Source organism: Gossypium hirsutum, chromosome D03 (genome assembly GCF_007990345.1).
Source record: "Gossypium hirsutum isolate 1008001.06 chromosome D03, Gossypium_hirsutum_v2.1, whole genome shotgun sequence".
Taxonomy (NCBI): domain Eukaryota; kingdom Viridiplantae; phylum Streptophyta; class Magnoliopsida; order Malvales; family Malvaceae; genus Gossypium; species Gossypium hirsutum.
In genome coordinates this window covers 41,206,601-41,278,689 of record NC_053439.1, presented here as the reverse complement: position 1 = coordinate 41,278,689, position 72,089 = coordinate 41,206,601, and the positions used below count along the sequence as shown (strand labels likewise).

General features: G+C 31.9%; 5 protein-coding genes across 8 annotated transcripts; 2 read left to right on the top strand and 3 right to left on the bottom strand.

The window, feature by feature from the left end:
• Positions 1-12,895: 12,895 nt before the first annotated feature.
• LOC107949713 (GDSL esterase/lipase At1g06990) lies at positions 12,896-14,712 on the bottom strand. The gene is made up of 3 exons (XM_016884456.2): positions 13,998-14,712; positions 13,318-13,579; positions 12,896-13,210 (listed from the first exon to the last, which is right to left on the bottom strand). Exons 1-3 carry the CDS (start codon positions 14,652-14,654, stop codon positions 13,017-13,019), a joined length of 1,113 nt encoding a protein of 370 aa, XP_016739945.1. The 5' UTR covers positions 14,655-14,712; the 3' UTR covers positions 12,896-13,016.
• A 28,738-nt stretch (positions 14,713-43,450) lies between these two features.
• On the bottom strand, positions 43,451-50,822 carry LOC107949714 (probable Ufm1-specific protease). 3 transcript variants are annotated; one of them, XM_041090126.1, is made up of 14 exons: positions 50,489-50,822; positions 50,035-50,391; positions 48,927-49,195; positions 48,678-48,765; positions 48,377-48,552; positions 46,399-46,489; positions 45,740-45,862; positions 45,573-45,620; positions 45,390-45,466; positions 44,876-44,964; positions 44,509-44,620; positions 44,156-44,258; positions 43,874-44,003; positions 43,451-43,756 (listed from the first exon to the last, which is right to left on the bottom strand). In XM_041090126.1, exons 1-14 carry the CDS (start codon positions 50,661-50,663, stop codon positions 43,753-43,755), a joined length of 1,842 nt encoding a protein of 613 aa, XP_040946060.1. In that variant the 5' UTR covers positions 50,664-50,822; the 3' UTR covers positions 43,451-43,752. The 3 variants fall into 3 exon arrangements, with proteins under 3 accessions (XP_040946060.1, XP_016739946.1, XP_016739947.1); XM_016884457.2 differs by having other exon boundaries at positions 45,573-45,623; positions 50,489-50,797; XM_016884458.2 differs by having other exon boundaries at positions 43,451-44,003; positions 50,489-50,797.
• A 5,235-nt stretch (positions 50,823-56,057) lies between these two features.
• LOC107949716 (adenosylhomocysteinase 1) lies at positions 56,058-57,981 on the top strand. The gene is made up of 2 exons (XM_041090125.1): positions 56,058-56,898; positions 56,990-57,981. The coding sequence occupies exons 1-2, from the start codon at positions 56,188-56,190 to the stop codon at positions 57,734-57,736; spliced, it is 1,458 nt and encodes a 485-aa protein (XP_040946059.1). The 5' UTR covers positions 56,058-56,187; the 3' UTR covers positions 57,737-57,981.
• A 2,199-nt stretch (positions 57,982-60,180) lies between these two features.
• On the top strand, positions 60,181-64,845 carry LOC107949715 (mediator of RNA polymerase II transcription subunit 4). Of its 2 annotated transcripts, none has more exons than XM_016884459.2 (8): positions 60,181-60,370; positions 60,460-60,710; positions 62,185-62,297; positions 62,593-62,654; positions 62,835-62,937; positions 63,084-63,160; positions 63,249-63,310; positions 63,402-64,845. In XM_016884459.2, exons 3-8 carry the CDS (start codon positions 62,217-62,219, stop codon positions 64,490-64,492), a joined length of 1,476 nt encoding a protein of 491 aa, XP_016739948.1. In that variant the 5' UTR covers positions 60,181-60,370; positions 60,460-60,710; positions 62,185-62,216; the 3' UTR covers positions 64,493-64,845. The 2 variants fall into 2 exon arrangements, with proteins under 2 accessions (XP_016739948.1, XP_016739950.1); XM_016884461.2 differs by having other exon boundaries at positions 60,211-60,370; positions 62,158-62,297.
• Positions 64,846-69,485: 4,640 nt separating this feature from the next.
• On the bottom strand, positions 69,486-71,165 carry LOC107949717 (probable pectate lyase 18). The gene is given in 3 exon segments (NM_001327561.1): positions 69,486-70,084; positions 70,168-70,908; positions 70,998-71,165. Coding segments are annotated over 3 exon segments (1,236 nt in total). The 5' UTR covers positions 71,132-71,165; the 3' UTR covers positions 69,486-69,723.
• Positions 71,166-72,089: the final 924 nt, after the last annotated feature.

Here is a 72,089-nt window from a genome sequence, read left to right as displayed (position 1 = left end):
GATTTTTTTTTATAAAGTGGGAGTAGACTTGATCATTGTCCGAGCCACCCGCCCAGGTCCGAAGGCCAGCCCGAAAAGTGGGAGGGTTTGTGTAAAAATATAGGCTCGAAAAATGGGCTTGGACAAAAAATAAGGCTTAGTTTGAAAACGGGCCGGGCCTCAGGCATAATTTTTTGGCCCAGGCTAGGCTCGGCCTGACCTGAATCACATGCTTATAATATATATTTTTTTGTATTTTCAATTTGTTGGGAAACATTTATTTTAATATTTTTAGTGTATTTTATGTATTATATTTTTTAAGTTTGTTTTATATAAAAAACTCATCTAAAAAAATTTACTATAGTCGAGCCGGGTCGAGGTTTGGTTTAGCATTTTTAATATGGGTTGTGCTTAGGCAAACTTTTACGCCCGTTTTTCAGGCTGGGTCAAGCCTAGAAAGCTGGCCTAAAATTCTGCATCGGCCTCGACCTGACCTGGGCTTGGCCTATGATCAAGTCTAAGTGGGAGGGTCAAATAAGTCATTATGCCTTTGAAGAATTACGATCAAACTTAAACTAAAAGATAATCTACTCAAATGGTTACCTAATTTTTAGAGCATTTTCATTTTGGTCACACAATGAAATCTTTTCAATTCCTAATAACTTTATTTAACTATAATTAAATTATAATTACTAAACACAAATAAATACAAAAATCTTAAACCCTAAACCTTCATACACTCAAAAAAAAAAGAAAAAAATACTTATAATTAAATATTTAGTAATGTTTAAATGAAATTATATTATAAGTATTTATTTATAAGTCACTCAATTATAAAAGTGTTTCTATTTTTTTCATCCAACTAATTTTTTTATTTACTCACTATATTTTCAAAACTTAATTTTTTTGGTCATTTGTCTATAAAAAAGTGACATGGACTTTCTTATTAGTATAATAACAAATTTAGTCCTCCAATATTTAGCTATTCTATCAATTTGGTCCTAATTCTAAAGTATTTAATAAATTTAGTTCTCAGCGTTTACAAAATTTATCAATTTAGTCATATACTAAAAAATTTTTAAAAAAAGTAGATGACAATAAAAATAGAGAATTATTAAAAATATATTAAAAAAAGGTATTTGGGTTAGTAGAGAGTTTTTTTTTAAATCATTTTTTTTATAATTTTATAATTTTATAAATAATGAAATATTTTTAAATTTTTAATAATTTGTATATATTTCTATTTTTAAATAGTTATATATATATATTGGATTGTTATGATTTTTTTTTAGAATTAGGACTAAAATAATAGAATGTGTAAACAGTAAAGGCTAAAATTATTATTATACCAATCATAAAAGAATGAGGCTAGCATTTCGTTATGGGCTTAACCACGAGATGTCCAAAAGTCAAATATAAAAAACATTAATAATTTAATTTAAAATTTATTAAAATTTTAAATACAAATGTAACACAAATTAATCGTATCTTATTTATTCCATTTTAATTTATTAAACTAGTCATCCAAGATTACCATTTTATGTCAACAAAAAATAATCGAACTGACTTGCTTGTGCTTCTATAAGATACCGTATAAACAAGGCGTTTCTTAATCCAGAAGCCATTAAAAGTGGCTTTTAAGTTAAAATTAGACATGTTCATTTGTGCACATGTGTCGGTTTTTCATGTGAATAGAAATACAATACAAATTATTTTATTTTTTGTTTAATATGTAAAATATTTTCATTTATGATAGAAGGCAAAAATTTCCAACACAATCGCCATTTCCTTTTCTAGCGTTCGGCACTTTCTTTAAATGATCTCTTCCGTAATCAATAATCACTTTCGCCATGCAGTTTCATGCCAAATGATACAAATAAGTGCATTCACTTGTCAGGGCTAAACCTGTTGGTTTTACTTGTCAGGGCTTTCACTTAATTCTCAGATTGAAGATTAATGTAGGGGTGCAATAGACTGTGAATTTATTATTGATTCCGTGCTCGGTTTAGTTAATTAAACATAAGGTAATATAAAAATATGAAAAGTTTGATAAAGTTCATGAGTCTTTCGAGTCAAGTATTACTAAGCTTGAATTCGATTCGACTGATAATTGGAGTTACTCGAGCTCGAGTTTAAATCGATAATTATTTGAACTCGAGTAGCTTGCGAGCACTACCCTTAGAAAACTTTGTAAATAGCAAACTTCAGCAATTAGGTAAGGAGAGGCGCTATACACTAGATTTGAAAATCTACTTTTCATTTTCTTTAGTTGACAGCCGCCAAAGTATTCAACTCTAAATTTGCTTGCGGATTGAAACAACTCTTTTAGAGCTTTTATACTATTTTCTTTATACTATTTTCTTAGTTTTATTTAATTTCTATTTGGTATTCTTTATTTTCATATCTTTTATATTGTTTTTAAAATACAATGAGCTAAATAATTTATGTGGTTGGAAGATTCGTAGGTTAATGGCATAATAATTGAATTAGGATTAAAATCTGATTTAGAAAAAATGACTACAATTTAATTCTCTTGTTTTGTGCACATGTTGTTATTGATAGAGAAGTTAACAAAAATTCTAAAGGAAGTGGGCAACTACCTCCGGACGTACTAAAGTCCAGAGTGTGAATACTACAATAAGATAACGATTTACGAGGTGGGTTCTGCAAGTATACAGGTCAAGTTGTAATATAGTTACAACGAAATAGGTAAGTATACCGAGGATCGTACCCAAGGGAGGCGAGTACTAGATTAATTCTAACCTAAACGCCAATAGATCTAATTAGTATTTTAAATAGATTATATTACAAATAAACATAAATAAAGAGCTTTTGGTTTTATAATTAAGAACTAAAAATAACATAAATAAAATGAGTCTTCGTAAAACTAGATTATAATTTGATCAAGTGTAAACATGGTTGATTAGCTCACTTCGGTAATCTTTATCAACTGTCGCTTTGAGTTCCTCGTCAATCAACTAGTCGCTACCCCTGCAAGATCTTTCGATCTTCCACTAAAATAACGAGTCGACAATGACTACTTATCTTCTGACCTCACAGTCCAGACTGGTTCGGGGTGAAGCTGTTCACGGATAAGACATACCAATTTTGGGTTAATTCCCACTTTGATGACTCCTAGGGTTGTCAAGCCTAGGGTTTAGGTCCTTCATTTTCCAAACAGCTGATTCGTTGGGTAACCCTATTAAAACAATTAATAGATCATACCTTCACTATCTAATCCCCCATGGAAGGATTAGTTCCTCATGGTTTCAATAAACATCATAAACTTGATATTGAATATATACATAAAGAATAAAACAAAAGTATAGTTTAGAGAATCCTGTTTGAATTTGATATATGAAGTGCTAAAATCCTCACACGTTTAATTGCATTTACTGAAAAGAATTCTAACCCTAAGAGAAAGAAAAATGAACTCAAAACTAAATTTTACAAAAGAAACTAACAATGTGAAAAGTTATCCTTTAACAAGTGTTTAAGAACCTATTTACAGAGTTAGGGTTGTTGTCGTCCTTAACCCTAGCTCAGCTGACGCTCTCGTATTTAACTTTTTATTGTACGGACCAAAATGCCCCTAGCTCGTAATTGTCTCTCATTCAGAGGCGATGTCGCAACATGTAAGGCCCGAAAAATAGGTCTAGTAGTTTCGGGTAAGCTTACTAAGTTTCGACTGACAATTAGGAATTAATCGGGTTAATTAGCGATTTATATTCTTAATTAGTTAACTTAATTCCATCTAAAATTCAGTAAATAATATTTCGAAAAATAAGAATATTTTTTTAGAAAAATTATTTTTATGGTTTTAAATAATTTTTGGTTAAAAACAAATATTTTGGGTCAAATTGGAAATTAAAAATAATTTCAAATGGGGTTTAATTTGGTGATTTTAAATATTAGTTAAATGGGACTAATTTGAAAAACAAGGGAAATGTGTAAGAGGTTTTATAGCAAATAAACCATATTTTCAGAATTTTGGAGGGAAATGAGCAAATTGTAAAACAAGGGAAAAGGGGGAGTGGCCTGATGGTAAATTCTCCAAATTTTGAAATTCAGGTGGGGGTTTTCAATTTTAAAAACTCAGCAACTACCTCACTTTTGCACTAATTTTTCACCCGAATTGAGAGCTTTTTCTATCATTTTTTGCTTGTTTCATAAACCAAATATTAGAGAATAGATCTAAACATTTTCTCTCCCAAAATTCTCTCTAAAATCTCTCAAAATAATTTTCAAAGTTGGACAAAAAGTCATCTAAATTTCTTTAAGCATTTTGATTCAAACTTCAAAATTAATGATTTGAGTTCAATTAAAGGTAATTCTCATCTCTAAACTTATTTTTAAGTTGATTTCAATCATTATTTATTAATTAAAGTGATTATAATGGATTTTCAACTTCAATTTCTTCTTTCTTGAACTTGAGGATCAACAATGGTGAATTTTTTATTTTGAGTTGGAATCCAAATATTAATGAATGTCTAAGCTCAAAATAGGTCTAATAAGAGGTTTTGAATCTTAAACCAAAAGATCAAACATGTTTTATGGATCACTTTTGAGAAATTCGAATTTGATCAAGAACATGGATGATTTTTCTGGAAAATTATGAAACAAATTAAATGATGAAATTAACACTTAGAATACATGTTATTGGACTAGGAATGAGGATTAGAAGTGGTTTGAGGTGCTGAAAAAAGAGTTTAGTTGAGGAATTCCATATTTCGACTTAGTTGTGCAACATCGATAAGGTAGTTTAGAGCAATGATTTAGATTCATATACTTTATCAAATTTCTTGTTTATTATTGCTATCATTAGTTTGTACTACATACTTTGTCTCTGTTAAAGCTCCACATCAAGACGAGGAACGTGCAAATTAGAATTGAAGCTCAAACTTGCTTGTTTGAACACTTTTTTTGCTTAAAGAACTAAGTGTGGGGGTGAGTGATATTAAGGGTAATTTGGTAAATTAGCCTAATTATGTGTTAAATTAAAGGTTTAATTGGTGTTATTAATGACTTAATTGCATATTGAATGGTTGGACTTGCAAAAATATGTTATATTTTATAAAAGAGCAAAATGACAATTGGTTTGGTAAGTTGTGTATTATGCTTTTAGGATAATTAAATTGTATGGAATCAATTGATATTTGGAGCATGAATTGCTGATTTATTGAACATTTGATAAAGGTGTTCTAATTGGTATATGAATATTGGGAAAATGATATTTGTTATGCTTAATTTTATTGATGTTAAAATTGCTTAGCAACATGCTTTTACTTGCATTTTAACATCCTAAATTAAGTGATTAAACAACAAATTTTATGCATTTTATGTATGATTATATTGGAAACATTGCATGGTGGATCCATTGGATATAGTTTGCATGCCATAGGATTTGTGAGTACTCACCATTATTTGTGATATTGTGAACATATGGCTTTTGGTGGACTAATTTGTTTGGAGCAAATAAGGGAGTGTTGAGCTTAAATCTCCACTCATCAGGTTATTTGAGGCGCTATAAGGGAGCGTGTCGAATTCGAAGTTTTGTGGGAGTTCGGAGATCCGTTTTTCCAATGTATGATTACACGTTTACTTATTGCCATGGATGTATTATGCCAATATAATTGAATGTTTATGTGTTAAAACATGATTTTACATGCCATGGAAAAATTTATTCTTAATTCTTGAAATAGCATGTGATGTTATGGTGAATTATTTACATGTTGTGATTGAAAATTTAATCTTTCATTGCTTTGATTTATGCATGATTGGGTGCAAATTACTTGATGCTTTTACTATCATTCATTGAGCTTTTTATGCTCATACCCTCACATCTTGTGCAAAGAATTTTTTGGCGTAAGGAGTCGAGAAGCAAGTGTAAAGGCGATCCAAGAATAAGGCTCAATAGTGGCTTAAGAAATTTACTTTAGAGACTATATAGGGGCATTGTGATGCTTTTGGGACTAGTGTTATTTTATTTGTAATGGACATTGGACATTAAATTTTGGACTTTAATTTTGGTGATTTTATAATACTTTAATACATGATTTTATGTCTAATTGATGTTTGATTAATGGTATGTTGATGAGTGTTCGTACGGTGGTTGATAACATGGTGTATGAAGCATGTATTTTATACTAACAACATTTAATTGAAGCTTACCATGGAGTGGATTGCTTGCGACTAAGGTATGTAGCTTGTGTGAATTAATTAGTGTATGCTAAGCATGTAATTGGGTGTTAAATTTTGATTAATTGTTGCATATTTGTTAATAAATTAAATTGAAGATGTGTGAATGTTTATGGTAATTAATTGTAGTTATTTCAAGTTTAATAGGTAAGTAAAATATGTAAAATCAGGTAATTAAAATATTTGTTAATAAATATTTAATTTATGTAAGTTATTTAATTTATGTAGGTTATGTCAGTCCATGGAATTTATGTAAGTTATGTAAGTTATTTAATTTATGTAAGTTATGTAAGTTATTTAATTTATGTAGGTTATGTAAGTAATGTAAGTTATTTAATTTATGCAAGTTTATGTAAGTTATGTAAGTTATTTAATTTATGTAGCTTATGTAAGTTATGTAAGTTATTTAATTTATGTAAGTTATGCAAGCTTATATACAAGTTATGTATTATAACATAAAGTATTATGTAATTTATTATGCTATTATATATAAGTTATGTAAATTATTATGTAAGTTATGCAAGCTTAAATATAAGTTATGCAAGCTTATATACAAGTTATGTATTATAACATAAAGTATTATGTAATTTATGTTGTTATTATATATAAGTTCTGTAAATTATTATGTAAGTTATGCAAGCTTAAATATAAGTTATGTATTATATAAGTTTTGTAAGATATGTAAGTGGTGTATTATGTAACTTATGTAGAAAACTTATAAACTTAATACACATATATTTTATTTCTCCCAAAGTTAGAACACTTATTTAGAAAACGAAGTAAATTTAATACTAATAAATTTTAATACAAATAATTTTAGAAAACTTATTTATAAAACTTATAAATTTAGAAAACTTATATAGATATTAAAACAATATTTACAATCATTTTGAAAACTTACAAATTTTATAGTAATAAGTTTTAAATATAGGTTATATACCTATACCATATATGATGTGATATATTAAAAATATTGGTTTCAATAGATATTAAATTATCATTTACAAATCTTTTTTAATTTTAAAATGTTACTATTACAAAAAATGAAATATAGGTTAAAATGCCCATATTAATATATGTAATATATAAAAAGAATATAAATTTAAATATTTACGATATAATATTTCTGTCCAATATTTTAATATTTACGATATAGTATTGCAAACCGAAATATATTGCGTTTTTGGCACGATTGATTGCTAGGAAACCATCTTTTGTGTTCAATTTCTAAGCATTGCAAACTCTTACCAATTAAGTAAAATATTTCATTTCAAATAAATAAAACCTAACACATGCTCATGATCTTGTGATTTAAGCAAACTGTAAACGGACTGATTATGAATCAGATTACAAACCATAAATCAAAAGTTTAGAAACCGAATTCATAGTTTACAAACCACAAAATGAAAGTGGAACCCAACATTATATTTCAACAGACAGTATTAAATTAAAAAATAGTGATAACTTGTAACTGAGAAAAACATATGAAAATAGACAAACTCCAGTTAAGTAGTAAAATCATACAAGAAATCAAAGACAGTAGGAAACAAACAAAGAGTATATATATGACCTTAAAAATCATACTAAAAAACAACATGGCTTAATAAAATTCAACTTAAAAATGTAAACTCTTTACCTGGAAATGTAATCGGCTGCACCACATTTAACAGAACAGTTTTATAAACTAATAAATTAAACCCTAAACTAGACATCAAAGTTCCATACTTTGAAAACAGTACCAAATGAGTTCAACACATAAACAATAACAAAGCATGTGTTCTGTACCTTCAGAACGATGACGAAAACTAAAATGAAAGCAATGAAATGGATTGACCAAAAACTGGAGAAGAAAAACAAAAGTTAAAATCAGTTCCTAACAAATTAAACCATTCACAAAAACAGTAATGAACAATAGAAGAAGTAATTTACCTTCACGAGGATGAACAAAACAGTCGAACACACCGAAAACCCTAAACACAGACAATAAATTTTTTTTTAATTCCAGTATCACCAACCAATAAGAAAGCAAAATCAAAATTATGTTTATTACACATATTATGCATTATACCAAATTATCACAGAAGACCAACTTGCTTCTTATCATTTCAGCTAGCAAAATTAACCTGAAACACTTTCCTTGATTGTCATTTATCAACCAAACCTATATAGCCAATTCACATTCAATGCATACTCATCATATCAACTCATGCCAATCCACTTTATAAAATCATACATATAACCAATCAGTTATCCGCATATTCGGTCATCCTAGATAACTTCAATACATAACATAAACCATATCTCTTACACAATAATATGAGTCTAATACTTTAGCCGAATATACTTATACACATTATTCACCATTTCTAAACCATTTCACCAATGCGAGCATACCATTTCAAATTGACTGAAAATAACCATGTCAAACAGTACCAAATGAGTTCAACAAATAAACAGAAACAAAGCATGTGTTCTGTACCTTAAGAACGATGAAGAAAACAGAAATGAAAGCAATGGAATGGATTGACCAAAAACTGGAGAAAAAAAACAAAAGTTAAACACAGTTCCTAGCACCCTAAACCATTCACAAAAACAGTAATGAACAATAGAAGCAGTAACTTACCTTCACGAGGATGAACAAAACGGTCAGACACCGAAAACCCTAAACACAGAGAACACACCGAAAACCCAGAACCAATAAGAAAGAAAAATCAAAATTAAAAATACGACAAAACCCAATCTATAAATACGAAGAATCGGACATTCGAACCTTAAGATGTTCGTCGACGTTCTCCCTCTTCTTTGCCGCAAATAATGTTAAATGTTTTCAACAAATAGAATGTCGTATGAAGCCTTTTTAATGGTTTTTTTTCAATAAAGCGAAACGCCCAAACAGAAAGATGAAAGAGATGAAGAAGATGAAGAAAACGGGGAGGGGAAATCGGAGATGCTGCGCTGAACTTAGGATTAGGGATTTGAGATGGGAATTGGGGCTGGGTGCGGGGATATACCCCAAAACCGATATCCCCTCAAAACGACGCAGTTTAATCTTAATATATTAGTGGCGCTTAAAAGAAAACGCCACTAACCTTACAGCTTTTTGCGGCGCTTTGAGAAAAAACGCCACCAAACCCTATACTCGTCAATGAAACGACATCGTTTTCTTCAATTTTTAAATTACAATTTCCGGCGTTTTGGTTCCAAATGCCACTAAATATTTACATTATTTATAAGTATTTTGATTTTTAATAGATTTTTAAAATCATAAATGTTATGACATTCTTTTAAATTTAATATATTATTTTGAATTATACATATTTAATAAATTTATAAAATTTAATATGTCTTTATTTATAAGTATTTTATTATTTTGAATTATACATTATTTTAAATTGATGCATTATTACGAAATTATTAATTTTATTTCAATTAAAATAGTTTAAAAATATGATACAGATTTAACATATTATTTATTATTCTACAAATCTTAATAATTTTTTAAAATTTTATGTAAGCATGTATTATTTAAATACTAACAACATTCAAATTTATTAATTATTGACACTATCAACATTGTGTAACGAACCCTAAAACCCCAAACCGTTTACGATTTCTTATAAATATTAATCTGTAAACCCTAATATATTATTTCTTTTTTGCGGCGTTTTTGCTATAAACGCCGCTACTACCACTAGAAACAATCAAAAGCGGCGTCGTTTTATTGAACTTTCCACCAAAGAAGAACATCAGACGACGTCGTATTGTAGAAACCTTTGTGGCGCTTTATCAGAAAACGCCACTAAAGAAATATACTGAAAAGGAAAACGAAGCTGTTTTGATATATTCTTTGCGGCGTTTTACGTCTAAGCGCCGCTATATCCTATCTATTGCGGCGTTTTAGTTTAAAACGCCAGTAATTATTCAGTTTTTATAATATTTTATATGTCTTTATTTACAAGTATTTTTATTTTTAATAGATTTTTAAATACTATCAACATTCAAATTTATTAATTATTCCCACTATTCCAATAATGTATTACAATTTCAACTTTATCCTCTCTTTTTAGCAAATATGGATAACGCTCGTATAAAACATTAAAGTGTTTTCAACATATATAACGACATATATATATGTGATATCGTGTCATGCATATATATATATGTTTTTATACCCTTGTCAGTTCTAAACCTAATAATGACATAATAAGAAGTAAAAAACATAAGTACCAAAATTTTTTTGACTTTTGCATCAAAATAGTAATTAAACCCTAAACCGTAAATACTATAAACCCTAAATCCAAAACAAAAAAAACATACATCGTGACCCTTAAATCATTAACGCAAACAGTAAACCATAAACATCAAGCCCTAAAATAGTAAATTTCATTATCTCATCATAAGCCATAAACCCTAACATGATATTAACACTGAAATGTAAACTACAAACCTTAAACCCCAACCCCCGAGCCCTAAACCTAAACTCTAAACCTATGTCGTCAAAATTGTAATCCTAAAATAATAAACATTGTGTAACGAATCCTAAAACCCCAAACCGTATACGATTTTTTATAAATATTAATTTGTAAACCCTAATATATTATTTCTTTTTTGCGGCGTTTTTGATGTAAACGCCGCTACTACCACTAGAAACAATCAAAAGCGGCGTTGTTTTATCGAACTTTCCACCAAGAAGAACAGCAGACGACGTCGTATTGTAGAAACCTTTGCGGCGTTTTATCAGAAAACGCCACCAAAGAAATATATTGAAAAGGAAAACGAAGCCATTTTGATATATTCTTTGCGGCGTTTTACGTCTAAGCGCCGCTATATCCTATCTATTGCGGCGTTTTAGTTTAAAACTCCAGTAATTATTCAGTTTTTATAATATTTTATATGTATTTATTTATAAGTATTTTTATTTTTAATAGATTTTTAAATACTATCAACATTCAAATTTATTAATTATTCACACTATTCCAATAATGTCTTACAATTATAAATTTATGCTCTATTTTTAGCAAACAAATGAATGCTCGTATATAATATTAAACTGTTTCATCATATACATATAACATATATATATTAAACTCGTATAAACCATAAATCCGAAATGCTAAAACCTTACATCGTAACCCTTAAATCATTAACGCTAAATCGTAAAACATAAACATCAATCCTTAACACAGTAAATTTCATTATCTTATAAGCCGTAAACTCTAACCCGATAATAACGCTGAAATGCAAACTCTAAACCTTAAACCTCAATCTCCAAGCCCTAAACCTAAACTCTAAGCCCAGATCACAAACTGTAATCTTAAAATAATAAATATTGTGCCAGAACCCTAAAACCCCTAACAGTATACGATAAAACTTAAATATTAATCCCTAAAACCTAAAATTTTATTTCATTTTTTGCGGCGTTTTGACCAAAAACGCCGCTAACCAATAGAGACAATCAAAAGCGGCGTCGTTTTAATGAACATTCCACCAAAGAAGAAAAGCAGACGATGTCGTATTGCCGAAATATTTGCAGCGTTTACTTAAAAGCGCCACTAAATCAACATCCTGAAATAAAACGAAGCTGTTTTACTTAGTCTAGTTCCGCTGTTTCTTAATATGCGCCGCTAAATCCGAACCGTTTCCGGCGTTTTTTAACATTTCGCCACTAAAGCATAAAAGGAAACAACAAAACGGTACCGTTTTGCTCAAAATTTTTCCTCAAATTAGATTTCTTTACCGGCGTTTCTCCAATAACGCCACTATATCCCAATATTTGCGGCGTTTTTTACAATGCGCCACTAAGGAAATAAAATGAAGCAATAAAACGGTAGCGTTTTGTCCAAATTTTTTCCTCAAATTAGATATCTTTATCGGCGTTTCCCTGAAAACGCCGCTAATGCATTCTTTTCTGGCGTTTTTTAAAATGCGCCACTAAAGAAATAAAATGAAACAACAAAACAGTACTGTTTTGCTCAGATTTTTTCCTCAAATTCGTTATCGTTACCGGCGTTTCTCAGAAAACGCCGCTATATTCCAATTTTTTTGCGGCGTTTTTGGGGAAGCGCCACTAAAGTCATAAAGTAACCTAAAACGGAGCCGTTTTGCAAAGAAGTATTGTGGCGTTTATTTAAAATCGCCGCTATTGCAGGTCAATTGTGGCGTTTCTATTTCTTGCGCCACTAATAATCATTTATTGCTGCGTTTGTCTCTGTGCGCCGCTAAAGCTCTATTTTTTGCGGCGTTTTTTGTTTAAACGCCGCTAAGACCGCCACAAAAGACCTGTTTTGGTGTAGTGTGCGATTAAAAGATTAATTGTTCATAATAAAAACTTGATGGGTACGTTGAAACTTAAAACAAAAATATTTAGCAAATTTACTTTATTTAGCAACTCATAATATATTTTGTTTGGGATTTTTAGCTACTCATATTATAGAAAACTTTTATTTTCTTAATCCGACAAAATTTTTTATATAAAAATTCATTACACTAAATTAAAAAACTTTAAACTTTTTTAATATAAATTTCAGAGGCTCTCATTTAGATTGAATGAATTATTTTGCTAACACTAAAACAACATATTAGTATGAATATATACACACAAATAAAATAATAAAAAATTAAAATCATATATATTAAATTATTTGATACATTTTGAACGAAATTTTTAAATTCTACAAATAAGGCTTAAAAGGTAACACATATCTCATTAAGAGTGTACTTAACAAATTAAAAATATATATATATTCAAAGAAGAGACAAACATCGATAATTGAAGTCTACTTATAAAACTAAAATATTCCGTAAGAATGTACCAAATAATAATCTTATTTATATATATTTCATTTATCAAAGAGAGGAACAACTTCCTCGATAATGTAATTGGCAAGGTAAATATAAGCTTGTTGGGAGGGATGAATGCAATCCCAAAACAAAAATTCTGAAGGATTTCTACATATTGGAGTCATTGCATTGCACAAGAATAATGCCTCTATGATTCCAGTGCCACAACAACCCCTCTTTATTTCTACAAATCCTGTTTCACATTAAAAAAATAATAATGTTATTCAATTTTTTTATTTTTATAAAATATTGACTCGTGCATCTGACATATTTACAAATTTAAAGATGGAACTTCTTTACCATATTGTTGAGGATAATTAATCATGTCAAATAATGGTTCATAAACGTCTGCATATGCAAGCTTGCTCCCTGGAAGCTTTGCTTGTAGTTCAGGCAACAGTTTGGCAAGCTTCTTGTTATAAGATTCAGCGTCCGAGTTCTGATCTTCCAAGCATTTTCGATTTGTTGGAATTTGAAATTTCGCCGTCATTTGAATCGGTAAGCAACCGATGGGAGGCAGTCCGGCTACGATCATTTTTCGGCATCCGAGTTCATACAATTCCTATATATAAATAAATTCAGTAATAAGATACTACTGCACAGTGGTTAGACTCTGCTTTGATAATGAGTTTCGAGACAAGGAGGACAAGCATGTAGTTCGAATGTGAATCATAAAACTGATATTGAGAATAAAAAATATTAGATTTAATATCAAATTTAATCCTTAATATTTATATTTTTCTATTAATTTGAGGTTCTTCTTTTTCGAATTAAATTTCACTCTAATTCTAAAAAATAAAAAATAAAACCCTAATTTCAAATTTATAATGAGAAAATATTAATCATTTAAATGACATTAAGCATTATTATTATATTCCATGATTACTATTTTACTTTTTGCCTCTCACAATTGCCTATATTAATAGGAATTAAATCCTGAGGATTCTCAGGTTAAGTGAGTGAGAAGTGTAATTAATTACCTTGAGAAAATCTTCTAGTTTCTGAAGCAGAAAATGTTGGTATCCAACAATGTCGAACTCCAATCGTCTGGTCGGAATATCATAGAAATTGAAAACGAAATCATTAGTCCCTGCACTAATGATTACCACAGCTTCGCCAATGATGTTGTTGCCCTTATCTTTTCCAACAATTCCCTTAAGCTTGTTTATGTAACTCTTGAACATCTCAACTTGTTTTGAAACTGGGATGGCATTGGATAACCTAGTAGTTAAATAATCATATCCTGATCCAGCTGACGCGAACGTAACGCCAGTTCGGAGCTCATTTTCCGACAGATTTGGTTTCAGGAACGGCGGGACATCGTCTTTGATCCCTAGAAACGATGCGAGGAAATCGGGGACAAGTTTTCCGTCGGAAAACCTCCCCGTCGGAATGTGGTCGGGAAAGCTTTCGCCATACGGCGGCAGGTTAGCTTTAAACAACGTTTTGACATAGTTATTATTGCCTGTATCTACAGTTGAATCACCAAATACAAAAATGGCTGGAAACTTTGGTGATGGCGGTCTTGTTGCCATGGAGGCGGTAGAAGCGGCGGCGCTGCTGCAAGTGTTGATTGGAGCCATACATATGAGTACTGCGAGCATGATGAAGAGTTTGGAGGTTGCCATCCCAACCATATTTAAATTCTTTGTTAATTGATGAGTATTTATAGTTAAAAATAATATGATTACGAGTGAATATGAAGTTTTAAGAAATCAAATAATCCGTATAAAAATATATTAAATTTGTAGTTAAATTATTAAATAAGCATTTCTTGAAAGTGCACCAAATTAAATTTATTCATAATGGATTGTTAAATGGGGGCGTACTAATATAGAAAATAAGTTGTTGCAATTTTCTATTTTAGTTTGTTTTCTTGATTTATAATTGTGTACTTTTAGGGTATTAATTAACTTTTGCTTACTTGGAATAGAAACTATGGTCATAAAGAAAACGTAAAATGAATCTCTAAGTTATATTTCTTTAAAAGTAAGCACAAAAATAAAAATAAAATAAGATGGTTAATGATAATTTGAAGCACATGAGCATGTTGACTTAGATTTGAAGACCAAAATTTCTTAATTCCCCGTACGTGATGAATATGAATTCTACTCGCTTTATTTTTAGAGTTTTACTCTCCTCTTCTGAAAAATATTGCCTTAGTGAGACTAATATCTCATTCAAATATAAAAATAAATATTTTTTAAAATACATTATTTTTCTTGAAATTAAAAATACAAACAATACACATTTGAATAAGGCATAATGACTTATTTGACCCTTCAATGTTACAAATAAAAAAAAAGGTCATTTTAATCACCCATTTAATTTCTTTTTCTCTTTTAACCTTACAACTTGCATTATTTGTCAAATCACCCCCAAAATGGATGGAAATTTTAACATTTGTTAACTTTTCTGACGTGGCAGTCCACATGTATGCCACATCAACAATTAGTTTTTCTAAAAATACAATATTAAAAATATTTTTTTAATATTTTTTGAAATTTTTAATTTTTAAAAATTAATTAAATGATGGCATGACATCCATGTGACAATCCATGTGTATGCCATGTTAGCATAAATTAATACACATTAATTTTTCTGTCCATTTTGGGGTAATTTGACAAATAACACAAGTTTAAGGGATAAAAGAGGTGAAAAATTAAATAAAGGGCTAAAATGATTTTTTTTAAAGTGGGAATAGATTTGATCATGGACCGAGCCACCTGTTCAGGTTTGAAGGCTTGCCCGAAAAGTGGGAGGGTTTGGGTAAAAATATAGGCTCGAAAAATGGGCTTGGACAAAAAATAAGACTTGTTTTCAAAACGGACCGAGCCTCGGGCATAAATTTTTTGGCCCAGGTTCAACTCGGCCTGACCTGAATCACATGCTTATACTATTTTTTGTATTTTCAATTTCTTGGGAAACTTTTATTTTAATATTTTTAGTGTATTTGATGTATTATATTTTTTTAAGTTTATTTTTATATACAAAAATAATTTAAAAAAATTATTACAGTCAAGCCGAGTCGAGGTTGGGTTTAGCATTTTTAATATGGGTCGTGCTTAGGCGAAATTTTAGGCTCATTTTTCGAGCTGGTCCAAGCCTAGAAAGTAAGCTTAAAATTCTACATCGTCCCCAAACCGACCCCGACTTTGGCCCATAATCAAGTCTAAATAGGAGGGTCAAATAATTCATTGTGCCTTTTAAGAATTACGATCAAACTTAAACTAAAAGATAATTTACCCAAATGGTTACCCAACTTTTAGAGCACTTTCATTTTGGTCAGGCAAAATGAAATCTTTTCAATTCCTTCACTCAACTTTTAGGACGCTTTCATTTTAATCACCCAACTATTAAATCTCCAATGGAAATTAACTTTGCACGGCACATCATGTTTACAGTTTCATTTTGATCAACCACTTTCTTGGTCACTTTCATTTTGGTCACCCAAAAAATATCTTTTTTTTTAAGTATTATCGAGGTAAAAAACATTAATGATTAAAGTGAAAAGCGGTAGAAACTAAAATAATACTTTAAAATTTTGTCAAATTGTACTTGTTTATTGAATTGCCGATAAACATGATGAGGCATGTATAGTCAACCGTTGTTAGAGATTTAACGGTTGGGTGACTAAAATGAAAGCACTCAAAAAGTTGAGTGACGAAATTTTAAGGATTTTAGTTTGGTGACCAAAATAAAAGTGCCTTAAAATAAGATGACCAATTATGTAATTTACCCGAAACTAAAATAAAATCTAAACTATGTATCTAATTATAATATTTACACAAGGTTAGAGTCAAACCTGAGATCCCAAACATTCCAAAGCCTTAACTTTGCCATTAACCCAATACTTTATTAACCCATATAAATTAAACTTAAGGATAATATTTGATGTATCTATCCTTTGTGCATGAGACTCATGCAACATGCAACGTTAGTGAACAACAATACGATACATCATTATTAATAAAACAAAAACAAAAAAAAATGGAGAATATATAAAAAATACTGATAATTTTATTTAAATATAATTAAATTATAACATAAATAAATACAAAAACCTTAAATCCTAAATTTTCCTACACTCAAAAAAAAAAGAAAAAAAACACTTATAATTAAATATTTTCAATGTTTAAATGAAGTTATAAGTATTTATTTATAAGTCACTCAACTATAAAAGTGTTCTATTTTTTTCATCCAACTAAATGTTTTTTTATTTAGTCACTATATTTTCAAAATTTAAATTTTTCGGTCATTTTGTTGTTAAGTCGATAACAAAAGTCTAACATGGCTTTTCTTATTAGTATAATAATAAATTTAGTCCTCCAATATTTAGTCATTCTATCAATTTGGTCCTAATTCTAAAATATTTAATAAATTTAGCTCTCTGTAAGTACAAAATTTGTCAATTTAGTCTTATACTAAAAAAATTCAAAAAATAAAGTAGATGAGAATAAAAATAGATAATTATTAAAAATATTAAAAAATGTATTTGGGTTAGTAGAGAGTTTTTTAAAAAATCATTTTTATATTTTTATAATTTTATAAATAATTATATATTTTTTAAAATTTTAATAATTTTAATAACTTGTATATATTTCTATTTTTAAATAGTTATGGTTTTTGTAGGGATTGTTATGATTTTTTTAGAATTAAAACTAAAATAATAGAATGTATAAAATTATTGTTATATCAATAATTTAAAAAAATCATGTTAAAATTTTGTTATGGGCTTAACCACAAGGTTGACCAAAAAGTCAAATTTCAAAAACATTAATAACTTAAATACAAATGTTGCACAATAATATGTCACATGAATCGTATTGTATTTATCCCATTTAAATTTATTAAACTAGCCGTCTAAGATTACCATTTTATGTCAGCAAAAGTAATCGATCCAACTTGCTAGCTTGTGCTTCTATAAGATACTGTATAAACAAGGCGTTTCTTAATCTAGCTTTAAAGAGATAAAACCATAATCCAGAAACCATTAAAACTGGCTTTTAAGTTAAAATTAGACATGTTCATTTATGGCATGTGTCTGTTTTTCATATGAACAGAAATACAATACAAATTATTTTATTTTTTTTAATATGTAAAATATTTTCATTTATGATAGAATAAAATGGATATGGGTATGCGGTTATTCACCAAAACACACCAAAACATTCTAACGAGCCAAACCAACCGAGAACACGCCTTGACACTAAGTGCCTAGCCCGTAGGTTAACACTCTCCAGAATACACCTCGACACCAAGTGCCAAGCTCGAAGGCTTTACATATATCCTCAGTAACACGCTAGAAACACTAGAAATATAACACGATAGTCTTCAACAAATGATGGATTCCGGTATATTCAGTGGACAGGAATAAATCAGGAATCATCATCCTATCTCAAGTCAGACTCGCACAAAGCGCGATATAACCTATTGACATGCCAGACTCATACAAAGCGCGATATAACCTATTGACATGCCAATTGTATCCTATCCTATGTTCATTCGGGCTTAATACAAGTAATTGTTTAACATTTTACAATTCAGTTCATTTTCTCACATTGTATCAATTTATTATAATTTAATTACATGTATATATTTATTAACATACCTGATGGCCACTAAACTAACTATAAATACGACAAAGGCAAGCACACCTATCGAACAATAGTATAGCTATGGTGAGTAGAGAATATCGTATCCACGAGAACTAAAACTACTAGTAATTACTATCTTCTTATTATTTAGCCGACAATTTGGAGTGATCATGTTTTAATCTAAAATTACTAAACTATTTTATCTAAGAATGCAATAGAGAATGAACCAAGGCAATAATCGAATATTAACTAATGAGATAGACAATACCCAGGAAAGAATCCACCTAGACTTCACCTTTTATTATGAATATTATAAAATTTCCATAGCATGTCATGTATATATGAGATAAGCATGTCATACAGTTTAGGAAAGAATGTCACATGCACTTGCCATGCATATATTGATCATACATGATTGAAACCAGAAATTAAAAGTCTTGCATATTTTTAAAATATTGAGTGGGAGAAGGTCTCTAAACAAGACCTACGGCCTCCATCAATGGTTTCTTGTGATATGGATGAAATGGACCTACGCCAATGTAGAAGTTGTCATGTAGATTTCACTGATGAGACTACCTGAATGTAAGCATAATTTTCTTATGATCATATGATAGATGGATCGGGCCCTGTGGTGCATGATGCAGTAAGCGCTGAGTTAATGGTTATAGCATACTACTTGGTAAGATTGTCCCAAGATGACTCATTTGTGGTGCATGATGCGATAGGTGCTAAGTTGATGGTTATATACTCAAGATCATTTAGTTAAATAACTCCCTAATGAGCTATGCTTAAGTTAGAATGATGGCCAAATGTTACACTATTATTAGTGCATGTGAATGTCTAAGGAATTAGGTTCATGTACTAATTGGATGGAAATCCATGTTCTTACTAGTTGATCATGATCACCCCGGGGTAGCTTGATTCAATGGGTGTAGAAATTATCGTTGCAACGACTTACAAATGTTTTCAAGGTTTAATGTAAAACACATGCATCATCTTAATGCATATCGTGATGTAGCAAAACATTTTCAAACATTTGCTTAATACAAAGATATTAGTATATGAATGTTTTATTTTTAGTTCGAGAATGACACCAACTCCCTTATTGAACATACTCACTGAAAATAAACTGAATGGAAATAACTATAAGGAAAGGAAAATGAACCTGATAATTGTCCTAAGCTGTGAGAAACTTAAAATAGTTCTTGATTATAAGTGCCCATCAGCCACTCAAGTTGAGACTAGACAACATTAGGAAGAGTCTGATGAGATAGCTCGTTGCTAAATGCTGGCGAGCATGACTAATACTCTGTATAAGTAACTGGAAAGTTGTAAAATTGCTAAAGTGATTCTAGATAAACTAGAAAATAGGTTCGGAGGCCAAGCTGCCTTGGCTCGATAATCTGCCAAAACTAACTTGATGAATGCCAAACAAAAGCCCGGCACTCTAATCAAAGACCATATGATCAATCTTATAGGAAAATTTGCTAAGGCTGCGAACAATAAGGCCAATCTAGACCAGAACACTCAAATTGAAATTGTGTTCAAAAGCTTGACAAAGGATTTTGCTAGTTTTTGGGTCGCATATAACATTGGTAAAAAAAACCTAATGCTTACAAAACTTATGAAGAAGTTACAATCCTATGGGTTGATGTTGAACGACAGTCAACCAGTTCGAAGAGTAGAAGCGAATATAGTCATCGTTTCTTTCATAAAAAATGAAGGGAAAATGTGCTAAGGAAGGCAAGGCTAAAGTTTCTGGGTCACCACAAGTGGAAAAGAAGAGAACCAAAAAGCCTACAAACTTATCTAACTCTAAATGCTTCTTATACAGTAAGAAAGGGCACATCAATACAAACTATAAAGAGTGGAAAGAATGCCTTGCTACCAAAGGCAATGGTATGGAACTCTTGATAATAGATTCTTGTTTAATGGAATGCCTAGCTACCAAAGGCAATGGTATGGAACTCTTGATAATAGATTCTTGTATAATGGAAGACTCAATAGATCACTAGGTCATTGATTCGGAAGCCACTAATCATGTTTGTGTTTCTCTACAAAGTTTCGAGGAGACAAAAGATCTTAGAGATAAGAGCTTATCATTGTGGACCGAAAATAGGACAAGTGTGTCAGCTAAAGTAGTGGGAAATATACATATTTATTTTGATAATTTTAAGAATATTATTTTAAAAGACGTCTTCTATGTATCAAGTTTCAAAAGAGGTTTGTTCCTCGCATCTTTATCCAAAGGTAACAAAGGGTGGTTTATTTTATAACTCGAAAGAGTTAACTGTTATAGTGTCAACTCATGCTACTTTCTTTGGAGAAAGTTACATGAATGGCTTCAAACCTCGGAGTAAAGAGGTACTCGAGGAGCTTTCGAGAAATATACAAAACCCTATAGAAACGATTCCAAAACTAACTCCTAATAGTAGACCTAAAATCGATCAGCAGCATTGGAAGACTTTGTAGGCTTGAGTTCTTCCAATCTAGTAGAAGTGTTTTTAACAGTGAGTCTTTTGAACAAGAAGAAGATAACCCACTTACATATGACAAAGCGATTGAGAGTGTTAATTCCAAGCTCTAGGAAATAGCTATGAAAGTTGAGATGGACTCTATGTATTCCAACTCAGTGTGGGAACTTGTAGACTTGCCAGAAGGGATAAAACCCATAGGGTGTAAGTAAATCTATAAGAGGAAAAGAAATGCTGATGAAAAAATGGAAACTTATAAGGTTAGACTTGTAGCAAAATGTTATACTCAGAAAGAAGGGATCGATTATGAAGAAACCCTCTCTCTAATTTCTATGCTCAAGTCAATCCGCATATTGCTATCTATTGTGGTAGCTCTCAATTACGAGATCTGGCAAATTGATGCAAATATAAATGCTTTTGAACGGTTATCTTGAAGAGAGCATCTCCATGATGCAACCCACCGGATATATAGCTAAAGGAAACGAGCATAAAGTTTACAAACTACTTAGATCCATATATGGACTTAAGCAAGCACCCCGCTCATGGAATCAAAGATTTGATCAAGTGATCAAGACTTTTGGATTTGAGTAAAACGTAAATGAACCTTATGTTTACAAATGTTTAGAGGATGGAAAGATGGTTTTTCTCGTTCTATATGTCAATGACATTCTACTCATCGGAAATGATGTAGGGATATTGTCATTGGTTAAATTGTGGTTAACTCAATAGTTTAGCATGAAGGACTTGAGAGAAGCAAATTTTGTTCTATGTATTCAAATCCTAAGGGATAAAAAAATAAAATAATAGCACTATCTCAAGCTTCATACATAAACATATTGGAGCATTATGCAATGATCTATTCGAAGAAAGGAAATCAACCTTCTATATCAAGATTTAATCTCTTTGTAAAGGATTATCCTAAGACATGTGAAGAAAGAAAGAACATGAGAAAGGTTCATTATGCTTCGGCAGTAGGAAGTCTCATGTATGCTATGCTATGCACACGTCCATATATTGGTTTTGTAGTGGATATCAAATCTAAGACTAAGGAACTGACAAGCAGTTAAGCATATACTCAAGTATTTACAGTGAACGAGGGATGATATGCTTGTGTATGTCTGAGGACACCTTACTCCTATTGAATATACTAATTCTGACTTCCAAACGTGTTGGGATTCGAAGAAATTGACATTCGACTGTACTTTTATCCAAATGGGTCTATAGTATTAATAAGTGTCAATCAGGGTTACACTACTAACTTCACTATGGAAGGTCAAATATAAGGTACGAAAAATATATGACAATATAATAGTGTGCGAATATAGCTAAACCTAAAATAAATCACATAAGGGCAAAACACATTAAGAGAAATGGTAGTGTTTGACGGAATAGTGGATGTAGCCAAAAAACACATCTAAGAACATACCCTGGGGTTTGTTTTACCAATACTCTACTAGCTAGAGAGTTCTATGGGAAACATAAGGAGGGCCATAGGAATGCGAAACATTACTCATCTACTTTACTAGGAAAGTGGAAGATAGTTGGATCTGATGCCCTGAGTGTAGTTTTTTCGTCTAAGTACACTTGTAATTTGTTCGAATAGATTGGTTATTAAAAGTATTCATGGATTACATATATACTTTGTATTATTGTCCTAACATGGTTTTTGCACACAAGGCAAAATGGAAGCAAATGTTGCTCTTAGGTCATCTAATGTTTAACTAATACTAAGTGGTATTTCGTGGTCAGATCGTAATATGAAAAAAAACTTGTATTAGTAGACGAACCTAAACATGTCCTTAGTCTAATCGAAAATGACCAAATCGATTGAAAGACTAATATGTCACCTATTAAGTCCAATTGGGAAGATTCCTTGTCTTGAGCATCAGAGCAGATAACTCCCAAAAGATATGAATATAGATGTGACTGACTAGACTGACAGTACACTAGACAAGACCCAAGTAGAATAGATCCTGAATCAGTTTATGGATTTATCCACTTATGATGTTCATAGTGTAGCATACCTGAATCTTGAGTGGATGGTAGACTATATATGCGTGACTCATACACCTTGATGTAAGTAAAAGCCTAAGTTCAAATAGATAAGGAACTGAAAGCTTGTGCATTAGGTGTACAACTTCTATAGTATGTAGCATCATTCACAACAGTAGAATTCATAGTCCACAACATGGGTAAATGATATCCTCTCATTGGCATTACATGGTTGATGAAAAGCAAACATGGTCATGGGTCATCTGTCTTTGTGATGGATGACTTGATCAATATTTGATAGTGATTGACTTTTCATGAAAGAACATGTAATGGTTACCATTAGATACAATAAGATCATATTGGGAGAACGGATATTATCCCAAAGAGATCAATGATATCCTTTGAGGGTAACACACTAATGACAATGTCATTGGACGAGCACTGAGTAGTTGTTTTCATAATGGTATGTCGTTGAGGAGAGCTCAGTCAAGATACTATAGTGGAATGAATTCATGACTACATGAATTTATAATTAATAGGAAAAAGGTTGAACTTAATTATAAATCATTTGAGTTTCAACTACATATGTTCAATCGGTCCCTCCACTAGCTAGTTGAAACTAGAAATGAATTACGCGTTTGAATAAAAATGAACGAAATGAATTAAAAACAAGAAATCTGAAACATTTAGGAATGATAATGGTTTTTTTTTTGAAATGGAGAAATGGAATCATTTGGAAATGAATATAGGTTTCCAAAAATGGAAATTTACAATCCTATATAGATTACTAAAAAAATGATGGAAGAATGAGTTTATATTTTGGATTGTTTTGAAGCTCAAAAATGAAAATAAACCATTCGTTCATAGTGAACATGTTAAGTTATGACCTATTGAATGAATATTCTCCAAATTTTACCAGGGGTAATATTATCAATATTTTAGTGGGGGTAAAATTGTCAAAATTTTATCGAAATAAAATTGGAATGAGGAAATCATTTAATACGTAATTATTAAAGTTTATTTTGCAGCAGATTTGTGAAGCCCAGAAAAGTGACTCCGAGTTTATTGCTAAACGAGAGCAGATTGAAAAGACATCTGATTCAGAATTTCATGTTAGTTCTGATCGTAGTTTGTTTTCTCGAAACAAAATTTATGTTCTAAGAAATTCTGATATTATACAGAAGATTTTACAATAAGCTCACAACAGTAATTATTCAATACACCCTGGTAGCAACAAAATGTACGGTGATTTGAAACAAATGTACTGGTGGCCAGGTATGAAACGAGTAATTTTAGAGTTCGTATAGAAACATTTGATTTATCATAAAGTTAAAGTCGAGCATCAGGTACCCTTTGGACTGCTACAGCCTATTATGGTTCCAGAGTAGAAATAGGAACGAGTTACGAGGCATTTTGTATCAGGGTTACCTTTGTCTCCGCAAAAGGAAGATGCTATTTGGGTTATTGTTGATCGTTTGACTAAATCTGCACATTTCATTCCAGTCCAGACAGATTATTCACTTGAGAAGTTGGCAGAACAATACGTTTCTAAGATTGTTAGATTGCATGGTGTACTAGTGTCTATTATCTTTAATAGGGATCCACGGTTTACTTCTCAATTTTGGATTAAACTACAAAAAGCTCTGGGTACTTGACTATATTTTAGTAAAGCGTTCCATCCATAGACTGATGGCCAATCTGAGTGAGTGATACAGGTACTCGAGGATATGCTTCGTTGTAGTATTTTAGAGTTTGAGGGTAGCTGGGAGAAATTTCTTCCTTCGGTTGAGTTTGCCTATAATAATAGTTATTAGAAAAGTATTAGAATGGTGTTGTATGAAGTTTTGTATGGTCGAAAATGTAGAACTCCATTTTACTAGACTGAATTAAGTGAGAAAAAACTATTTAGTGTTGATTTGATTCGAGAAATCTAAGAAAAAGTCAAAGTATTTCGTGATTGTTTGAAAACTGCTTATGATTGTCAGAAATCATATACAAATTTGAGAAGAAAAAACATTGAATTTCAAATCGGTGACAAAGTATTCTTAAAAGTATCGCTTTGGATAAAAGTTCTCCGTTTTGGCTGAAAAAGAAAGCTTAGTCAACGATTCATCGGGCCATATAAGATCATCGAGAGAATTGGCCAATAGCTTATTGTTTAGCTTTACCATCTAAATAGGAGAAAATACATAACGTGTTTCATGTATCCATGTTACATCGGTATCAATCTGATCCTTCACCTGTGATTTCTCCTGTTAATGTTGAAATTCAACCAGATATATCTTACAGTGAAAACCCGATTAGAATTTTAGCTCAGGAAGTTAAAGAATTAAGGAATAAATGTATAGTGTTGGTTAAAGTTCTCTGGAAATGTCATGGGTAGGGGTGTTCAGTCGGTTAACCGACCCGAAATAACATTAACCGAATTAACTGACATTTCAAAATTTTTAACCGTTAACCGAACCGAATTTTTTTCAAAAAAAATTAACTGAACCAAAATTTAACCAATCGAATTAACCGAAAATTATATGTTTTTTATTTTTGGTTAAAAATTACCTGAATTAACCGAATTATCCGAATTTTTGGTTAAAAATTATATGTTTCTTATGCATGTAAGTGGTTTTTGCTTCTGTTTTTAGTAATTTTAATATTTTTGAAATCAGATTAGATTAATCTAGCTAGCCTGGGGGTTAATTTGCAGAACTGTTAAAGGTTGAGGGACTTTCCATAGTTGATTTTGAATGTCTTGTGATGTTAATTGATATATTATTAATCTTGGTTGTTAAACAAACTTGTTTTGTTAACTGATTTTTGATGAATTTAGGGTTTAGGGACTTATTCATGAAAGTAGTAAAATATTATGGTAACTTGAAGAAATGATGATTTAATTGGGCTATTATGGGTCCCTAAGAATTTTGGCTATCATGTATGGAGGGTAAAAATGGTATTTTTACAAGTTTCGAGCTTAAGGACCAATTAATGAAAAAGTTAAAATATATGGGGTAAATTTGTAATTTTATGATAATATGAATTATGGATTGAATTGAATGCTTAATATTAATTGAAGTATTTAATTGAATGTAGTTATCTATTTAGATCAAGATAAACCACAACCAAATTTAAACTAAAGAAAGGCGAAAGCTTTGGATTAGTCTCCCATTTTACTTCTACGACTATAGTTATTGAGTTAAATTCATATGGATTATAATCGTATTAATGATTGTTAAATTGATTATCTACTATATCGTGTTAGTTATAAATGGACTTGAATATATATTGATGCTTTGAGTAATTGACGGATAAATAGTCACGTTTAAAGTTTAAGAATTTTTAGGATGCGAATGACATGTCATTAGGGATTTCATGTTTCAGGTGCTGGTTTTGAACGTCCTACCGATGGCTGAGGTCCTGCATTTGTTACAGATTCTCTATAGCCCGTGTGAGCAGCATCGTGTAGCTAACATTTTGACACACAGCTCGTGTGAGCATGCCCATTTCACAGCTCGTGTGAGCATTATTTAAAAGGAAAGGTTACGGTTCTATGGAAAGGCACACTATGTGTGAGGATTCCCAAGTATCTAATGTAATTCTAGATGCTTCAATGGGCATGCAAAGGTTAATAGAAAGGTATGTATACAATTGAATAATGGCTCATGATCCAGGTTAATGAGTTACATGATGTGTACATGAAATCTACTTATGATGTGGTTGATTTCATATATATCATGTATGAACTTACTAACTTGTGAGTTTGATGGTGCTTGTATAGGATTTTACTAAGCTTATGGAATTGGTAATAATATTATGCTTATTTTATAATATGTGCTTAAGAAATGGTAAGTTACGTTTGAGTTGATACGAGCTTACTAAGCATTAGTTACTTATGTAGTTACTTTCCTTTGTTTTGTAGATTATCAGAAGCTCGATCAGTTGGAAGCTTGTCGAAGATCTATTACACTATCCAACAACAATTTCAGTAGATTTTGAGTTATTTTGGCCAAGGTTATAAATGACATGTATAGGATCTTTTATAATGATAATTCTTAAATGTGTTAATGGTTAATTTGGTATGTATTTGCTTTTGAAGTTTATGTTTTGTTTGATGGACTTTAATGCCTTGACAAGTTAGGTCACTTTGGCCACCTTTAGGTACTTGTAAAACGTGATCCTTTTTGGTATGTTGTGATGATATGTAAATGGCTATATGTGATGTTATTTGGTAGTTAAAGGAACTAGGTTTTGTGCTTAAATTGTGGCTATATTGCTTTGTTTTGGTTAATGATATTTTGGTATAATTGTGGTGCCTTTGAATGGCATATTGGTTAGATGAAATAGGATGTTTGAAATGGTATGTTTATAAGTGTTTGAAAGGTGTTTAGGTCTTTCGAATGTATACACAAATTGGATGGTTGATTAGGAGTGTTTTGGCCTTGAAATGGCTTGTTTTTAGGGCCAAATTATGCAGCACACGGCCTGGGACACGGATTGTCACACGGCCCGGTGCCACACTCAACTTGGCTACACGACTGTGTGTCACTTGTTAAGTTTGGTATATCAAGTTAATGTGTTACATGGCTTGTGACACGACTATGTGTCACAAGTTAGAGAGTTACACAATCTGGCACACGGTTGTGTGACCCTACTCAGTGAGTTACACGATTTGAGACACAGGCTGGGACACGGCCATGTGTCCCTTTGTTCGATTGTTACATGGCCTGGGCTACGTCACACGGCTTGGCTACACGACCATGTGACCCTTATTTTCAAATTTTGCAACTTGTTCCCAAACTTTCTGATTTGTTTCGAATTAGTCTCGAATTGTTTCTAAATTAATTTTGGGACTTCAAAATCTCGTTTCAAGGCCAAAATTACATGTATGATAATACTTTAAATGAGTTAATTGTTGTTAATTGATATTATTAATATGTTTTTATATTAATTATTCAGATTTGTATGGTAATCCTCCGTAACCCTAATCTGACGACAGAGACGGCTTAAGGGTGTTACATCCACCATGGCAACTAAATTTATTATGCATCTAAAGAAGTTGAATGGTTAAGAAATTTACTTAATGATGTACCTATATGGCCTAAACCAATTTCACCTATTTCTGTTCGTTGTGATAGTAAGGCTACTCTAGCAAAGACATATAGCCAAGTATATAATGGAAAGTCTAAAAACAATGGATTAAGACATAGCTATGTCTGACAATTAATCTTTGATGGGGTGATCATTGTTAATTATGTGAGGTCAAGTGAAAACTTGGTGGATCAATTGAAAAAAAAATGTCTTGCTAGAGATGTAGTTAATAAGATCTTAAGAGGGATGGGACTCAAGCCCATTAATTAGAGTCATCTATGATTGAAACTTGGCTCAATTCTTGATATAACGTCAATTTTTTAGTTCAATGAGACAAAGTACACCATTAGTATGTGACTGTTAGTAGTAAAAATAAATCCATCCTAAGATTAAAGCGCTAAGGACCCCTAATGATAAGGGAAAGATGACTAATGTACTCTTAATGGACACATAACATAAATATGTTAGAGTGTTATAATTATAGGAACACTTTGGATGGGATCTACTTATGTGAGTGTGAAGTGTGGTCGTTTCTTGGAACTCAAAGTCTTGGCTCTAATTGTTGGATATGGTGCCCTAAGTGTAGTATATTCTTTTGTAAACTTATAATATTGGCTCAATAATTGTCTAATGTTTAAACTAATACTAAGCGGTATTACGTGGCCAGATCATAATATAGAAATATATCTTATATTATTATACGAACCTAAACATGTCCATAGTCTAATTGAAAATGAACAAACCGATTGAAAGACTAACATGTCACCTATCAAGTCCAATTGGGGGGATGTCTTGTCTTGGGTATCGGAGCGGATGACTACCAGAAGATAAAGACATAGATATGACTGACTAGACTGACAATACATCAGACTGGACCTAAGAAGAATAGATCATGAATCTATTTATGGATTTATTCACTTCTGAAGTTTATAGTGTGACATACCCTAATTCTGTGTGTATAATGGATTATGTATGTGTCACTCGTATACTTTGATGTAAGTAAAAGCCTGAGTTTGAATAGATCATGACCTAAAAGTTGGTTCATTGGGTATACAACTTTTGCAGTATGTAGCATCATTCACAATAGTAGAATTCATAGCCCAAGTGATACATGCACAAATGGGGTGAAAATTATTAAATTTCATTTTCCGAATATGCCAATTTTCAAGTTGAGAAAATTAGTCAACTTACGATGACTTTTTGAATCGGATCCAGACGTTTCTGGGTTGATATGTCTATATAAAGTTTTAAGATCTATCTCTTAACTTCGAAATACACTTTGAATCACTCAATTTTGAGCTCATAAGCTCAAGTTATGAGAATTTTAGTGAAGACTACACGAGTAAAATTGCTAGACAGGATTATTAGGAAAATTACGAGTTTCAGGCTTTTAATTTAACTTTAAATCATATTGGGCTCAATTTTTTAGGCTTAATTTATATATAATCCAAATATTATATTTATTGAGTTTTATGTCTTATTCCATTACACAATCTACATATTTTAGCTTCATATGTTAATAGGTACGAAAAGAGTTGTCTCTAATTTCTCCGTACAACTTACTTCTTTTGGAGTTGAGTTTTTCTTTGGCTTCTTAGAGCCTTAGGTCAACTTTGTTAGAGAGTGATCCCACATTTTTTTAATATTATTGAGTTTGATTAATCTTTGAAAGTTACAAGCAAGAAAATTTTAACTTCTTTTGTTTGCCTCTTAGTGTTGTTTATTTTTATTGTGAGTGCATAACGATGATGTTTAATGTTCTTTCATCAACTTTTCTTGTTTGAGTATTTTTTTATTTCAACCTCTAATAATGGTAAGCACATGTAGTTAGTAGAATGATAAACCTTGGGCAAAGCATAGATGTAGTATTTGTATAAAAAAACATGTACAAACATGTTGTTTTCGATGCCCAAAAATATTCTATTGTTCATGGATTTGTCAAGAAAAGCATTTGAACAAAGGTCGTAATGGGATACACATACTTAAACAACTTTTTAAAGAACACAAAAAATGTTTGGTGATAAAAGGGATCCCCCAAGATTCTAAATGCCAACAAGTAAAGGAGAGTTGCGAAGAAGATTATCATTGATGTGGTTCAAAAGATTATTACGATTCCTAATGTTTGATTCATTATCCACCATTGATGAAAGTTGCGAAGAAGAACATACGTATTACACTAAGCCTATTGAGAAGTTTTCTTTTAGTGCTACCATTGACGATGACGATATGAATGAGCAAGAAACTTTGAGTGTAATTCCCAAAAATTTTTTGTTTTAATTTGTGAAACCATGTCAAATAATCTACTTTGGTATGTTGGTTAAATGCCTTGGATGTATGCTTTAGGTCCTGAGTTTAATTCCCTTGTTTTGGATTTTTCTTGTTAATTTTGGCACTATGTCAAGTTTGATTTGTTGGGCTTATCTTTTATTTTTTTTTGGATTATTGGCAAGAATGAGCTGTTGGTTCAGTGGTAAGGTGGCAGCTTACCCCTTAGTCTTGTGTTCGAGTCTTTGCGAGAGCAAAATTGGAAACATTTTTGCAAATTGGTGCCTGTGCCGTCCAAGTGTTGGGGTTATATTAAAATTTTAATTTGATAAGTTGTTGGATGTAGGGATAAGTAGGTATTTTGTTTTGAATTATTTTCAACTAAATCTCAAGAAAATCTCCCTACTTTCTCAATCAGTTTCACGTTCCTTCCTTGCTTACGTTCACTATTTTCCTCATTGTCACGTTTTTTTCAACTTACGTCTTAGTGGTAATTGTTGTGTAGAGTTCAATTGTTGGGGCATAATCCAAGCAAAGTGTAAATGTCGTCAAATTAATTCTCTGATATTAGGATTCTTAGTCGTTCTTCGTTCAAGGTAGGGATTGTATTAATGTTTGTTTTCGTTCTTGATTGTGACAAATGTTTTTGTACTTTGGTTAGGCGAAGGAGTAATCTACGATTTGGACGTTCTTTCGGAGAAGTAAGTACCCAAATTTTGTTGTAGGGTCTAAAATTTCAGGTTAAGGATGCATTTTATATGAGTTTTCCCTCGATTAATTAGTGTGATTTAATGAACGAATGTAGGTTTCGTGATTTCCAAGCATGGGGTTTGTCAAATCAGCAATTAGGTATGAGAAACTAACCCGAAATATCGTTCAAAACTTGAGAAAATTACGAAATAGGGTTGTTTTTAAAACTACTCAGCACCATACGATTGTGTGCCAAGCCGTGTAGAGCATACGACCATATGTGATTTTACAGCCCTTGTTGGTAGGCCATGTAGACCACACTGGCTAACTTTCTGGGGCATGTGGGCCCTTTTGGCCAATTTTGAGGCCCAAATAATGGTCGAATAAGAGACTCAAAAATTGGGTTCGTAGGCATCATGTAGGCCCAGAAAAGCGTAAATTTCAATACGTATAAACATGTGGGTAAGCTTAGGAATTGGATTAAGTAATTTTTGTTTATAAACTAAATGTTATGATATGTTCCTTATAAAAATATATGTATGCATGCCATACGATTTACGTTATATATATGTATGTATGATAGCATGATTATGTTTGTGCTTATGTTTTGGGGTGGGTTATGTCATGCTGGAGGAAGTGTTATATGGCAGTTTTACTGCAACTATGACAGTTAAACAACAATTATTTGTCAGGCACCTCAACTGCATATATATGTATGGTTGGCACACCGCCACATATCGGTGTGATTGGATGGAGGGACTCTTGTAGTCCCAATCGGTGTGATTGGGTGGACGGAGATGGTGTGTAGCGGATGGGGGTAGAATTTGATATGATATGTTATGTGATAAGATATGTTCCAATAAAGAACATGATATGCTATGAAATGTTACTCAGTATATTCTGATTAGAAATCTGATATGAAATTATCTAATCTATTATATACTATGCTATATGGGTTGAATAACACATGGGGCGTAAAGCTCACGCGTTTTTTTTGTTTTGCCTAAAGTAATCCTCAAACATAGGATTGGACGGCACCTCTGGAGCTCGGATTTCACGAATATTGGTCCAAGTATATTTTGGGACTTGTTTTATTGACTTATGGACTTTTGGACATTTTAAACTTTTGGGGACGTTAAAATCATTTTGGTATTTCTTTTGCAAAGGTTTTTAACTTTAACCAGTCTTTAAGTCAAGACAACCAAATTTAAACAACGACTATAATATCAATTTGCTATAAAGTTTTCCGTTGTTAAGTTTTATCGAATCTTGTTAATTGTTCTATCTCACAAATGAAATAAGTAAGTTGGATTTGTTTAGAAAGCTAATTAAACACGGTTTACATCAAAGTATTCACAGATTTTTCAGGATTGATACATTTTCGATGAGTCATTTAAACGGATTTTTCTTAAAATCGAAAATGAGTTTTATCAAATATAAGCATTAGTGTTTTCATGTAAATTTGGGGTGTTACTGTCACATCCCAAAAATCGAGTTAGAAGAAACTGAGTTAGTGAAACCATGAGTGGTTACGTCCGGCTTTTGAGTTAAGATTATGAAAATTACAATAAGTGAATTGATCTGGTTTAGTGGTCAGTGTTTGTGTGTGTGAGGTCCTATGTTCAAATCTCTTCCCTTGAATTTTTCTATTTTTGCCTAAACCTCTATATTTGAACATCAAGTTTATAAATTATTTTCACTTGATTGTTGACAAGAATGAGCTTGTTGATTTAGTGGTAAGGCTTCCTTTTACCTTTTGATCTTGTGTTTGAGTCCCCGTGTGTGCAAAATGAAAATTATTTTTATTTTGAACTATGAGGGAATCTAGTGGGTGGTTAATTAATGGGATATAGTGGGGTGTGAGTAGTTATGAAATTATTTCTCCCACTTCCCACTCTCACATTCTTTTCTCCCACTCTCCCCCTCTTCTCTATTTTTTTCTCTCTTCTTCTTTCTTTTGTTTTCTTTTCTCATTCTTCTTTGATTTTTGCTTGTTGCTGTTCCATTTTCTATTGGTGGTCGTACGTGATATTTTCTATTGACGCGTAGTTCATTCATAGTGTAAGTTTCATTAAATTATCTTTTTTTGATATTATATTTTTAGTTTGTTCTTTGATTAAGATGGAGTTGTGATAGTATGATTTTTGCTCCATGTTGTGATTAGTAATTTTGTGGTTCTTGGTTAGTCGATTCGGGTAGAAATCAAAGCCCTCTTGTGAATTAAACTCGAGTTTGATCACTGTTTCGAAGAATTAAGTGCTTGAATTTGGTATTAATGGTCTGAAATTTCGGTGTTAGGATGTGTTGTGGTTAGGTGTTTTGTTGGTTAATTAATATAATTTATTGAACGAATGTAGGTATCGTGAGTTCCTAGTTGTGTGGTTGATTATTGTCGCTATTTGGTGTGTGATTCTATCCCGAGACCTCGTTTGAAACTCGAGAAAATCGTGAAACTGGGCTATTCTTCGAAACTGCCCAGCACCACACAGCCGTGTGAAATCATGCAGACAGTATGGGTAAACTGTGTGGACCACACGGCCGTGTGAAATCATGCAGACTATGTAGACCACACGGGCTAGCTTTTTGGGTCATTCGGGTCTTTTGGGCCAATTTTGAGGCCCAATTAGGGGCCAATTCAGGGACTCATAAATTGGTTCGTGGGCATTATGTAGGCCTAGAAAAGCATAAGTTTTAGTAAACAAACACGAGTAAGTGTAGGAGGTTTGTTAAATAAGCTACGATAAGTATAAAAATGTGTTATGTTTTGCAATCAATACATACGTGAGTTAAGCATAACTATTTTGTAAACCATGTGTGTTTTACTTATTTTATTATATGTTTTGATAAGCTATTCGATTCAAATATGCAAAATGATATGCTATGATTTGTAAAAGATTATATGATTAGGTATGCATACCATACCATTTATATGATATACGTACGTTATGATGATTGCGCATGTGCATTGGGGTGGGTTTTGGATAAGATGGAGGAAGTGTTTTCTAGCAGTTTTATTGCACTTTTGGCGATTAAACCGCAATATCTGTCTGGCAGCTCAGTTGCACAATTATGAGTGGCATACCTCCACGACCTAGTGTGATTGGATGGATGGACTCTTGTAGTCCTATTTGGTGTGCTTGGTTAGACGAAGTTGGTGTGTAACGGATGGGGGTAGGATCTTTGATTGCATTTGTATCTGAATATGAAATACATCTGATTCTATATAAGAGAATGTGTTTGAGATTTTGATTTTGAAATTAAGAATTCCATTCTGATATATGATTATGAAAATATGACATTTCGATATGAAAAATGTTTCTAGATGTGACATTCTGATATGGTTTTTGCATATGTGGTTACTAAAAATAAAACTCTGTTTTTATGTTCGCAATTGTACGGGTTGTAATAAGAAAATTCTATACGCGGGTTAAATCAAACACTGAGCTTTTAACTCACTCGTTTGTTTGATACATTTCAGGTGAACTTCTGACTTAGGACTGGATAGTGTACGGGAGCTTAGAATGGTCTTTCAAATAATATGGTTTGATTTATGTTAATTAAGATTTTTGGACATTTGGTTTTGGACTATGTTTTTTTAATCTAGTTTTGTTTTTGGGTTTTGATTTGTTTGTCAGGTTTTGGAAGTTTTAACGTAAACTATAAAATCATATTAGCTAACAAACTAGAATTCGGTTTTCAAAACTAAAACAAGCTAAGGATTTTCCGCTGCAAATTTAAAATGGATTTTATGCAAATCTATAACAAATGTTTTAAAATATGCCTAATTGGCGAACTATACGCTTTCACTTATCAAGACCACAGTTTTCAAATTATCAACTCTAGAATTTCCATTGTAAAGTTTTATTTAGAATTACGAGTTTTATAAAACTTTGATTTTCGGTTTCTTATCGAGTCACATTTTGGAAAGTAAAGATTTCAACATATTATTGTAACTCTCCAGATTTGACTATAACGTCTAGGCAGGGTTTGGGGTGTTACAGTTACATTGAGTGACACCATTTGTGAAGATAGTAAATGTGATTTTGTTCCTATTGTTGAGTCTAAACCTAGCATTGTACCTTGTTCCAAAGTTGATGTCAAAGAATTTGATAGTAATTGTGCGAACTAAGACATAGTGATAGTGAACTTTGTGAACCAGAAAAAGTTGATAGTGAGAATTTTTTTCCTAGAGCATATGGATTTGGATAAGACCTTTATTGTCCTCCTAAAAAGTTGTATTTTGATAAATACGATGTTCTTTTTCTTTTTCTTTTTCTTTTTCTTTTTCTTTTTCTTTTTCTTTTTCTTTTTGTGATGGGTTAAAGGGAAATGAGGAAGATTTATGTAAAAAAAAAACTAAGAGAGAAAAGATCTTGAGCGATAAAACTCAATTTGATGGTTCAACTTTGGTGAGTGAAAATTCCTATGAGGTAAAATTAGAGAGTTCAATTCACATTGAAAAAGAGAACAAAAAGGAATAAAGAACTTATCCAAAAGTGAGGAATGATTATGTTTTCACTAACCTTAACTTGAATTTTTCTAGTGGACTCGTTTTATTCTTTTAGGAATTTGTTGATCCTTTGAGAGGAGCTTTATTAAACAATTTCACCTATAATAAAGTTTCTTTCTTATTCATCTAAAGATAAGATTTGAGGATGAATCTTTTTAAGAAAAGGGAGAATGATATATGCACAGATAGGGTGAAATTTATTAAATTTCATTCATTGAAGGTTCCAATTTTCAAGTTTGGAAAATCAATCAACTTGGACAACTTTTTGGATGGGATCCAGGCATTTCTAGGTTGAGATGTATTTATAGCATTCAAAGATCTTGAGTTCGGGGGCTCAAGTTATGACCGTTTTAGTGAAGTAAATATGGGTAAATGATATCCTCTCGTTGACATTACATGATAGATGAAAAGTAAACTTGGCCACGGGTCGTTTATCTTTGTGATGAATGAATTAATTACTATTTGATAGTAATTGACTTTTCATGAAGGAATATGTAATGGTTACCATGAGATAAAATAGGATCATATTGGGAGAGTGTATTTATCTCAAAGAGATTAAGGATATCACATAAGGATATCACATAAGGGTAATACACTTATGACAAGGTCATTGGACGAGCATTGATCGAGTTACTTTCGTAATGGTTTGTCATTAGGGAGAGCTCAATCACGATACTATAGTGGAATGATTTTGTTACTAAATGATGAGTTTATTATTAATAAGTGAAAAGCTGGAACTTAATTATAAATCATTTGAGTCATAATCACATATGCTCAATCGGTCCCTCCACTAGTTCATTGAAATCGGAAATGAACTACACGTTGAATCAAAAGTACAAAAATGGATAGATATGGTAAAGTTAAAGAAATGGGATTAGGAAATGAATGTGGTTTTCTCACTAAGCATGGAAATGGCCTCAGAATTAATTTATGGTTTTTCAATTAATTAATTAATTAATTAATTAAAGTTCAATAATGGAATTAAATTAATTGGTCATAATGAATTTGTTGAATGTAGAAAAATTAAATATATTTTCTCATAAATTCTTTTACAGCAAAGTTGTCGTGATTTTATCGGAATCATAATCAGTTGAGAAAATTATTTAATTGGGAAATTAATTTTTTTATTTAAATTAATTTATAATGTTTATTTTGAAAAATAGATAAACATGTATTGGCTTGAATTGAATTATAAAGTATTGGGTTAAAAGTTCATGAGGCACTTATAATTGGACCTGATATAGGAGAGGCCCAAAAGCCCCTCATGTTATTTAACTAGGGTTGTCATCCCACTCTCTCCTAGTTCAAATATGAAGTAGTTTTTCTATTAAATAGATTAGGAGTGAGTAAAACTCGATTCGATTTGAAAAAAATTTAAATTTCGAGTTAATCGATCGAGTTATTCAAGTCAACTTGAATAAGTAATTCGAGTTCGAGTCAAGTTGAATTTTACAATTCGAATAACAAGTTGGTGTAAATACCCCTTTGGTCCCTATTATTTTTTAAAATGAACAAATTGGTCAAAATTACAAAAAGAAAATCAAAATAATTTTCAAAAATTAAAATAATTTTTAAATTTCAAAATATTGATAAAAATTCCAAAATTTGTGTTTTTAAAAAATTATAATTTTTTTAAAAAAATTAAAGATTATATAAAGAAAGTTAAAATTTTAAAAATTTTCTAAAATAATAATTTTGGGAACCTAAATAAGTTAATTAATTATTAAGTTTATCATATTAAAATATTTTTTATTTTTTTGCTTTAAAAAGTTTTCAAATATATATGGTTTCAAATTTATGTACTCTAAACATGGAATTAGTTATACTATAACAATAGTTTAATTTGACATGTTTAATTTTTTTAATTTAACTCAAACAATATCACTCGATTCGACTTGACTCGAATTTCATTTCACTCGACTCGATTCGAAAAAATTTCAAATCGAGTTAAGATGATAAAATAGGACTCGTCAAGTCAATTAACTTAATTTTTTTACTCGATTCGACTTGATTCGATCAAACGCTCACCCCTAAAATAAACTTCTATTAATTCAACTAGGGTATCACTTCTTGTCCCTATAAATAGATGGCACTGATAGGTTAAATACACAATAAGTTTTACACAACTTTGAGATATCGTTATTCTGTCCGAAAATAGTGAGAATTTATTTCTAAGTATAAATTCTATTTGCCAAAATAACAATTCTACTGGTTTCTATTAAAGAGAGATTTTTGTTTTCCCACTAAAGGTGAAGCAAATAATTTATGGTTCTGTGTTTGATTCGTATTCGTTCGAGCCCACACTCAAAGCAGTTCGTGATACAAGAATAGTGGAGAAGGTTGTTCGGTTGAAAGCTGGGAACGATAAGGATTCTTCTAGCTCAAAACACAGGTGCAATTTCGAGAAAAGTTTATTGCTATAAATATCATAAACCAGCTTGGTTTTTAAAATTTTAATTTTTCGCTATGTAAGGAAACCGTTTTCGAATCAGATTTTGTCCAACACTAACAACACTCATGAAATGAGGATACAGACACATGGTCACAATAGTATCCCCAGATATTATGCATTGACCAGTGTTGAAATTATTGTGTGAGATGTGTTCGGTTAATCAAATGGAATAGTTGGTTCAAAGCTTAGTCTACCACGCAATTTCGATTAACTTTAACATACTTTCACTAAGTGAAGGTTTAACCGTAAGACACCTTCATTTATGCAAATTGATTCCAAAATTATCCAAATCTAAAATATTTTGAAAATGATGGGATATTGTTGGAACATTTTCAAATATTTATAGTGTTTCAATAACTATAAATGAAAGAGTATAAGTAATCAAAAGTTATAACTATTCATAATAATGAGTTATGTTTTCTAAATATAAAGAGTTATCACTTGATTTTTTTAACAATGAATTATAACTATTCAAGTAATACTTGAATAGTTATATCTCTTAAATAGTTATATCTATTTAAGAGATATTACTTGAATAATTATGTTTATTTAAAATATGTGATTATTTAGAAAAGACACTTGTTGAAAAGTTATATCTCTATGAAGAGACACAAGAATTCCTATAAATAGGAATGAAATTTCTTTTAGATGATATACCAAAAAGTTCTCAAAAAAGTTCTTTCCAATCTTTCTCCATTTTCTATTGTTCTATAAAGAAATTCTACAAAAATTCTTTTTAGAATTTGATTTTCTTGTTATATTCTATTCAATCTTAGTGAACTATTTTTATTAATGCAAAACGCAAATAGTCACCCGACTTCATTGTATCCTCGAGGTTCATTTGCTTGAAACTCATTTGCACACCAATTATAAGTGAGGACAAATAGAACCTTAAAGATAATGGATTGATACATGCCTTGGACCATTGTCCTACTGATTCGTTTTCTGTTCGAGTTATTGTTCATGTTTCGTTCATATGTTCGAGATTTTCCTCGCTGAAGTTCAACACAAACACATTGTTCATGTGACAAAGGAAGCCCTTTCCTTTGTAGGAACAATTTTAATGGGATTCTATCTAACACAAATAACCTGACAATGCAAAAAGATCTTTGTTTTGTAGAATCAACAATCTTCCCGATTTGCCCAAAAACCCATCCATTTTCCTTCACCATTATCACTACCCCAAATTGAAGTTAATAACCTATAGCCCTTTTCATCCGATTGTGTATCTTGTATTAGCTCCATGTTTAGACACAACTAATTTACTAAACGCCTAATCAATCCACTTTTCACTACCTTGCTCAGCCCTTTTATATTCCAATAGAGTGCATATAACTCCATATCATATATCGACAATAAAAGTCATTGCACAAATCACACTTACCTCTAATGAGATTTATTCAACTTCTAACTATCTAGCTCAACCAAACTTTCAATAATTTCCCCATCATTACATGAAGTAGATAGTCTTAGGATCTTTCCCACCTCCCACGTTTCCTCTATTCCTCCTCTTCCTATAGTCACCATCCAATAATGGTTCATTAATCACCTTCCCATTGTCTTCTCCTTCAAGCACCTTTAGCCTTTCTCCTCTTTTCCTTTCTTGTTATTTCCTTTTTTTTTATTCTAATTCAATTTCGAATAAGAACCTTGTTCCTTTCCTTTTTCTTTCTATATACATCATTTCATTAAAACTCCACTAGGCTACATTAAGCTACAATTCACAAACTTTTGGTAGCAAATTTTTCTCATTAACACATTTATTATTGGTTAAACTCACACCAATCACATTTCCAAGAAATGGCCCAATATCGGGTCCTAGTTAATCCACCACCCTTTCTTCAACTTTAAACTCTAGTGACCAAGACTTAACATACGTAAAGCTCAAATATAACAAAAGGACTTGAATTGGTGATTCAAATTTTGAAAGAAAATGGGAAAATAAAAATGACACAATGATTTAGAGTAGTTAACCTCAATTGCTTACATCCACCACCTTAGCTTTCCACAATAAAGGATTTCCCAAATTTATTAATTTGAAACCTTTTAAAGGCTCAAGGTTTAACCTCTACAACACTATTTTTTTTCAAATAGGAAAGATAGAGCCACTTCCCTTTAGGATTTCTATCCAAAACCTTAAGAATTCTCTCACGAGTTTAAAAATAAAAATTAAATAAGGAATACCTATTAAAGATTGATTTACAATGGTTCAAGCTCCCTCACTCAAATTAGAACACTTGAAATAATGAAAAATTAAAATAAAACCCCAAGTGTGTATGAGTGCAAAATAAGAATAACAATTAAATGATTGAATTTTTGCACAAATAGCTTTTTAAACTTGTTTCGTGTCTTCATCTTGGTGTTATTGAACTCTATTTATACTCCCTCGTTGATTTCTAGTCATTTAGAGTAGTTGGGGGAATTAAGAGCTAGTAGAGCCATTAAATCGAGCACTAAATGAAATTGCAATATTTCATCTTTCGATACCTAACTTTTGGGTCTCGATACCCTACTTTAAAAATTATGATAGTTAGACCCATATGTATCAAACCCTGAGGCTATGTTCTAATACCTCAAGGTCAGGGTTTGCTACCTCTTCATCTAGGTTATGATATACTTGGTTTCCTAAAGATAACAACATTTGATTAAGCTAACACCATTCATCTTCCCCCATGTACCTCCTAATCTCATTATCAAATTCAATTAAAAAATAATCTGGCGACAATCTTACAGTGTGAACGTCGGAGACACCTTAGGCTCTAAGTTTTCCGTGTCAATTAACAAAAAAAAAAAAATCCTCTTGCTTTACCAATCACATCATTCTCCATTGACTATAGTTTTCCCTCATTGATCTCAACATTGTAGCTTTTAATTTGGTTTCGCTTATTTTAACAAACCCTGAGTTTCTATTTCCCAATTTCTCATGGCCATTGATGAGAGGCTAAATGTCCTATTCAATGGAATCCACTTTCTCTTAAAGCTCAACTTATTTTGAGGAAAATTTAGTAGTCTTTTTAGTATTGAATTTGCTTCATTTTTAATGTTTTTGGTGTTTAGTATTAATTTCTAAATTTATGTTTTGATTAGAGGTGAAGAAAACTCAAAGTTGAAGGAGATAGGAAAGTCAGCCTTGAAGGTCGTGACCCAACCTTGAGAGGTCGCAACTGTTGCTACTGACTTGGCTTGGAAATTTTAGAAATACAGACGAAGGCTGCCACCTTTGTGATTGGGTTGGGGAGAAATTTGCTTGTTTGATGGTGAAACCATTGTTTTTAGGAGTATTTCTTAGGTTGTGTTTATTTCATTAAAAATAATTTTCGAAAAATGATTGATATTTAGAGAAATCGTTTTTTTAAAGATATTTATAATAAATAAATAAAACATAAATTATATTTTTTTATAAAATATTATAAAAAAATTCCTTCTTATAACAAAAATTTATTTAATAAAGAAATAATATTTTATAATAGCTAACATCTTATATAATCTTATTAATTACCAATGACTAATTAATAATTAATTTGAAATTACACATGAGAGTATATAGTTGCACATAGGAACGGGAAGGGATGAATCATACTAAAATTTAAACAAATATTCATATTTATATTATCAAAACATCTATATTTTATATTATAAAAATTTGTTACTAAATATTTATAAATTGTAATATATATTTATTATTAAAATTTTAATATAGAATATTTTCAATAAAATATTAAGAATATTATTTAAAATTTAAAATTATTATTAATGTTAAATTTTATTATTAAAATAATATTATAATCTTAAATAATTGTATTAAATTAATAAAATTATATTAATAATTTATTATATCATTAAATACAAGTATTATTGTTTAATAATACTGAAAATCATAATATTTTAAGAGTAATATTTTTAAGATTTTATTTTAATATAAAAAATATTTAAGTTCTTTTATATAAAAATCAAATTACAACTCTTTTCCAAAAATAAAAATAAAAACTTACTTTCTATTTACTTTAAATCATTTTGCTTTTGATAAAATTATTTTTTATGAAACAAACATAAAAAAATTTCAAAAAAATAATCTGTTAAACAAACACACCCTTAATATTTTAGGATTTTCACATCAACATTGCATTTATGTTAGAGTCTGTTTGTTTCACTAAAAATAACTTCTGAAAAATGACTTACTTTCCTGAAAAAATTAATATTTTCTAGTGTTTGGATGAATCTGTATAAACTATTTCCTGTTATTTGACAGGTATTTCTTAAAAATATTTCATAAAAGTTGTTTTCAATGAAACAAACATACATTTAAGATTTTCTTATCTTTTCATTGTTTAATTGAGTTTATTTTATATTTATAAATCTATATTTTACATTATTTTTGCATATATTAAAAATATTTTGTTAAATTCAAGTTCATTACAACATCATTTTTTAGTTACATGACTACCAAGTGAGTATTTTTATTTAAAAATGTAACATCAACAAAATTGACAAAAAAAATTTAACAATGTTAACAATTAGACTTGATTTTTAAATCTGAAAAGTAGATAGACTAAATTCTTGAAAATAAAAGTACAAAAACTAAATTAAAAATTTGTGAAGAGTACATACTTTTATACTACAAAACATTTATTAATATATTTATAATTGTAATAAATATTTATTAAAATATTAATATTGAATATTTTCAATAATATATGAGGAATATTATTTAAAATTATTATTTTAAAATCTATTATTAAAATAAATTTGAAATATTAAATAATTTATTAAAATAATAAATTATATTAATTATATTAATAATTTATTATAGGACTAAATATAAATAATTAAAAATGTATATTTAATAATATTGAAAATAATAATATTTTATATTAATATTTTAATAATTTTAAATATTTTTAAAAATAAAAATAAAATTTATTTTTAATATAATAATATTAAACTTGATTTAAGTTAATTTTTATATAAAAATAAAATTACCTATTGTTGAGCTCTTTCTTGAAAAATGATATTGATTTTAAAAAAGATAAGTCATTTTATAAGAAAAATAATTTATTTTACATTGACTTGCAAATCATTTTCTGTTAACACAAGTTGTTTTCTGTAAAACAAACTTAGAAAAATACAAAAAAAAAAAATATTTTCCGTAAACCTTTTAACTTTCTTTCGAAATTCAAGCTTGCCAACCGAATTAAACTACACTCAACTATGTTTTTTTTTCTCATTTTGATCATCCAATTATGAAAAATTACAAATTAATCACTCAACTATTCAATATCTTTTTTAGTAATCCAACTATCATGAATTGTTAAGTGTTTCTATTTTTATGTTAGCCAATTGGTGAATGAAAAAAAAATGAATAATTGGATAGCCATTTTGTAACTTTTCGTAATTAATTGACTCAAAAAAAATAATTAAAGTGTAGTTTATCCAAATTTTTAATAACAAGCTATCTATCTACCAGAAACTATAAAAAGGAAAACTACAAAGCATAGACAAATGACAAAGAACAAGAATCCGACATAGTCCATGGTCTGTGAGCAATGCAAAATTGTTACTGTAACTTAAACTTCAGTCGTGTTGAAAAATTATGGATTTATGGTCCTTTTGCATTTAGTAATAAAGCCATAATTCTCCCATCTCTGAAGCTGCTAATTCATAATCACTTCTTTTGGTTTACCTAAATAAATCAGAAAACTAAACCATGTTAGGCCTTTGCGGAAGTAGAAGATTGTAGAACTTATCTTGCAAAAAGAAACTCTTTCCCTTGCTATCAACTGATTTTTTCCATCCTCACCATCCCCCATTTACAATTTTCTTCACATCATCACTTCCAGTATAGTGGGGATCTAGTATTAGAAATGCGCATTCTCCGGTTGCTTCATTGTAATCCACTCCTAGAAGGGTGTATGCAAGAACACCACCACCTGCATCCGGTAAAGTTAAAAACCGTGTGATCGTAAATCATGTTATTTCCCTAATAGAACACAAGATGACAGATTCCTAACCATAATACAAATACAAATACAAGCAAACTGATCGCAATGAATTAAAAGAAACTGGCATTCTCATTAATTACCAATCATAATAGGTGTTCCCTGAGTTTCAAAATGTAATGCCAGTTCTCGACATTTTTCAGGTAGCTCAGATCCTGACCTAACGTTTATGACTTTGCAACTAACCTGTTAAACAAAGCATCTTGTCAAACATTAAATATATGAATAAAAATAGTGCCCAAAGCATAATTAACAAAGACCTAACATGATTTCATTATAATATATCACTTTCTATCCGTGTCCCTAAAGCATAATTAACAAAGTCCAAACATGATTTGATTGTAATATTCCATCTCCTATACTCATAGCTAATGTTAATCAAGTGTCGTGACATTCTATCAATCATAATTTTCTGAAACAATAACAGTATACTTACACCCAAAAGTTTATCCAAAACAAAGCTCAATTCAATTGCACCGATCCATTCCCGTGAACCAATGAAAGCGGGATCCTTGTCACCAATATCTACAAGTGACTGCTGTATTTCCCTAAGGAAAAAAGTAAACAAAATCATATTATATCATCGGCATTCAAAGTATAAGCAAGGCATGCAATGGATTCATTAAGCAGAGAGTAATAGACCAAACATGTAAATAATCAGTCCTTGCAAAATATTAATCTTGGATTCTGGTCGGATGTAAATGGGCAAAAGGTCAAAATATGTTCAGTGGAACAACCAGAGAAAATCAAAACAAAATAATCATAAAAGCTTTAGAAACCTTAGCTTGCTGCCCACTTCATACCTGTGTGAAGGAACATCTACAGATGAATAATGTTGGAGCCTGAACCATGAAGTGATAGTCTGAAGAGAGCGGTAAGCACAACCCCATCCCTAGAAAGACATCTTTATAAGTTAGTCAAGAACCATGGCACAAATGATGACCACAATCAAAATCAAATATTGGCATCATTAGAATAGTAAGAGACTAGAAGATCTGAGAAATACTAAAATGTGCTAAGAAAAATGGAAGATTAGGCAGATAATAATGTTCATAATTGACTGTGAAACAGGCCTTCTGACCAGAAAACTTGCTTCACGTCTTCTTAACAACACTGGAAAATCTAGAAACCATTAAAGAAATAATACTTCAGCTCAGACAACCATGCATGACCTTGCTCCATAAGAATTATACTTCTAGGTATGCATGGATCTCCAATAGATAACTGACATGGATGCATAATGACTCTGTCAGAACAGCAACTATTTTAAACCATACGAGAATCATAAAAGATACTAAAAAGAAGAAAGTCCCCTACCGAATCATCAAAGCCATCTTGCAGATAATGATAGTACTCGTAAGAACCTTGAACTAGAGAAACACTGCCTCCAGAGACTGCAGAAAAAAGGGGGGAAAATCATCTTCTTTTTTTTCTAAAAGAAAGTTAACAATGAGGAGAGGGAAAAAGGTAAACAGAAGAAAAGAGATTATAGCTACTAACCCCCACTGCCAGGAATCCCGATATGCACATCTTTAAGCAAAGAAGAGCCTGCTATTACCCCAAATACAAGCTGACATAATTAATGGCAGCAGATACATAAAGAAAGAGGAAGGGTGGGATAAAAAAAATGCCTGAATTTCTGTTACATATTTTATTTCAACAATTACCTTTTCTTGTTGAGAGGTTGCTTGAACGGGATTTTATAGACAAATCCAGGGAATTGGCAATTCTTAAGAGAGGACGATCAAATGGCAACCCTAGCCTTAGATGTAGGGATCTTCTAGCATCAACTGCCAAACAAAAATTACAACGACACAAAATCAAGATGTGGTCCAGAATCAGAGTGGACTTTACTTTACCAATACATTATTAAGATCACTTCAGGCCATGATATGAACTAGTAGCTTAGTTTTTCATCAAAATCCTTCTATAAGTATACGCAAACAAATTATATTAATGGTACAAAGATAGTACTCCATAAGCAAGGTTGGAAAGCAGCTCAAGGCAAACACCCCATATTTGCCAGAGATTATGAGAATGCACCATAGGAATAAACTACTTTTACCTCCCAAGAGGGAATTGGTTTATCGAGCATAAGCAATGAAGTAGCTTTATTTGTAGATATGACACGAGGAAAAAAGATAATAGATGAGCTAGTTGAGCTAGTTTTTTTTTTTTTTTTTGAAAGAAATTGAGCTAGTTAATACTTAATGGTACTGAACTTTGTATCCTTTGAATAATTAGTTTCTGGAGGGGAAAAAATTTCTGCTATCCCACTCAGAACAGAATACTTCAAAAGAAACAAAAGTTCACGTTTACCAAGTACCTTGCTTCATTTCAGTCTCCCCATAATTAAGTTCATAGATAACAGTTACTGGATGTGCTATCCCAGGTGGACAAAAGTGATATGGATGTAGCTGCAAAATGCAATTAGTTTCAACTTATTTGCAAAACAGATAAAATTCAAGAATAAAGATCTTTTAGAATTAAAAAAAAAAGTTCAGGAACAAAAATAAAAAATAAAATTCAGTAAGCCTAATTAATAATTATTATATAAATTGAATGCTCAATCAAGAACCTTGTCAGCATGAAACTATGTCCTGGCTTTCCTGAAAGTGTTATTGCCAGAACTATACAGAGAATATGTATCTCTTAGATAGAGGATAAGGACTTAATAAGTGATTTTAAACGTAAATAACAAGCTAATGCTATAAATCAAGATTCCCTAGTATCAGATTCTAGAGTTGTCCATGGGCCGGGCTGGGTTCATGCTGGGCCAAGTAAAAATTATAGGCCCATTTTCTAGGCCCCAGCCCAGCCCAAAAATGGGTGTAAAGTTTTGCCCAAGTCTGCCCTGAATAAAAATGCTAAAACCTAAGCCTGGCCTGGCCCATATTAAATTTTTTTTATATAAAAAAGTTTTAAAAAATATAATACATCAAATACACTAAAAACATTAAAATAAATATTTCCCAACAAATGAAAAAAATAAAAAAAATATACTTAAATAACACTAAGATAAGTGCAACTAGAGATGCTCATGGGCCGGGCCGAGCCAGGCTGCATTTGGACCAAGCTCAACTAAAAATTCAGGCTCATTTAACCCGGCCCAGCCCGAAAAATGGGCCTAAAATTTTTCCCAAACCCGACCCGAATAAAAATGATAAAACCTGGGCCTGACCCGACCCACCCGTATTAATTTTTTATATTATTTTTATATAATTTTTAAATATTTCCCAACAAATTGAAAATAAATTTTAAAAAATATGTATACTTAAATAACACTAAAATAAATGCAACTTAACAAGCAAATGCCTCTAAAATAATAACAAAATTAACAAATGCCTTTAAAATAATAACAAAATTAATAATAAAATAAGTTTTATACAATATTCAAACAATAACAACAAAATAGTAGCAGCATAATTGTAAAATGGTAGCAAAATAGGGAGAAAACAACAAGAAAATAACATTCAAAAAAAAAAAAGAGCAGATTTTTTTGTCCTTAGTGAATTCGGGCAGGGCCCGGGCCAAAAAATGCCTTACCCAAGGCCCGGCCCGTTTTTTGTCCAAGCCCATTTTTCGGGTCTATATTTTTGCCCGAACCCTCCCACATTTCAGGCAGACCTTCGGGCCGGGCCATGATCAGGTCTAAGTGCAACTTAGCAAGTAAATAACTCTAAAATAGTAGTAAAATTAATAATAAAATAAGAGTTATACAATATCCAAACAATAACAACAAAATAGTAATAATATAATAGTGAAATGATAGCAAAACAATGAAAAAACAGAGGCAAAACAGTAAAAATCAGCAGCAGTTTTTTCTTTTGCAAATTCAAGCACATTTTTCGAGCTGATAAACCCTCCCACTTTTTGGGTGGCCCGGCCCATGGACAAGTCTATATCAGATGCACATGGTGTCAAAGCAAATTGTGGCTTGGAATTCCATTCGGTTGTACTGAGAGTGTTACACAGCCTGTTTAGCTTAAAATTCTGTGGCTTTTAACACTCAACCTTCAAAAACTTAGTTCAGTATATAGATTATATAGATTTGAAACGTATTTTTGAGTAAGTTAGTAAATTCTTTAAGAAGATGGTGAAACTGGAAAGCTTTACCTAAGTTGAACAACCAGAAGGCAGAATGCATGACATGAAATTTCACAATCTAGCAGAGAGAACCTCAATGGGGAAGAAACAGGAAAACAAAGGTGGGAATCAAGGTAAAAGAAAATATCATGTATATCACTTTCTGAAGAAGATATATGGAGTCATAAAGACCCTACTAATGATATGTAGAATGTTACCTCTGGATGCTGTGTTAACAAATAAGGCAAGTTCATTTTCTTCATAGAAATTAACTGGTCAATTAACCCAGGGATGATTAACTTTGAAATAGCATGCATCAACGGGATGCCCTGGACTGCATAACAGAGTACTTCTAGCTTGAAATCCACAATCAAAAGTCTAGTTTCATCCGTAGCTGACAGGAGAAAATGCATTTAGTGAGGGAGACAAAGAACTTGACTAGGAACTTGTGAGTATAAAACAGGCTTAGATGAGATAAACAAACATAAGTAGCAACTTCAGTGAAATTGAAAGCAATACCTGGAAAGTATTCTACAGCAGGTGCACTGCATTTTGGAGACTTTTCAGATCTATTAAGCAGAACACTTATTTGGATTATATCTGCATTCTAAGCAGAAACATATTTCACAAAAACTAATACCAACAGCCATTGCAATAGATGCAGTGGAACACATTATAAACAAGCTACCAAAAGGAGAAAAAACAAAAAAATAATAACCCTATCAGTAAAAGTATAACATGGGATAATTCTTAAGTTAATTTCTTTACCTCAGCAGACAACAACTGTGAAGTAGATTTACTTTTTAAACAAAAGTGTGCACATCGTAAAAGCTTTTTCTCAGAATTTTGAGCAGATTCATCCAAAAGCTCAATGTTTGCTACAGCCGCATCAAAATCCAATTCTGAACCACGAAGAATGACAGGTTGAACTACATCTAAAGAAGCTCTATTTGATGCTTTAACCAGGTACACAACATTTGGGTCTTTGAACTTGGCAATAACTGCTTCAATTGCACGCGAGAAAATACTCTCCGCATCTGAAGTCATTAAGAACCTTGTCCCATTAGAATGCTAAGAGGAAATAATAGAACAAGTTCAAGCATAAAATTTCAAAGGAAATTAATTACAGAGATATTTCCAACAAGTACATATGCATTATGCATGAAAATTTCATGTCCAGATCCGCAGCCAACATGGTAGAATAACACACTTGAGAAATCCTTCCAAATTAAGTGTTGATTCACTAACCACATCTGTTACCTCTAAGCTTAATGAATAAATGCTTATGCTATGTTACTTAGACTCAGGTGTTTCAGCCTTTCAGGTACAGGTACATGTCCCAGACAAATGTGTATTCCACTTTGAGTTTTTACGTATATTTGGAGGGTCATTTTCATACCATGTTAGAATGTGTCAGACATAGATGTCGAACACCAGTACTTCAAGAAAAAAAGAAGAGTCAAAGGCAACATAGCTTTTGTATATAGCACACAGAATATCCACATAAAAATCACTGTCGCCTCTAAGTTCACCATCTCTAATTGGCTTTAAAATTTGACAAACACTTAACTAGCCCCAAATACATTGCTAATATTATCTGCTCTAATAAAATCCCTCTTTCCATAAGCAACAACTATAAAATCACCAATACTCCATTACCAAAAATCCTAAGGAATACTTGACAATTTCAGGTTTTCAGCATTGAACAAAACACCAGTATCAATTGACTTCAAACTGCCATAAACGGCTTAGCTGATTCGACAAGCATTGAACTATTATAGAGAAGTAGTACTTAATAATTTCAACCACAATAAAAAATGACCAAATGCACACATTTAAGCTAAACATAGATAAAGTGATAAAGAAAAGAGGCTACCAGAGGGCTTGTTTGCAGGATAACAGACAGGCAATTTAATTGGAAGCTGGCAGAGTAGTAAACAACCACTCTCCCAGACGAATTTCTCAGGATTATCACCGTACGAAACAGGATTAACCAACTCGAAGTTCGTCGAACTCTCTGTCTCTGATAAAAAGAAACGAATATCCCCAGTATCCGGATCAGCAACAGCTCCGATCGTCTCTTCATTTTCCAGTTTTGTTGTTCCAGTTAAAAGTTTCTTCAATTTCCGAGCAGCTTCAACAGCCCTCGCCGCTGTCTTTTCGGGATCGGATTTTCCAACAATTAACGCTCCAATTACATCGAATCCTTTCAAGAGTAGCGTCCTGATTTCCTCTGTTCCAGTCGGAATCAAATGATGGAACTTTTGGTTAAAAGAAATCAAATTAAAATTGAAGTTTAGATATTTCCAAAAGGGAGTTTTGATGCTTACCTGATTCCTTGGGGAAATCCGGGCCGGAGGAATTGGAATGGATGCATCTGAAGGTGGAGATGATAGTGAGTGGAGGGAAAAATGGGGATCCGATTAACCATTGGAGATCCGATTCATTTCGGGTGATCAACAGCTTAGGGCACTCGATTCGTATGCTTCTAGTGTTCTTCTCCATGGACTAGTATGGATCCAATTTTCAAACCCTCCAGAAATTGATGTCAGCTTGTTTGGGCGGCCCTATGGATTCCGCTTCGACTCTCTTGACCAAAAGAGACTCGTCTCATCTCTTATTAATCATCCCGTCGGGGTACTATAATACATTTCATGGTTAGTTGTCTCATTACTATAGGATTAAAATCAATTTATTTGATGTCCGCCTTAATTATTTTCACAAATTATAAAATAAGAAATAATTCTATTTTTATAATATTCAATTTTTATCAATAAATAAAATCAAAGGTTAAGGTTAGTTTAGCATTACTTTCGAGAGGTTTAATTTAAGATTTCATGTTTTTAGTAGTTTTGTAATAAGTAATTGCAAAAAGTTAACACGTCTATTTTGGACATAATGTTATGACTTCAAAAATAAGTTAATTTAAATGATATTCAAATTCATTAATATTACAAACATGAAATATCAAAAGTCTGCAATCAATCCTAATTCTATTAATGTCTTTGGCCTCCTCTATAAGAGTCAGTTTAATTGCAAAACATTTGGAGAGAGACCTCAACACTTTGCGCACCATCTCCGAATTCAAATACTCCTCACCAAAAGAAAATGATTGGTTAAAAATAGCATATAAGTTTTGAACTCGATTGTTAATATTTGGAGTTTGGACTATTTGATAGTGAAAATCCCTTTATGTGCAATTTTTAAAATTGTCCAAGCTTTTTATGCAATAATGCATTTAGAGATCCTTCTAAATTTCTAAAAATCCACACCATTAAGGGCTTTTGGGTTTGCATTAGCTAATTTATCTTCCTTTGCAGTTCATGTTGTTTTTGGTGTGTAAGTTTTCACACCACTAACATTAGTTGTAGAAGGCTCTCAACCAGTTAACACAACCTTCCAAACTTTCTCATCTAAAAACTTGACAAAGTCCCTCATCCGAGCTTTCTAATTGGCATAATTGAAGCCATAAAGCATAAAAGGTCTCAAAATTAAGTTACCTTCCATCTTTAAGCAATTCAACAGCAAGATCTTTCACCTAATACGTCAACTTTCTAACTTTGATATCAATTGTTAATCTTGAATTATTTGTCAATTGTGCATTAAGTTGCAACTAAATGAACAACTTAAACAGGAAAAAAATACGATATGGATGAATTTTTATGTAGTTTGGATCCTTTTTCTATGTCTAAGGGCCTTTCTCAAAAGTAATCTACTACCAATCAATAATACAAGATATGATTTAAGTTTAACTCATTCACCAAGTTATAACTTCACTCCTATGCATTATCTAATATCACTCTCTCCACTAAAATTTTCCCCTTGAAAGTTTAGCTACAAATTTAACATAAACAAATTGTTTACAATGTATTTGCACTAAAACATGTAACAGCCCGAATTTAGGGCTAGTCGGAATAGTGGATTCGGGACCACCAATTCGACGAGAAAAAAATTTATTTTCATTATATTTTTATGGTCAACGATTTCACAAAATGATTTCGTGAAAATTTCGTTCGAAAATTTTGACGTTTGGGCACTCAATTTAGTCAAAAGGACTAAATTGTAAAAAATGCAAAAGTTGAATTCTATATGTTAGAGGTGTCCAATTGTTATGAAATTTTAAATTTGAGGTCCTTATATGGTAATTAGACCATTGGTTAAGTTGGTGGACAAAAATGGGTATGGTTAGGCATGTTTCCAAAGTTTTTCATTAAGGGTATTTTGGTCATTTAGTTATTAAAATGAATTTAAAACAAAATTAAAAGCCAATTTTTGTCCATCTTCAACCCCCTAGGCCGAAAATTGCATGGAGAAACCATGGCTAGGGTTTTTCAAGCTTCCAAGCTCGATTCTAAGTCCGTTCTATCCCCGTTTTTAATGATTTTTACGTTTTTGAAATCCTCGTAACAAGATTTACCTATTTTTACCATTGTTTTGAACTAGGGTTTGTGTTTAAAAATTTACCCATAAATGATATGCATGTATTTTGATGTTTTATGGAAGAATATGAATGTTTAGAGTGTGATAAACGATTTGTACTAAGTAATTTTCGATGAAAATGCCTAAAATGATTAATTTGTAAAAGTTATAAAATAAGTCACAAGTGTGTGAATAAGTGAGTATTGTGGATTGCTATAGTTGTGAAAATGGTTCAGCTAGGCCTAAAATGCAAGTAAATTGAATAAAAATTAATTTACGAGCCTATGGGCAAAATCATAATTTTGTGAAACTTTAGGGGAAAAAATGTAATTTTGCCAAAGTATATTTTTGGACTGGAATGAATAGTGTGAATGTTATATAAGTTAAATGTATTGTTATAAATCAAGAAAGACGAGAAATTGAAATTGATTTTGATTGATAAAAAGAAAAGTGAGAAAAAATGAAAAACTCCCGAATGAACCTTTGGAATAAAAAGGGATACGAATGAAGTGACAGAAATGATCACATGTGTGGCACGGATTGTGTTGGGCCACTATGTAAAAGTGAAAGTGACGGTCACGTGTGTAGTACTATGTGCAGGCTACTACGTGTACCGAAATGATAGGTCGCATGTGTAGTGCTATGTACAGGCTACTATGCGTACCGGATAGTTTCGATCACGTGTGTAGTACTATGTGCAGGCTACTACGTGTATCGGATGGTAATGGTCACATTGATAGTACTATGTGCAGGCTACTATGTGAACCGAACATCATTAATTAGTAAGGTGGTTGCTATGTGCTGATTCCACTGGACATCATTGATTAATAAGGTGGTTGCTATGTGCTGAATCCACCGAGTATCTGTTATTATTCCGAAGTGTTCATCGGGAAATTGACTAAGTGTAATTGAATAATGAATATAGGTGTGGAGTTGAATTGAATATCGACTTAGAAATGGAAAAGTGAATTTTGAATTGAATTGTGATTGAAAGTGAAAAGGTGAAATTATGAAAGAGTACATTTAGCAATAAAACAGTTTAGACAGCAACAGTTGTGTAACTTTGAAAAATCACCAAAAATTGTGGAGATTGAATTAGAGGCTGAATAATATATGAAATTGAAGCTGAATGAGTCTATTTTCACATAAAAAGAAACATAGAAAGAAAAAGAGTTATATATTTTGAGATATTTGAATTTTAGTTAGATAGAGTTAGAATGAGTTCGGAATCCCCTGTTCTGACTTTGGAAAATTGTAAAAAATTTAAAAAAAATAATTACGGGATAAAGTTTATATGTTTAGAATATCAGTGAATCTATTTTCAAGAGAAACAAACGGAAATAATATCCGAATGTTGTACAATGAGATAATTAATTTTTAGTGAAGAGAGGTCAGAACTGTTGAGCAGTGAAATAGGGGAAACTTTAAAGAATAAACTGTACTATTTTACTAAACCAAAAATTCTAAAATTTTTATGGTAGTAAGATATTGAATATAGTTTCGGGGAAAATTTACAGATCTTAATTTGAAGTTCTGTAGCTCCGGATAAAAATAATTTAGTAACTCTAACTTGAATAGACAACTTTGAATATACATGTGAGTGAATAGTGAAATTGTAGTTAATGTTGTTTAAGTGTGTTATACACATTAAGGATGTGGAATGGAGAGGAGGAGGAGGAAAATTGGAAGAACATATGAATGATTTGTGTATAATTGGCCATATGCTCGATTATAATCGATAAATGATTGAAAAAAATGATGTTTATAATTGTGCATTATTAGTTATAGTTAAAGTTCATGTGAGAAAATAAAGTTTCATAGTATGTGTATGTGGTATACTTGGTATATGATTTGGTATGTAGCAATGTCAGAAATGGTTTATGAATTAACTCATGTTGATAAGTTTGATACATAAATAAATGTGGTGCTTATCCATGCTTATAATGCTTATACTATATGTTTATTTGGCTAGCATGTTTGGTGTGTATGCTTAGGCTTTGGCCAAGTTGTGGCTGGATTATGCCACATTAAATTTATAAAATTATGCATTGAGATGGTAAATGTCTAGATGGAAATATGCTTGTGATCATAAAAGGGTGGTAAGGTTTAAAGTTTGTAATCTTTATTAAAATGGTTTATCATGTGGTTAGTCTTCAAAAAGACTAGCTTGCGACTATGGTTGAGTGTAATGTTTATATCTTGTGTGATATACATAAGTAACGGGAGTGGAAAGGAAATGAAATACTAGGTTCATGCTTGAAGTGTAAAACGATGCAAAACGGGGACGTTAAGTTAAACGATAAATATGTATTAGTATTGAACTTAATGAAATTGAATTGTACGTGAATTAAATGGAAATTGCAAATGATATGATTTGAATTAAATGAATTATTGTGGTATTGAAATGTATATTGGATTGAGAAATTGAATTGAATCTTGAACATGAGAATCGTGAATTAAATGAAATGGAAATTAAGTATTAAATTGCATGAGTATGTATTGGGTCTTAGAAGCCGTATTTGTTACAAATATAGTATTTTGAAGTTATAACGTGAAGATTTATAAAAGCAAGTTAAAAATTTGAAGAGTTTAAATTTGAATGAAATTTTATAACTCAGTTTAACATGTTTATAAGTGTATGTGTTCTGGTAATGCCTCGTACCCTATTCCGGCGTCAAATACTGGTAAGGGGTGTTACAATGTGACATCGCCAGATTCGGTCATAACGTTTAGACCGAATTTGGGGTGTTACAAAACAAGTTCCTCTAATGAACAACATAAGAGCTTTATGTAATTTGTGTCTAATGCAATAAAACAAATATGTTTTAAATAGATATTGTAGACTTGTAATTCACTTGGTAATGTGATCAAAATATACCACTTAAAATGTGCTCAAATTGATCTTTAGATGAGTAAGAATAAGAAGAGATCTTCTAAACTTAATCTTTATGGAAACAAGATCTCTTTAAATACGATAATCGAACCACATTAAGACCCTTGGAAAGTATCTTTGCTTGATATGTTATCCTCACAAATTATAATCTCGTTTATTGTTGTTTAACATCCTTAAAGAGTTATAAGACATTAAACATAATTTTCAATCAAAATATGTCAACAAACATGACAAGTTGCATAATACCAAGTTTCAATTAATAATGCAACCGATAATATTAACATATGATTTTTAATATCATATTGTAAAATTACAAGAGATATTTAAATTTATAATAATGAATCTAGTGCTCCTTTGGCATTTCATCAAAATATAAAAAAAAGATTGTATGAAACTGTTATTCCACATTATTCTTATCTCTTTTCAAATTCATCTAAAAATGCTAAAAATCAGGGTGAGGTAAAATTACAATTCCATATAATCATTTCTCCAAAATATATTATCAAACAATCCAAAAATTTTAAAATTCATCAAAATGGAATATTTTCATTTCCTTAATGTATAGGTTAAATGGGCGGCTGGATTTTATTACAAGATTTGAATTTGTTAACAATTGTTAAAAGCAACGTTAAAGTTGGGACAAGGCTCCTACATTTCCTTCTTCTTAACAGCAGTGTCCCTAGATTCTCTCCACCGCCCCAACCCTAAACGCTAACCATGGCTCTCACCGTTTCCAGAACCGCCACTGGCCGCGAGTTCAAAGTTAAGGACATTGCCCAAGCCGACTTTGGCCGCCTGGAAATCGAGCTGGCCGAGGTCGAAATGCCGGGACTTATGGCTTGTCGCGCTGAGTTCGGTCCAACCCAACCCCTCAAAGGCGCTCGCATCACCGGTTCCCTCCACATGACTATCCAAACCGCGGTCCTCATTGAGACCTTAACCGCCCTTGGTGCTGAAGTCCGCTGGTGCTCCTGCAACATCTTCTCCACGCAAGACGCCGCCGCCGCCGCCATTGCTCGTGACTCCGCCGCCGTCTTTGCATGGAAAGGGGAGACCCTCGAAGAATATTGGTGGTGCACAGAGAAAGCTCTCGACTGGGGCCCCGGTAGCGGACCTGATTTGATAGTCGACGATGGTGGAGACGCCACGCTTTTGATCCACGAAGGGGTTAAGGCGGAGGAAGAGTATGAGAGGAGCGGCAAGTTGCCGAATCCGAATGAGACTGAAAACGCCGAGTTTCGAATCGTTTTGAGTATTATCAAAGAAGGATTATTAATTGACCCCAAAAGATATACAAGGATGAAGGACAGATTGGTTGGCGTTTCAGAGGAAACTACCACTGGTGTTAAAAGATTATACCAAATGCAAGCTAATGGGACCCTTTTATTCCCCGCCATTAATGTCAATGATTCTGTTACAAAGAGCAAGGTAAGGATTTATTGGTTGTAATTTGTATTTGTTTTGATTGAATTATGTGTTTTTAGGCTTTAAGAAAGTTTGGGTTTTGTGTTAAATGCAGTTTGATAACTTGTATGGATGTCGACATTCACTGCCTGATGGTCTTATGAGAGCTACTGATGTAATGATTGCTGGAAAAATTGCTGTTGTTTGTGGTTATGGAGATGTTGGGAAGGGTTGTGCCGCTGCTCTTAAGGCAGCCGGAGCTCGTGTGATTGTGACCGAAATCGATCCCATTTGTGCTCTTCAGGCTTTAATGGAAGGTATTCCGGTTTTGACATTAGAGGACATGGTTGCCGAAGCTGACATTTTTGTGACTACCACTGGAAATAAGGATATTATTATGGTTAGTCATATGAAGCAGATGAAGAACAATGCTATCGTGTGCAACATCGGTCATTTCGATAATGAGATTGATATGCTTGGTCTTGAGACTTACCCAGGTATCAAGCGGATCACTATCAAGCCTCAAACTGATCGATGGATCTTCCCGGAGACTAATAGGGGTATCATTGTGCTTGCGGAAGGACGACTTATGAATTTGGGGTGCGCAACCGGGCATCCGAGTTTTGTGATGTCTTGCTCGTTCACAAACCAAGTGATTGCTCAGCTCGAGCTGTGGAAGGAGAGGGGAAGCGGCAAGTATGAGAAGAAAGTCTATGTTTTGCCCAAGCACTTGGATGAGAAGGTTGCGTCACTTCATCTTGGGAAGCTTGGAGCTAAACTTACTAAGCTCACTCCTGACCAAGCTGCATACATCAGTGTCCCTGTTGAAGGTCCTTATAAACCTCCTCATTACAGGTACTAGAACCATAGATGTACTGGCACGAACCATAGTTATGGGTGATGTTGGAGGATGTTTTCCTATTGTGTACTCTGTTGTATCTTTTCATGTTTCCTTGAAAGGTATCCAAAGTGCAGTCTCTTTTATATCAATTTTGGGATTGTAATCAGTTTTCATTTGGCATTTATCCCTATCAAACCGTTCAACAAGTTCAATTCATCCCACTTTATGAATGTTAAATGATAAATAAAAGTGGGTTTTGAACTTCATCAAGATGGCATGACACATCCGACATTAATTGCTTTTGCTTTATATAAAGACTCTGTACTGTCCATACTCTCTACTTACATGTATGATCAAGATTTTGTTCTAATATATCTATATACTTGCAAAAATGTGCGAGACAATAGACATTTAATATTTTGAAGCTTCCAAGAGTCCTCTACAAACTTGCTGCAAATGCCACATAGGGCAAGAAGCTACTTGGCTGTGGAACAAGGAAGAACCCAATCCACCAATGGTTCTTGAGTCAGCTGCCAAGCCTGCAGTATTCATGGATTAGACTATAAACGGTTGAGGATTTAGATTAGAGTGTCAGCAAGAAACTTCCAAGCAAGCTTATAGTTTTGGCTTTTATATGTTTGAGACAAGTAACAAATAGGAACTTATAGAGACTAAAACACAAGACATCCATTTGTGTTGTGTTTTCAGCACTCATATATGGAAGGACAGTGTAGGTGATGAAATATGTAATGGTATTCACCTAAACACCATCATGCATCTTTCGAAAATGAAACAAGTAACATTTCTACATACATTCTTACCTATCCTTGTCAGAGCAGTAAAATGCATAGGAGTCATTGGAGCAGAGGGGGTTCTCGAAAGATGACAGCCTGGGAATAGATAAAAAAAAGTTTGTTTTCTTCTTGGTTACTTGATGAAATCGTTTTAGCACTGGGAGACAAATGCGCCTTCTTCTTAGCCCTCAATGCTCTAGGGAAACAGTTTGGTTGATAATCAAGCTCTTGAATGAAAGAATCTGGCATTCATAGTCTCTTCCTTCCACTTTTGAAGGATAAACTACATATGCAGGTATCAAAGATGTATCATCTTGTAATGGTCCACCTAACTGGGTCGCCCCTATGCTCAGAATGTTACCTTCACTATTTCTGAAAGCTGTAATGACTTCCCTTCCATGAGGACCATTATGAGGTCCCTCAATTATCTTTAAATATGATAATCCAACCACATTAGAACCTTTGGGAAGTATCTTTGCTTGAGGATAACAAAATATTTGAAGAGTCATAAGATATTAAACATAATTTTCAATTAAAATATGTCAACAAATATGACAAATTACATTGCAACCGATAGTATTAACATATGATTTTTTATATCATAAGTTAATGTTAGTAAAACTACAAAGGATTTTTAAATTTATAATAATGAATTTAGTGCGCCTTTGGATCAATCGGTATCATTTCAAGTCTAAAATGCTTTACAATTCAAATTTCTATCGGAGTTTGAAGGTTTAGTAAATGTACAGGAACCTAAAAAAACCCAAAGTGCTAATTACTTTTTTTTTTACCTTCTTCCACTTTTCTCTATTACTTATTTTATTTTTAATATAATTTTAATTTTAATGTAAGCCTTATTTGATTGACTATGAAAAAAATTAAATTAACTGTTAGAATTTTTTTATAAAAAAGTGTAGAAAATAATAAGAAGATAAAATCTATTTATCAATATTTTCAATTAATTAATTTTAATAGTATATTATCTTGTAAAAATTTTATGGTTAATATTTAATTTTTGTTTAGAAGAAGTGAAATGTTTAAAAATTAAGGATAAAATGTGAATATATATTTTTTATAATTTAAAAAATATATTTATTAAACAATTTATATTCAATAATTAATTTTAAATAATATATGAAATAATTTTATAAAGTTAAAATTTCAATACTTTTTTTTTTCATTTTATCAAACAATACTTAAGATATTATGTTATAATTTTAATATATATTATTTAATATAATATAAATATTTTTAATAATTTCATTTTTAATATAAATTACAAATTAAAATTATAGTTTAGCATACATATAATTATATTTTATATTTTATTTTTAATTTAAATATAATTTATAATAGTTTTTAATCATTTATTTTATATACATTTTAATTTAATGTCTATAATAATCATTTTCCATTCTCAAATTATCAATATAGTTACATTTAAATTCAAACACATATCTTATCGATAATTTTAATTTCACTGATATAATACTTAAATCTTATTGTTATAATAATTAATCTCATTATATCTCTATTTATTAATCTAAATCGAGTCAATCTTATCACCGGTCCCAACGGATTATTAATTTAAAAATTTTAAAGTAGGAGTGAAGTTTATTAACAAAAAGTAATGGAATATTTCATTTCCTTAATATATAAAATAAAATTGCACGACCGCTGGATATTTATTACAAGATTTGAATTTGTTAAAAATTGTTAACAGCAACGTTAAAGTTGAGACAAGGCTTCTACATTTCCTTCTTCTTTGTAGCAGTGTCCCTAGATTCTCTCCACCGCCCCAACCCTAAACGCCAACCATGGCTCTCACCGTTTCCAGAACCGCCACTCTCCACCGTCTCGGGTAAGATTTTTTCGGGCCTGGCCCGAATTTTTATTAATTTTTTTAATTATACTGACCAGTGACCTCCCCTCCCCTTTTTCCCAAATCAGTTCCTAAAAGAAAATCCCTAAGTGCCGCTGCCCGTCGATAGCAGGCTCCTCTCCGTCTCCCGCTTCCTCTGTAGCCGGCGCCCATCACCGTTGCGTTGTCCCGCTCGTTCTTCCATCAAGACACTGTCTTCGTTCCGGCCAAGCTGCTGCTTCCTCTGTCGCCGGAGTTCACCACTGCCATCGCCTTCTCCGCTCCAGCCTTCAGCCGTCGCCGTCCCGCTGTGCGGCCGGTCAATCTCATCCAATTCCAGGTATCTCCATGGCTTCTATGGACGTTTTTTTTTTCTAAATCCCTAACAGTAACAAAGAAAATACCACCAATTTTTCCTCCGGTCACCACCATCATCGTTCCATAGGCTGTTAGGCACTCTATTTTTGCAGATCACCCTTTAATAGAAAAACTAAAAAAGGCCCATAACCCGGAAAAAACCGCTCGAACACGGTTAATGAGACAATACAATAGAAACCTAGTCCCTGCAATTCAAGAGAAACTATGTTTTTTCCAATCTCTTCTATATTCAATCCTACCTGTCCTCGAAGCTGTCAGTAAATCAAATTTCCTTTTTGGGTTTTTGCTTCTTTAATTTATAGATTAATCGGTGAGTTCTTTTCGTTCTTCAATCACTTAATGCATCGTTTTGTTTTTTTTAATGTTTAATCTTATATTGGATTCATTGTTAAAGATTTTTTCTTTGGTCTATTCTTTGAATGAGAGATACATGGATTTTAAGTTTTGAATTCAGTGTTGAAGTGTCTCAAGAGCTTGAATTCCCAGTTATTTAAAGGTTCTTCAACTTTACTCGAGTTAACTATTTAGCCCTAGAATAGGAGTAATCCATGGATTAGAAAGCTATGAACTTTTTTTTTCCATTGATGTAGGGTGTTGGAGATTCATACTAATTTACACGTGATTTAAGTTTTTAGAAAAATGGGTAATTGTTAAGGGTCAGAATGGGATTGATCCTAGTTCTCAAGACTCAAATTATTTACCCTTAAACCAAACCATGTCAGCTAGATTGATTGTTAGCATTAAAAAGAACCCGAAGGATGCAATGTCGAAGGAAGATAGTCGAGCTATAGGAGAAAGCATAATAAGCACATGATAAGTTGTATTCTGAAATAAGAACTGATAATTGTTTTTTTATTATCTTTTATTACATTTGGGGCAACTTAAAGTTTTAATTCTTTTTTTGCACTTTAAATTTGGGCATTTAAGATTATAAATGTTTGATTTTGTTTCTTTATGTGGAAAAAATTTGAGATTGCTGGTTCCTTTTCCTTTTTAGTACCTTCAATTATGACCCACCATCTCTTACATCTTTTGTTTCTTTCTTTCCTCTTTATTTTCAAGGTGTTTCTTTTTTCTTCTTTTTTCAATTATTGCTTGTTACCATCCATTTCCAACTATCAACTAATGTAATTTAGTAAGCAACTAAAGCTAAATTTTAATGCGGGTCGGGTCGGGCTAAACCCAATTAAAAAAGGTACTATAAAATCAAGAGAACTTCGTGTCTTTGCTCAGTCTTCTTTTATCTTTACCTTTCAAGTTTCAACTCATAATATTTTAGTGATCCCTTTCGAGGGATTCATTGGTTTCCTTTTACTTTTGCAAATTTTTTCTCTCTTTTTTTTTGGCGTTTAATTTTGTTTATTTTCCTTTTTTCTCCTCATCGTCATCTTCTTTTTCAATTTCTCCAGCAATCCTAACCCTAGAGCTTTTGGCAGTATCTTCACATTATTAATTAAACTGAAAGAAGATGCAACAGCAAAGGCTAAAGCAGCAACATGCTCTGATGCAACAGGTGTACCCAAATCCCAGTCTCATGGGTAGTCCTCAGGTTCTTTTACTTCTCTGTGTTTCTCCTTCAATTGAGGTTTTCAGTTTCTGTTATTGAATTTCATTCCTTTCTCATTCCACTTGGGGTTGTTAAATTCATATATTCCGTCTTCCAATTTGTTTGCTTGCTAGTATTAATTAGTGAAATCTTTGGAGCTTTTTTTCCTCAGATGATTTTCTGATTTCTGTGGAAATTATACGAGCAAAATAGAAAATTTTCTTGATACTAAAAGCCTAAATTGGTTTGAAAAACTGTCCTGTTTTTACCTTTAATTTTTTTAATTTAAAATATGCAGATAGAGCCTATCTCGAGTGGAAATCTTCCTCCTGGCTTTGATGCATCTACTTGCCGTAGTGTGTGAGTTTTGCTTAGTTCATTCTTTAAAAGAAAATTATCACCTTTTGCCATTAATTCATATTGTATCTTTTGGTGAAGCTTTTGCATGTATATGTAGTAAAAAATCTTAGTCTTAATTTTTCTGTTTATGTCCTGTTTCATGGTTAATTTTTTATCATTTACTTAATCTTAAATTTGCAGATACGTAGCAAATATTCACCCTCAGGTCACGGAACCCTTTCTGCAAGAAGTTTTCTTGAGTACTGGTCCTATTGAAGGATGCAAACTTGTTAAGAAAGATAAGGTCATCTTTTTGATGCGTTGTTTTCCCAGTTTTAATTTGATATTCAGGGTTTCATCAACTTGTTATTTGCATTTTTGGGGGGTTCTTGGTTCTTGCTTGTATCATTGCTAATAGAATGGGCTTATTGTTATTTGCTTTTAACGCAGGCAACCTATGGTTTTGTGGACTACTTTGATCGCAGATCAGCTGCCCTTGCTATTGTCACTCTTAATGGAAGGCAGCTGTAAGTAATAATATGAACTCTTAGTAGAATGGACTTATATTTGCCTTTTCCCTTGTCCTATACTTTTAACATATGGCATTCTTTGCAGATTTGGGCAACCTATTAAAGTTAATTGGGCATATGCTAGCAGCCAGAGGGAGGATACATCAGGTTCGTAGATGTGCACCCATGGGTTCTACCCAGTTGTATTATATCTATGTATTTCATCAACAACTTATGCTATTTCTACTTTGGCATTCAGGTCATCACAACACTTTTGTTGGTGATCTCAGCCCTCGAGCTCAATCCCTGCTCCTCCAAATGGCGTCCTTAGCTTCTAAGCTCTTTGAAGTTTCCCCGAATCGAGCCATTTGGGTTTCGGCTTTTCGTGTGTCTCAGCCTTCTTTCCTTTCTTCACAGATGCAATCAATGCCTCCTCCTCCTCTTGAATCTACCCCTACTTCCACTAAAGAAGTCATCTCGTTGTTTGCTTCCCTCCAAACCCAGCTCTTCGAAGCAGTAGGCCAGCTCCAAGAAATCCTGGACCTTCAAGATGCTAAGCAGAAGATTGCCAGGGAAATTAGGTTTAAAGATGGTGCAGTCCTTGCTTTTGCTAATAAACTTAAGGAGGCGGAGCAGGTTCTCGATGTTCTAGTTGATGATTATTCCAGTTATCGGAAGCCGAAGAGGTTGAAATTGGAGGATAATGGTGTGAAGGATGCTGCTGCTGCTGATGGTGATTCTTGTACCACTACAGTTGTATCTCGTTTAAATTTGTCAGATATTTTGTCCTATGCACATCGGATTAGTTACACTACTTTTGCACCTCCTGAGTTTGGCGCCGGACAAGCACCGCTTCGTGGGGCGCTCCCCCCTGCGCCACAGGAGGAGCAGATGCGTGCTTCTCAGCTTTATAACTTTGCTGATCTCGATGTTGGTTTACCTAAGACAGCCGAGACTAAGGAGAAAACTGTCGAGGCTATCATTGAGCCACCGCCTGCACAGCCTGCAGATACCAATCCGCTGGCTAAATTGGCTGCCCTTCAGGGCTTGCTTCCACCAAATTTTACAGTTCCAGCAGGCTGGAAACCCAATATGCCGGTGGAGTTGCCAGCCAACTTGCCAGTGCCACCACCAGGATGGAAGCCTGGGGACCCAGTACCACTACCTCCATTGGACTCCTTGTCTATACCTAGGATGGAAGGGCCGAACATGCGGCCTGTTCCACCTCCAGGGTTACATAAGCAACCTGAGCCAATTCAGGTGCGACACGTTGAGCTCGACATTCTTGATCCAGATGATGATAGCAGTGATTATAGTAGTGATGATGGAAGCTCTGATGATGAAGATTGATGAACTGGTGGTCTGAAATTCTTGGAAGTAAGCGTACTTGCAACTTATAACTCTTATGTTGAGAAATGAAATCGAACTCGAGTTTCGATCATTTACCTTTTTGCTATCGTTTCTTGTCACTTAACTGAGTAGAAAATGAGAAGGTACTAGGCTTTGTTTTACACTAACATTCTGTGTCCTGGTAAAGAAATAGATAATGAATTCTTTGAAGCATCATTCTTCGTTAGGAATTCATTGATTTCCCACTAGAGGAACTAATTAGTGGTATATATAAAACTGCTAGACGTGTCACTGTATTATTGGTATGCCATTTGAATAAAGAGGTATACATAAATATATGAAAGTTGTCATAACTTGGTAATTGCATGATAGAGATGATCATTCTTTCATTGAAGGAAACTGTGTGTGAAGCTAGTTAAAAATTATATGGGGATTTGCAATTGCACCTGGTGTAGTAGTAAGATATGTACTTGAACATGATTGATTCTCCACTAACCTAAGCAAGGTTTTTGTACTAGTTTTAGACCCTTTCTAGTTAAGCTCCTTTGACTAGGGGCATATTTGATCGAAATTCCTGTTACTTTTTCTTTTATTTCATTTAACATACTTTTATTAATAGAAAAGATAGAATCTTCTCAATATTTGAGCATTAACCCAAGAAAAAAAAGAAAAAAAAAATTTAGGCCACACTTCATAGTTTATTTTATATACATATATATATACACACCAATTCCTTGTGGGATTTTTAAATTTCAATGGTATATCAAATATTTTTCTTAAAAAAATAATTATTCTATCCATCCACAAGATGATGCCAAGTGTCTTTTAATTATTTAATTATATTTAAAAACAATTGACATCATCCTAAATTTGTTTGTGGAGTATTTTTACTCTAATGATAACATATAAAAATAAAAATCAAATAAACAGGATATATGACAAGAATAGGGTTGATAGTCTCAAGGGTATATATATATTTATACGTAGGAATCAAATTGTTAAAGGATAATATCCCGTAATAATATCATATAATATCCCATTAGGAATCAAATTATAAAAAGATAATATCCCATAATAATATCTTAATTTTTAATTTTACTTGTAAAATAAAAGAATTGTGTATCACAAATAATAATACATGCGGGTCAATATAAGTTAAAAATTACTTATTTATTTATAGTTAATTAACTTTGTAAAGATAAATATATATATGTTATTTTTAAATTTCAACTAATATTTTTCATTAATTTGTAAAAAAAAAAAAGTTAGATCAAACACTTTTTAAGTTTTTATTGTACTTAAATATTTGTTGTTGGAATAAGGGGTAGCGGGTAGTAATTTGTTCATGTGTTGTATCAAAATTAAATTGGATTGATAAGCGTGAGGTTAAATTAAGAAGGTGGTCTAACTCTAACTTTAATTAGAATCAAGTTAGCTTAAATATTTAGTTTTTTTTATAATTTATAAAATGAAAGTGTTATGTTTTTATAATTTTATTTTTGTTTATTTTTTTATTTTTTTAAATTTTTTATGATTTTAAAAAAAGATTAAAATTTTAATTTGTAATGATTGAACTATTACGATTAGATTGAGAATCAGTAATTTGGCAAATTTGATCATTTGCTATTGTTACAACATTGGTGTAAATAAAAACTTGGATTCAAAATTTTTTTATACTACATCAATGATTTAATTGACTAAAAGATTAATGATTTAAATTACTTATTTAAGTAGAAATAGAATTTGAAAGGTAGATGTCTCTAAAATAAAAGAAATTTAAGTCATTTATATAAATAGATTAATGAGTTTTTTTTTTTAAAGTATTTGTCTTCTAATCTTAAGATCTGTTGTAGGTTGGATTTGTGGAATCCTATTAAAAAGAATAGATTTATATAAGAAAAGGTAGATTTATAGAATCAAATTAGATTAGTTGATTAATTCACTAAATCAGTGATTTTAAGAAATTATTCTGTCCCCATTAAAAATCAGAAATTATGAATTCAATAAGGTGCGGAGTACAAAAAAAAAAAAAAAGGAAAAAATTTTCAAGCATTGTTTTTCAAGTCAAAAATATTTTTAGAGTTGCTGATGATGACTTTTGGAGTAAAAAAAAGGTGTTTTTGTGAATTGAAACACAAGCACTTTTTTCTAGCTTTATGTTTGGAAAACGTGTTTTTTTTATGTCAAATGGCATTTTTATTCTTTATTTGGGATATAAAATTATTCTATTTTTATTTTAATATTTAAAATATAATTTATATATTTAAATTGAGTTTTACAAATAATTAATATTAATTACTTAAAATATTAAAATATTAATAATGAGTTACAATAAATTACTTTTTATATTTTATTGAAATATCGTAATATAACAAATTTAGATTGTATTTAAATGTTTATTTTTTTTACTTTACTATATCAAGTCTAAAATAGACAATTTATATCTTAAAAGTATTTTTTGACAATAATTTTAAACATTTAAATTTTAAATCAAACTTTTTAAACGCGTTTTTTAAAAAACAGTTCTAAACTAGAAAGAGAAGAGGGGTATCGACGAGAGGATTTGGAAAATGTCTAGTTTAGCTGGTTAATCCAAAAAACAAAAAACAAAACATAAATTTGTAAAGCCAAGGAGAAAGAAATTTGGGGTTGATCTGCGATGAAGTATTTTTAGGCATAATTCCAAAATTCATCCCAATGTTTATGAGTTCCTTTCACTTTGGCACTCCACGCCTTACAAAATGCCATAATCAATCTTAACAACTTGTATAAGAAAAAAATGTTGGACTACTTTCATGTTGAGCAACTGAAGCTATCGTATAAGGTCTAATTCGAATATTTTATTATGAAACTTTACTAATATTAAAAAAATTAAATTACAAATTTGAGTATTGAATGAGTTGTAGCTATTGGATCTTAGGTGTCTCATAGGAATAATAAGGCCAACACCTCTCCAATGCAATGTGTTATTGTTCTAATGGCACATTGTTAGCATCCCACTGTCAATACTAATATCAGCCTACTGGGCTCATCATTTTATAATAACAAAAAACCAAAGTGATGTAAATAATTATATCACCAATTTAGGGATGGAGCGTTTGATCGAATTAAGTCGATTTATATGGCGATTTATGGTAGTGGATAGATATATATAAAATGGGGCGGTGTTAAGGTTGATGGTGGCGGGCGGCTACCGGTGGTAAAGTTAATGAATCATATTGGCTGGACAGTCTTTAGGAGGAATGTTGAATATCCTTCCCTAAAACAAAATTCAACCATCTTGATTTAGTTGCCGCAGTCTAAAGGTAAAGCTAAAGATGGATGGTCTTGAAAGGCAATAGTCGCCTTCCCAACACACTATTATGTCTGCCACATGCTCAGGTCCACACCATCTCTTACAATGATGGGATCGCTTTATATATCTTTCCAAATTCCAATTCTAATTAAATTTTTAGTTGTTGATTTTTTATAGAAATTAAATTACATTAATTTCTTTAGGAAGATTAATTTATTCGATAGTAAAATTAAAAGAGATAAAAAAAAAGTGTTTTAGGTTTAGTTTGGATGAGGGGTGTGTTTACCTTCGATGAGGTTAAAAATAATGGTGGCGGTGAAATTAGTTAATGTAGTGGTGATATTGGATACTGTAGTGGTGAGATTAAAATAACGGTGGGATGTGTGTTTAGATTTAAATGCAGCTGTAGCGATAAGATAAGAACAGAAAATGACTATTAAGGACATTAGGTTAGAAATAATATATAATAGAAGTTTTTTTAAATTATTTTACTTTAATAAAATTATTAAAAATATGTGAATTTATAAATTCATTTAATAAAATATTAAAATGTATCTTTGAAATTTTATTATATAAAATGGGAATTTTTAACATTTTTAAATCAAAATAATTAAAATTTAAAAATTAAAATAAATAATCTAAAAGTAGTTAATTTAAGGAATGGTAAATTAAAATTTCTTTTGATAATAACGTATATTAGTTTGTTATAAAATAATGGGGAAACTGTTTATTATTTTAAATTAATAAAATTATTGAAATAGAAGATAAAATGAAGAACAAAGTAAAATGGAGAAAAAATAAGAGTAAAGGTGTAAAAGGAAAAAAGATCACGATTGAGATGTTGGAACATTTGACCGGAGTATAAAGTTCCAGGGGAGAAACCAGTGTCTAGTGTGTTGAGTGATGCTCCAATTGTTCTGCTCTTTACAATCCAAACGAATTGGTACGGTGCGATTTAGCCAAAAATTACTCCAAACGTATTGAAATAAAATCAAACGGGCATATAAAGAAAGCCTTAAATTCCAATTAAGAATGGGTACATTTCTTTAAGGTTTACATGTGAGATTCTCATCTACCACAAATGTGTATTATCATGACCAATTTATGCTTAATATAAAAAATAGTAAAATACAAATCTTATTCGATAGAAAGACTGATCTATCAACCAAGGGCAGTGGTAAAGATAATTACATTTTTAGAGAGAATTACAATTTAAAAATTGTTAAGAGAAAAATGTAAAAAAAGAAAAAAGAAAAAATTGGATCCCACTAAAAAGGGTGATCCAAGGTGCATGTGGGAGTTGCCCGAGACTTGGGAAATCTACGGGTGCAGATTAAATATAATAAAGAAAAAGATAGGTGTTGTAACAAAATTCTCATTCCATGCCCCTTTTTGTCACTAAATCTAATCTCGGGTGTTTCGTTTAATGTAATTTGGTTTGATTTATTGGTGAAAGAGCATGGTAAAAAACGAAAGGAACCAATTTAACTACATTTATAATGGGTGGGGATTGGAAGTCAATGTTGTTATTATTTACACTGTATGGTGGGTGAACTTTCCTGCAACAGTCAGATATAAATTAGTTGGATTTGAAGCGTCATTTCCCTCCTCTTTTTCTCAAGATTGGACATGGATGCATCAAAGAAAAATAACTTAAAATTTTAGTATTATATCAACACATCTGCACTTGTTTTAAGAGCAACAGGCCGAGGTTGTAATCGTCATACATGAATAAATAAACCAAGAAAAAAAAAATAATGGAAGGGAACACAGAAGTCCTTTTAACTCTAGACTTTTTCTTTATCCTTCCTTCTTTTTAAAAATCATTTCTGATTTCTCTAACTAAATGTAATTGCACAAGAACCCAACATTAAATCACTTCAATCACTTGTAATAAACTGTCTTGTTTCACTCACATGTGTCGCCATCATTATCATCAACAACGTGAACCTTTCTTGCAATTAAGTGCACCAGCATTGGTCGTTATCGTTGCCACCAGTGAAGATGGCCTAGCACCCAAGCTTGAAGCCTTGGCATAGCTCGACGAGGCGCCAGCACCCGACGAGATAAAGAATGCACCGTTCACCATTAGGTCACCTTCCGATCTCCAATTCCAGCTCTTCCATTCACTCTCCGGTGCATCCTCATGCTTGGTCACCTCTTTGCTGAATCTGTTGTCAGGTGCAGTAAATCTATTCCCTTGGCTGTTTATTGTTGGGTTAGCACTTCCTCCAATGGCATACATTTCCCAATGAGTATAGTCATTGTTCACCACGTGGAAATACCCATGTCTACATCTGTAAGTCCGAAAAAATAAAAAAATAAGAAATCCGTTATTCATATTTATCGTAATTGACCATAGTAGCAATATTATTATTACCGTGGCATTCTTTGGACAAGGCCTTCACCAAAGTGATTAAAGGCAATAGTGACTTGCATGTTCTTGTCTTGAGTATAGGAATCACTGTGTCCCAATAACATGACTTTATCATGGTGAGTCATGTAATTGTTGGAAATGGTGATAGCGGTGGAGCCATGGATAGCGTCAATCAAGCCGTCTTTGCAGTTTGATAAGGAGTTATGGTCAACCCAAACATGGCTACCACCGAAGATGGAAACACCATCACCGTCTGATATCGTCCTCCAACCATAGTGACGTGGGGAGTCCCTCACCATAGCATTCCCTCCTTGTTTACAATCGTGTATGTTGAGTCCATGAATGATAATGTTGGTCACATACTGAACGGTAATGCATGGACCCCCTGCAATATGAACGCTGGCGCCCCTACCGTCGATGGTCTTGAATGAGTTCATTATCAGCTCTTCTTTCAGCTGAATGGTCATGTCACGAGCGAAAATGATCCACAACGGTTCGTCTTGAATCACCGCATGCCGTAATGTCCCTGGTTTGGGGTTAACGGGGTCATCATCGCCGGAGTCAGTGACCACATAAATCTTACCATCTCTTCCACCAATGGCGTTCTTGCCGAATCCAATGGCACAATCAGCTAGCTTCTGGCGATTAGTCTCCCAGTTGGGGTCACATCTCCAGCAGTCATCAATGGGGTTTCCGGTTCCACAGGAGAGATACCCTAGGTTCCTCCTGGACGCATTGATAGCCCTGCCACCCAAAAACCACAAAAGTTAATACCTTTGGAGTATTAATGGAGATGACATGGAAATGGAAAAGTGGAGGTGTAGTTTCTTTACCTGTGAACATCTTGGACAACAAGCTCAGGGTCTTGAACAGGGGAAGAGGAAATGAGAAGTGGGAGTAGAAGCAGAAATGTAAAGAGGAAGAGAAGAGGAAGTGAAGGGATCGCCATTGCCATTGTCCTTGCCATTTTACCTTTGTTTGCTTGTTTTGTGAGGCAAGGTGGTGGAGGGAGGTTGAGAAGAAGGGGGTGTTTATAAAGGGGATTAAAAGCCTTGTTCAATGGCGTGATTAAACTAAACATGTAGGGTCGTCTATGCTTCGGTGATTTCAGGTTTTTACGGAATTACCTGTTGGTAGTTTTTGACTGTTAAGCAATGCCCTCAACAAAGCTGCTCCAAATAGTCAAAAGTTGAAATACTATCCTTTACATGAAAAATATATAAAAAGATTTTCTAAATTTTCATAAAACTAAAATAATATTACTTATTAAATTATGGGTAAGTTTTTGTTTTGGTCACTTAATTAAAAAAAGTTACAATTTGATCACTGAATTATTCAAGTCATTGGGCTGTTAAAAATGATATTATATGACTTTTTCTGTTCGTAGTGCATATATCAATCAAAGGCTCTTTTCTCATTCTCTTCGACAATTCAATTTTTTTTATGAAACAATTTCGGATATCATGAATCTGCAAACTAAAAATTTAAACAACTTTTTTCTCTGATCTCTGACATTGACTGTCATATCAATTTGGATCTAACGTATGTTATTCTACTCGTTGACCGATACTGATCCACCGTATTGATCATTGGCTCATTGTTTGGAGCTTACTGATAGAACTTTTAAATAGTTCACTGACTTAAATGAAAGCTTTCGAATAGTTGAGTGATGAAATTATAATGTCGTAACATAATTTACCTATATCATTTTGAGGGTGGTTGTTTTAGGTGTTTTCCACCTAGATTGTAAGTTCGAAGAGGGTTAGTTAGCATATTTGGTTATGGTAGTTATTTGATAAAAAAGTGTTTAAAGGATGGGATTTGGTTGAATATTACTAAAATTCAATTGGAAAAAGAGATTGTTGGTTGATTGGTTAATGTTTTTACAGGTTGTTTCATTTAGTGGGTAAAGGGTGAAAATAATG

What these genes read in the sequence shown, in the direction of transcription:
- LOC107949715 (XM_016884459.2), top strand. Translation starts at nt 62,217, where the DNA reads ATGCAACAGCAAAGGCTAAAGCAGCAACATGCTCTGATGCAACAGGTG. An exon ending in GCATCTACTTGCCGTAGTGT is followed by an intron (nt 62,655 to 62,834) that starts GTGAGTTTTGCT and finishes TTAAATTTGCAG; the next exon opens with ATACGTAGCAAATATTCACC. An exon ending in CCAGAGGGAGGATACATCAG is followed by an intron (nt 63,311 to 63,401) that starts GTTCGTAGATGT and finishes TTTGGCATTCAG; the next exon opens with GTCATCACAACACTTTTGTT.
- LOC107949716 (XM_041090125.1), top strand. Translation starts at nt 56,188, where the DNA reads ATGGCTCTCACCGTTTCCAGAACCGCCACTGGCCGCGAGTTCAAAGTT. An exon ending in ATTCTGTTACAAAGAGCAAG is followed by an intron (nt 56,899 to 56,989) that starts GTAAGGATTTAT and finishes TGTTAAATGCAG; the next exon opens with TTTGATAACTTGTATGGATG.
- LOC107949714 (XM_016884457.2), bottom strand. Translation starts at nt 50,663, where the DNA reads ATGGAGAAGAACACTAGAAGCATACGAATCGAGTGCCCTAAGCTGTTG. An exon ending in CAACCTCTCAACAAGAAAAG is followed by an intron (nt 45,624 to 45,739) that starts GTAATTGTTGAA and finishes TTGGGGTAATAG; the next exon opens with CAGGCTCTTCTTTGCTTAAA. An exon ending in AAGATGGCTTTGATGATTCG is followed by an intron (nt 44,965 to 45,389) that starts GTAGGGGACTTT and finishes ATGTCTTTCTAG; the next exon opens with GGATGGGGTTGTGCTTACCG.
- LOC107949713 (XM_016884456.2), bottom strand. Translation starts at nt 14,654, where the DNA reads ATGGTTGGGATGGCAACCTCCAAACTCTTCATCATGCTCGCAGTACTC. An exon ending in AACTAGAAGATTTTCTCAAG is followed by an intron (nt 13,580 to 13,997) that starts GTAATTAATTAC and finishes ATTTATATATAG; the next exon opens with GAATTGTATGAACTCGGATG. An exon ending in TAATTATCCTCAACAATATG is followed by an intron (nt 13,211 to 13,317) that starts GTAAAGAAGTTC and finishes AATGTGAAACAG; the next exon opens with GATTTGTAGAAATAAAGAGG.